The sequence below is a fragment of the Sus scrofa genome, chromosome 13 (assembly GCF_054392235.1).
Source record: "Sus scrofa isolate SSC_HxYL_T2T_F1_AM1 chromosome 13, Sscrofa_HxYL_maternal_Yorkshire_Landrace_v2.0, whole genome shotgun sequence".
In the NCBI taxonomy this organism is placed as follows: Eukaryota; Metazoa; Chordata; class Mammalia; order Artiodactyla; family Suidae; genus Sus; species Sus scrofa.
In genome coordinates, this window is record NC_139395.1 from 22,891,675 (window position 1) to 22,963,763 (window position 72,089).

The window sequence follows — 72,089 nt, forward strand, 5'->3', positions numbered from 1 at the left end:
TCCCAAGCTAGGGGTCTTAAGAGTTCCAGATGCTGGCCTGTGCCACAGCCACAGCCACAGGTATGTCAGATCTGAGCCATCTGCGACCTACACCACAGCTCAAGGCAACACCAGATCCTTAACTCACTGAGCAAGGCCAGGGATCAAACCTGTGTCCTCATGGATGCTAGTCAGATTCTTCTCCACTGAGCCACAATGGGAACTCCTGGTTACATAATCCTTGAAGGTTCTTCTGTTTTGCTGTTGTTGTTGTCCCTATAAGGGACAAGAATTTATCTCATACTGGTTATAAGAGGTGTCTCTGCAGAGGCAGTGCAAGCAGCGGGTGTGACCATGTGTCCACCCATTACCTCACACTAAATTCATTATCAGATTAAGGATTTTGCCTCCATAACCCAGGTAGACATTGCCAGTCCCCTGCCAGTATTCACTGTGATCCCTTTACCATTGGAGCATACAACAGCCCCAAGACTGCTTCCTCTTCCAAAAGCCAACACCAACATCTCTTCTTTGGCAGGCTGCCCTTGTGCTCCTGGAACTGCTTTGGCTCAAACTGGGAGAGCCAGGTGTTCCTTTATTTAACTCGGGCAGCCCCAAAAGATGACCAGTGGGTGCAGAAGTATAAATACGTCAGCTCCCTTGTTACTTAATTGGAACAATCTTAAAGGTCGACTTCCACCAATACCATCTCCAGAGGTCCTCTAGGCAGTTGAGGCAATGGCACCCTCTGCTCGCATTGCCTACCACCCTTCACATCCGGACCTTTGTTCCTAGTCCTTTGTTGGTTTTCCTTGATCACATTTACTAAGGAATCATTACAAAAATTGAACACTTCTTGGGAATTCAATGTAAGATATCATCTATTATTTCAATAGGATTCCACTGATCCTCTGTTAAGTTGAAAAAGAGGTGGACAGAGCATTGAGGCTAGGAAATAAAGGAGCAAAATTGTCAAGTAGAAAAAAAAAAAAAGCATAAGGAGTTACCATCATGGCTCAGCGGAAATGAATCTGACTCCGCATCCATGAGGACGTAGGTTTGATCCCTGGCCTCACTCAGTGGGTTAAGGATCTGGCTTTGCCGTGAGCTGTGGTGTAGCTTGCAAATGTGGCTCAGATCCATCGTCGCTGTGACTATAGCATAGACCAGCAGCTATAGCTCTGATTCAACATATGCCACAGGTGTGGCCCTGAAGAGACAAAAAGAAAAAAAAAGTAAATATATATAGTTATACCTACATCATAACTTCAGCCATGTGTCTGGCATATAAAATTGACCAACAGCAAATAGTCTAGAAACCTACTAAGAAGACTGTTGGTCACAAGCTTGACCTTCAAACCTGGGCTATTTGACATCTAAAACCACCCTTAGGGCTACAGAGGCCTCAAGAAAGGAGATCTCTGCCATGCTTATTTCATAGGTAGCCATCGATTAAAAAATACAAGAAAAACTCCCAAGGGGAAGAACCCCACATCATAGAAGAAAATGGTACCCAGAGTAACCAACAATTCCTTAATGTGCCAGGCAAGGGACTTAATCTATGGGCAGGAATGAGACTGTTCACAGTCCCTGCGTGTGTTCCCTATTCCAAACTTTATCCAAGGAAAAGTTTTTATGATAGATATTCTGTGCTCATTTTATTCTCCATCATTTTAACTTGGGCATAATAGGGATTAAGATTGAAGTATAATGCTTATATTTTGGATTTTAGGTTGCAGGGCAATGAAGGGACACACTCAGAAATGAAGGAGAGTACTTTATACAACCTGGAGCTGAAGGGACTATCTGGATGGGACTTGCCTCCTTTGTGGAGGAGTGATTGATTCTATTCCTAACGAAGCTGAAATATGTATAAGATGAACTGTGGAGGATGGTACTAGTTGTCCATCACAACTATTCTTCTAGTCTCCCATTCTCCTACCTTTAGTAACAGAACACCTTAACTTAAATGGGACATGGGGTTAGCATGGCCTTCCATCTAAAGACATTTCCCAACCCCCTTTGCAGATAGATGAGGCCATGTAAGTTCTAACTAAAGGTATATCAATGGAAAGAATGAGTTTGACCTTTAGTTTACACCCTCAGGGAAAATGGCTGTGTCTTCCTTTTCGAAGCTAGAATGTGCTAGTGATGGAAAAGCTGAATAGCATGACCATATGAGACCTGGACTGCTTATGATCAGGATGTTACAGGAGAGAGAAATGAACCTCGTCTTTTTAAACCACTTCTATCTGGGCCTTTGATTTGGCTACTTAGCTAGGACCCTAAGGAGCAAGAAGAACAGATTTGCATGTAGTCATGAGTTTGAGCTTGGAATAACATACCTGATTTACCTTCTTGTCCTTCACCAGGTGATTTTCTAGTTGTAAATGGACTTCTGGTTCTCTGGGCTTGATTTGCTTTCCTCTAGCCTCTTTGATCCTAGAAAGACAAAAAAAAAAGGCTTGAATCAATTACTTTTGGCTGCTGAACAGGCTACCAGGAATGGACTTCCCATTTATCATAATAAGTTACCATAATAAGTTTCATAATGATAGAATATTTAATTAATGTTTCAAAGCCATTTCTGTTTTCTTTTTCAGTCCTAATCCTAGAAGGTATCTGCTGTTATTATTCCTAGTTTACAGATGAGGAAACAAAAGCAGAAAGCCAAGTAACAGCTGGGATTAGAACCCAAGCAGCCTAACTCAATATTCTGAGTTTCTGGATTCTCTGGCCCTCTGTTACATCAAGTACAGTACAAGGACTTGCAGGGAAAGGCTTATTTTCAGGAAATGGAAAAATGGATGTGTCTGGATGAAATAACAGATCAAATCAGATGATTAGAGACATCTTAAAACCCATGTTTGAGGTCCAGGGATTTAACTATCTATATCTGTTTGGAAAACAACAGGTTTACAGGTGAATTAAAGGGGGAGTATACGGAAATTCATGAGTTTAGGGGTTTGTTTGTGTTAGGCTGACTTTAAGCATCCTTTTACCTGGAATATATTCCAAAGATTATCTCAATAAAAAAATAGTGTTGTTTCTTTCCGCCATTCCTCAGAAAGTAAATTATCCCTCTAATATGATTTTCTCTTAAAGTTTAGGTCTTCAATCTTCTCAAAGGGATGACTTCCACTCAGTGACACTGCTGACCATCCCCAGTGCAAAGTGCCAGCTTGACCTAGTCAGGGGAAAGTAAAAAGCTGTATTAAAATGAATGGGCCAGCAGGCCTTAACATGATAATCCGGTTTAGACTCAATGAGAGCACTGGGACAGGAGACAAAGAATCATGAAAGGAAGGTAGGCAAAGTACATGGAATTCAATTTAGCCTGGGAGAGGAAAGATCATTATTATTCCAAAAAGATTGTGAAGTGTAGGTGGAAAAAAATCCCAAGTGAAGTTGAAAATGGGAGTATATGTTAAAAGCCAATATCTTTCGATGCGTAAACTCACCGAAGTGTCAAATGTCTATTAATTATCTGGGAACCACTCTGATGATGTCCTATTGTTAATTCATTTGTCAGGCAGCAAAAGCTGGCAGCCCCAGAAGGAAGCCATCAAGTGTGTAACAGACAGGGAGATCTGGCAGGCAGGCAGGGAAACTTGGGCCAAACCAACACTAAAGCACTTAGAGAAATGTAAAACTTGAGACTGTCCAGAGCAAGTCCCGGAACTCAAAAGCTGGCAGATTAAGGTCTCAAGGATAAAGGCAGATTTTTCACTTATACATGCATGAATATGAATTTTTTGGAAACTGACCCAATTTAATGTAGGTTTATTCACCTGACAGTTTTCTCTTCTTCACATAAAACCTTTCATTTTATAATAGGAAATGCTCTCTCTGGTTCTGGCTTCTAATATACATCACAGAGAATTCTACAAAAATTTTTTTCCTTCTTCTTCAACATGTTATTTTAGCTACAAAGAGCCTGACCTAAACAAATGCACCAGTAGAAGATGATTGAATCTCCCAAGCTGCTTGAGAAAGTGGACAGAGACTTGCAGATTTCAGGGGGTTAAAACTTAGACAGTTCAGGCTCACGTTTGGTTATAGGACTCCAGGGATCTGGCTTGTTTCTGGCCCTTAGAGAAACCCAGTTATACCTGGCTCTAATGTTGACATGTAAATTGGCCAAGGAAGGTTGTGTTCAGGAAAGCTTTGATTGTACTATTTTTAGTCAAGACAATGCTCCAGAAATGATTCTAATGTAGACATCCTGAAGATACCTTATCCAACAGATAACAGCCGTTCAGATTGGGACTTAAGGACATGTGCGTTGTTTCTGCAGATCATGAGCTCTGTGACCCAGAAAGTGACACATGCATGCTGGAAAACCTTCTTAGCTCTCAAATGAGTGAGAATAATTTGAGAGTCATTAATGATACTTAGGAAATGAATACTTTATCATTTAGCAATACAATGTCCTAAAAAGAGGAGGAATTTGAAAAAGGATCTCCTAATCCCCAGAGGAAAAGTTGAGATATTGACTGTTAATCTCTACATGCACTCTTTCTCAAAGCTTGAAAACTATTCCTCTACATTTGCTTAACTTTGTTTTATTCCTGTGCAAGACACATTTAATCTCCATTTTTTCAAATGATTTTTTTCCCCCAGTGGAAACTTTATTTTGTTTTTACTCAATAGCCTTCATAGGAAATAGCTCAACCTGTAATGAATTCTTTGAACAGAATTCCTTAGTCTGGTGCTGCCCATAGAACTTTCTGAGATGATGGAAACTTTCTGTTTCTGTCTTGCCCAATACAGTACCAAGAGTCAGATGTAGCTATTAAACACTGTGCTTACAATATAAGATAGTGTGAGTATAAAGAAATGTTTTACAGTTAAACCTGACGCTGTGAAAAGTCAAGTGGCTGGGTCAAGCTGAGTCTTTGACTCATAGAAAGTCAACAGGAAGCAAGGAGAAACATCTGGAACAGACACAATGCATTCACCCACTTCCTTTATAAGAGGAAGAGTAACCTCACGGAAAAGGTTCTCAGGATGCATTGAGACATTTTTGTTAACTAAGAGACCTTACACAGCACAACACTTGAACCAAGTCAATGTGCAAGAGCAAGTGTGATGTTCCTTCTAGCAACTGACTAGCAAAAAAAATCTTTTTATTATAGCCATCAAAGCTGAGATTGACAACTTAAGATGCAAGAACAAACTGATTAATGGAACCAGTGCTTTGAGGAAGAGAGCATTTGCTTGCCACGGAGTAGATTTCACTGAACTAATAGAAGTATAACTGTATTATTAATTATATTCTGGTGCTGTGGCTCTTTGCATTATTTGCTCTGTTTGGATTTTCTAACATAGATCTTTTTTTTTTTTTTTTTCTTTTTCTTTTTAGGGAAGCACCTGCGGCATACAGAGGTTCCCAGACTAGGGGGCAAATCTGAGCAGCAGATGCCAGTCTACACCACAGCCTCAGCAATACGAGAACCAAAGCTGCGTCTGCGACCTACACCACAGCTCAGGGCAATGCTGGTTCCTTAACCCACTGAGCGAGGCCAGGGCTCAAACCTGCATCCTCATGGATACTAATCACATGTGTTTCTGCTGAGCCATGATGGAAACTCCAATATAGATCTTTTTCATGTTAAATTTTGCAAATTATTTTTATCATTAGAAATATGATCATTTATATTTAAAAGACTGGTCAGTAATTTCAATGTGTATAACTTTGTTTTCCTTTATTTGCTCTCTTTAAGCTGGCAAGGCAGAAACTCCTCTGTGTTATACCAATCACAAGCATCACCCAGTAGCTACCAATAATAAGGAATTTAAAAATTAGGAAGAGCTTCACAGTTTGCCCTAAAATGACAAGGATCATGATACCCTGAGAAAATCAGTTGGTCCTGGTCCCCACCTCTCACATGAAACTCTAAGCTGAGGGAGCCCTAGAACCAGAGAGAGAATGAGGGTGAAAAGGAAACTGAGATGAACTCTAAATTGTCAGAAACATATACCTCAGCCTGCCCTATCTCCTAGAACAAATGTCCACTCAAGACCATGAGTCAGTCAGAGGCAAAACCTATCACAAGAAGGGATGCTCAAATGGCATTTATTCACACGGGGCATTTTAAGGCTCTGGTTGCTCCTACAGGAAGCATAGACACCATTATGTGAGTAATTTAAAATGTTCCTGACAGAAAGCTCAGGGTAGGGTTCTATGGGGATCCATTCTCCATGCCTGAAGGGGAGGCAAGAGAATGTCAATAAATCATTTACCTTAATTCATGAGCATGACTCATTTGGCACCATCCCACTCGAGTCAATGGGCGGATATCAGCCTTCACTGCCAAGACTGCATCTTCATTTCATTACTTAAAATGTTCTCTCTCATTTTGCTTTTCTTCCATGACAATATTTGAGAACTTCTTTTCAGAGAACAGCCCCTGCAATCATTGAAGCCACTCTCTAACATAAAGTGTTGTCTTTCTATGTGTTGCTGCCCCTTAGAATCCATCAGGAAATTCAGGCAGGTCAAAACTCACAGTTCTTGATACATTATTTTTCTTCTTCCCTGTTTCACTGCCATCCTAATAGCAGTTGGATCACGCAGTTTTTGAATTGGGGTCTTAAAGGATTCATTTCTCCACAAAGTCAGGCCACTTATCTGTTCACTGGTGTCCATAAAAATCCTTGTTCAGATCTGTCCCTTTTAGCTCAATAAGAAGTCAATCTGTTCACTTCACATGAAAAGAGAGGAAATTCAAACATACGCTTTGATGCTCCACTTAACAGACCCTTGTTATATACTACCTTTGCCAAAACTTGTTCCAGATCAGATGTGACACAACCTAAGGAGAGTTTCCTTTCTCCTTTTTGTTTTTTTAACTGATATATAGTTGATTTACAATGTTATGTTAGTTTCAGGAATATAGCAAAATGATTTAGATAAACATATCTTTTTTAATATGCTTTTTCATTATAGGTTTTTACAAAATATTTAATATAGTTCCCTGTGCTATACAGTAGGACCTTGTTGTTTACCGCTTGCTATTTGCTACATAGTATTGTATATCTGCTAATCCCAAACCCCTAATTTATCCCTCCCCTGCCCTTTCCCCTTTGGTAACTGTTAAGTTTGTTTTCTATGTCTGTGAATCTGTTTCTGTTTTGTACATAAGTTTATGTGCACCTTTCTCATTCTTTTGTACTTCTTGTAGGACTGCAACTGAGCAGTTTAATTGGAGCCAAGAAGTACAGGAGGAAAGGCTTGAGACAGCCTGGGGGAAGTCTGAAATATATTTGCTCTCTAAAAATCTGAAATTGTCCAAACGAGAAGACAATTCGCCCTTCCTCATGTTCACAGACACCCTCCGTGTTTGAAGAATTAGAGGTAAAATAGGAATCAGATGTGGTAGGAAGGCTTATTAGTATATTTGGGGCCAATATACATTTTTTTTAATTTCATTGTTAATCTGCTTCTAAAATATAGAAGTATCGGTGATAGGTTAAAAAAATTAAGAGCAACAATGTTATCCTGATACAGATTTTAAAAATCTTCTCTCAACAGCCTGAATACCTCTTCTAGACTCTCAAACTGACATCAATTCTTCCTTCCAAACAGACTGCTGTACAGGTACTTTTCTCCAAGATCAGATACACCCAACTTGTAGGAAATTTGTCAAGCATTTGCCTTTGTGAGAAATTTAAGAATTTCAAAGACAAAAATACCATGTAGGCTGAAATCACTAATTCCATCATCATATGTCCCCCAGACATCTTGAGGATGTTGCAGTTTAATTCCTAAATCTACTCAGTTTTTGTTTTGTTTTGTTTTGTTTATTTTGGTGTTCTGTATTTTTTTGAGGTTATGCCACAGTTACACATCAATACATTTCCTAGTTTCCTTGTTCATGACCTTGAAACCAGATAATCCAAACCCCACTGAGCCTCAGCACTAACCTTCAGTCAGGTAGATAGATTTTTAAAATTTCAAGCTGCAGTTTCAACAGTGCATATCTCTTCATCAACATAAAACACTTCTCCCACCTTGCCTGTCTGATTAAATGTTTGGAATTTCTATCCTAAATACCTTGACTTTTCTAGGTGCCAGTCAGGCTCTTGACCAAGGGTAAAGAGCATTTCAATGGTCTAAGAATGTTCAGAGATGACATCATTTAGCTCGAAGGTGGGCTCAATAGGCCTGTGATGATAGATGCAATCTGGTTTCTGGTGTGTTCCTTCTAAATGTATCATTGTGTCTAATCAGAGCCCAGGTGAACCCTAAGGGATTCAGCTCACTCTGTTTCCTGGGAATAATGTATGGAGCCGTCGGTGTTGAGATTCAGAGGGAGATTATTGTCTGTGCACAAATAAGCAGGAGCCAGGAGTGCCACTCAATGCAGAAGATGCTTCTTATCGATCTATCTCAGAAAAAGAAAGCTTGTGTTCTTGGGTGTCAGAGGAGACGCTGGTTCCCTTTAATCATGGAAGAGGAATGTGCTCACACACCTAATCCTCAGAACAAATCCACTGCCTTGGAAAACCTAAACGTACCAAATCGATGCCCCATGACTACAGTGTTATTGGGAGGGTGGGGAGGTGAAGGGAGGAAGAGGGAAACCAACAACCAATTCTAAAAAGGCAGTAAACTCGAATACCCTGAGTTCCAGAATCCGTGTATGGAGAAAGAGCTTTTACATTTAGGATAAGAGATTTTATTTCTAGCTTTGTCTTTAATCTTCAGACTCAAGAGGAGGTAGCTGAAAAGAAGCAGAGCTATCGTTTTCCACTCTTATGAAGGAAGCTTGGAAAACGGGTTGTGAGTTCCCTGATGGTGTATTGGTTAAGGATTTGGTATTTTCACTGCTGTGGCTTGGGTTTGACCCCCGGTCCAGGGACTTCCATGCAAAAAAAAAAAAAAAAAGTCTTCAGTCTCCTCCAAATATCTTCAAGCCCTTTAGGAAATGTTATCCTCTTTTTCTCTAATTTCCAAATCCCTACTTTCTGGTAAGAAAGCAAAAGACATTCAGATGGAGAAACTGGCTCAAGTTAGAATAATACTTAAATTCATAACACCTCTCATCCAGGCTGCCCATGGGGCGATTGGTCATGGACTGCTGTGGACCTTTACGCAGTCTCCTGTTGATCTTTAAACTTTAAAATCCAGTTATTCTCTTTTTTTCTTTCTCACTTGTCTTTTATGCATGCACGAAAGTACTGAATATGCAGTCTTATTTTATTGTTATTTCTCTCCAATCCTTCTCCCCCAAAAAGTCTTTCCACACTGATTTATTTATTTTTAATGTTTTATTATGGTTGATTTTTTATTTTATTTTATTTTATGTTGTTTTATTTTATTTTATTTTTTGGCTGCACCCACAGCATGCAGAAGTCCCAAGGCCAGGGATTGAACCCATGCCACAACAATGACCCAAGCCACAGCAGTGACAAAGCCAGATCCTTAACACACTGAGCCACCAGGGAACTCCTTCACTGACTTTATTTATCTCTCCTTGACTCTACAGTCAGACTTTTTGAAATGGTAGTCACAGCATATTTGATGCCTACTGACTGTCTTCTAATCTTTGCTTTTCATCTCTCCTCAGCATCCAGAAAACTGAATTCAGCCTTTGCCACACTATTCAAACTGCTCCTTGTAAGGTTATTGCTGACCTCCTAACTCCTTAGCCCTCAGACTTCCCAGTGAGAGGGTGTATGTTATTTTAATGTTCACACCTTCTGGTACATTCTTCATCTTTTTGAATCCATGATAACACGTGCATCTGGTTTTCCTCTGGAATTTTTCTTCAAATTTTGTACATTTTAACCTCCACTGACTTCTGTTCCTTATCTAGAGTCTTCTCTTTGCTTTCAGATTTCCTCATATTTTTACACTCTGAGGAATCACATGCATGCCATTAGCCCCTCTCTCGAGTCCCAGACATACACTGGAAATTGCCTGAATGTTTCACACTTACTTCACACTTAACATCTCCAAATATTAAGTCTCCAGATTCTCTATAAATCTGCCACTGCTCATGCCTTTCCTTCCACAGTTAAAGGCAAAGCCCTTCTTCTGCCAGTTTTCTCAGATATAATTCCTAGAGTCTTGTATGAATCTTTTTCTTTCTTAATCTTTACACACAAAGCTTCACAGAGCATCTGTGTTTATAACATCTGTCACCTCAGCCTCCCTGTGCTTTCTCATCTCTTGCCTGGATCTGGATTATTTACAATGTTTCCTAACTTACCTCAGTGCTACTCTTCTCACAACTCTAAACTTTATACTGCTTCCAGAGATGTGGTTGCATATATATAATTAATACAAAAAGTGCCACTCCTCACAAGCACCATTTACACGGCAGACATCATTTTTTACATTTTACTATAATTGCCCACAAATGAGAAAGCCCTCTTTTGTTACAAAATTAGCATAATTGATAATGTTTCCAATGTCTAGAAGGAGAAGGATTTAAGAAAGGAATGTCTTTTACAGTTTGTACGCGGGCGCCTCATGAAATAGTTGGTACTGAATAAAGTTAACTTTCTAGAACATAGGGCGAATTGCGAATTTCTCTGGTTAGTCTTCAATTCCTGCCGCTTATAGAATAGAGTCTAAATATCTTAGCAAGTTGTACACAGCTCTGGACACTCCCCCCCAACTTTGCCCAAGTATATCTTTCCTAAGTAACTCTTTGCTTCAGCCTCACTGAGAAGGTTTGGTATTAGAACTCTGTCTCCTTGGATTCTCCCCCACCTCCTCCCCTCTCTTCTCTATCTGCTTATCAGAATGTAAATCAAAATTTATCTTTCTGATGTGATACCCCAAGGTAGGTAGCATTGATTAATTACTTCACCTATGCATTTATATTTAACATTATAACAAGTATACAATTATTCAAAATTTAATTATGTAGTAGGTTGGACATATAGATTGGATGAAACAAAATTGCCATCAAAAAATGGTCAATTATTAGCAATTTCTTACATTCCAAACTATTGTTATTTCCATGCGTGAAACCTTCTTTTGTATTATTTATTTATTTATTTTTGGCTATACCCATGGCAAGTGAACGTTCCCAGGGCAGGAACTTTCAAATCCAAGCCACAGCCGTGATCTACACCACAACTGCGGAAACACTACATCCTTAAGCTACTGCACAGGACCAGGGATTGAACCCACACTGCCACAGAGATAATATAAGATCATTCACCCCTGAGTTGCTGCAGAGACAATGCTAGATCCTTAACCTGCAGTACCACAGCAGGAACTCATGTATTATTTATTTATCCATTAAACCAACGATCTATTTTTCATGATCCATGATCCTTGAATGGATTTTACATTTAAATGTCCATAAAACAATAAAAAAGATGAATGCGTGACAGAGACTGTACCGCATACAAAGCCTAAAATATTGATGTTTTGACCACATATAGAAGCGTTTGCAGACTCTTGCATTGAACCACTACTTATTTGGGGTAGATCCTTTTGTGACCAAAATATAGCACAATGCTTGGGACTTTCTATGTACTCAATCATTGTTTTTCAAACTGAACTTAATGACTAATGAATTTCCTAAGAAAAAAACAGGATAAAAATGGTCATAATTTTCTTTTGCTATCTCAGTGACACCTGTTTGAAAATGAAGACACACAAATAGTGCTATTTTGAGGCGTTCCCATTGTGGTGCAGCAGAAATGAATCCAACTAGAAACCATGAGGTTGCAGGTTTGGTCCCTGGCTTTGCTCAGTGAGTTAAGGATCCACAGCTGCTGTGAGCTGTGGTGTAGGTCGCAGATTCAGCTCGGACCCTACGTGGCTGTGGCTCTGGAGTAGGCCCTCAGCTGTAGCTCCAATTTGACCCCTAGCCTGGGAACCCCAATAAGCCCTGGGTGCGGCCCTAAAAAGCAAAAAAAAAAAAAAAAAAAAAGCTATTTTGAGCACACTCTGCAGCTCACACAAACCCAAGAATCTATGACAAGAACACTGTAATCAAATGATCTAAAGCATGCATTTTCCTATGCTGCCAGCAGCAAGGCCACTGGGTCAGAGTTATCTGTCAGTAATCCAAATAAGTCATGGGAGGAACTAGGGGTGGTGGTGGAAAAGGGTGTGTGTGACATAGGACTGCCATTAGCTTTAAAATTTGTTGACATTGAAAGTCTTAAAAAAAAAAAAAAAACTCTCCCCAAACTATATCATTGCGAAGTGCTTAAGAACGTGGTCCAAGAGCCCACGCACTTCATCACTGGCCACATTCCCACAGAAGAAATGATCTAGAGAAGTTTGCTCCTAAATCAAAAAATGTGCAATTGTACTTGGAAACCACAATACAGAGAAGAAAATATCTGCTTGGAACAATGGCCTTTTCCCCTGTTTTGTACACTCACTTTTTTTTTTTTCTTCTTTTTCCTCCCTTTTTATTTTTCTGTTTGTTGTATCCTGAGAGCTTAGAGAAAAGGGATCTTTTACAGAACCTTTTGGAAAGTGGGGGTCTTCTGAAATAGTTGGATGAGTGAAATCCATCCCTTCACAGTTAATCTCAAAAGGCATTGTTGTTGGTATTTTCACCACAGCCTTTAAGAATTTCTTTGGAAATGTAGAATTATCGAAACACTCATTTCCTGTTTTAGTTCTGGGCCATATCACAGCTGTGCTCAATTAAGGCTTTTTGAAAAGCAGCAGACGAGAGAAAACAATGCCTTTTTCCCTCTCTATAATTCTTTAAAATAAATAAATAAACCCAACACTTTCCATTGGAACCCCTTCCCCAATGCTTTTATAATTATAGACATATTAAAATGCTGTTTCTGAGCAATAGAAAAAGAATTGCACATCTCCAACTAAACAGTGTAGTGTAGGGAAGCACTTTATTTCCAACGACGTCTCAGAAACTTGTTAGTTTCTTACTGACCCTCCCATCTGCCAAACTAAGTCCTTGAAAATTCACCTGAAAAGGTTTTTCGTGTGGCAAATGCCACAGTGTTTCAGGGACTAATTGTTTACAGTAGACTTCTGCCTCCAGAAAGTAAAAAGAGGGAGAAATTCAAAGAGTAGCTACAACTAAGTCCGGGTTTAGGAGTTTATCCAGAATACTAGACTGTTTAGACCTCTTAGCTGTTGTTTGGCTCTTTCCTCCCCCACACTGTTGTGCAGCCATCAAAGAAATCTTTCTAAAACATGGGTGTATCAACGTCACTGCCCCCATGGGACAAGTCAGTGGCTGCCCAGTGACTCAGAGTGCTGACTTATGAAATTTTGATGGGCATTAAAATCTCCAGCAGAACATTCAAAGTACGTGTATGCTCCTCTCAACCTCAAATGTTTCTAGACTTTTGGATCTGGGTTGGAGACACAGGCATCTGCATATCTGATGCACAAAACCCAGGCAGACATCCCAAGACCACAGAACAAGAGCCAAACCCTTCAGCAGGACATGTGAGATTTTTCTATTTGGGTTCGTGATGTTTCAAGCACAATGACCCCATTTTAGGGCTAATATTCACAGACTTCTGAGCAGAATTTAATTGCACTGGCTACTCCTTATGACTCAGAATATGCTTTTTCTTTGTGTTATGATTTTTTAAAAGGTTTATTATAGTTGATTTACAATATTCCACCAATTTCTGCTGAAATTGATCCCATTATACATATATATATACATTTTTTGCCTCATATTATCTTCCATCATGTTCCATCATAAGTGATTGGATATAGTTTCCTGTGCTATAAAGCAGGACTGCATTGCTTATCCACTCCAAATGCAATACTTTGCATCCACTAACCCCAAACTCCCAGTCCATCCCACTCCCCACTCCCCCACCCCCTCCTCTTGGCTAACCACAAGCCTATTCTCTACGTCCATGAGTTTATTTTATTTTACTTGTAGGGAATGTTTTTATTACATATACAATTTCATTTCTAGTTATTGCTCTGTTCACATTATCTACTTCTTCTTGATTCAGTTTTGGTGGGTTGTGTGTATCTAGAAAGTTGTCCATTTCTTCTACATTACAAATTCGTTGGCATATAATTATTCATAGTATTCTCTTTTATATTTCTGCAGAATCCATTGAGATTTCTCCTTTTTCATTTCTTATTTTCTTTATTTGGATTCTTTCTCTTTTCTTGGTGAGTCTGGCCAGATGTTTGTCAATTTTGTTTACCTTTTCAAAGAACCAGCTCTTAGTTTTACTGATTTTGTTTCTATTGTTTTTTGAATCTCTATTTTACTGATTTCCTCTCTGATTTTTATGATTTCCTTCCTTCTGCTGACTTTAGGTTTTACTTTTTCTTCTTTTTCTATTTCTTCTAGCTGGTAGGCTAATCTGTTGAATTGATATTTTTCTTCTTTTTTGAGGAAGGCTTGTATCTCTATGAACTTCCCTCTAAGAACTGCTTTTGCAGCATCCCATAGATTTTGTGTAGTTATATTTTCATTATCATTTGTCTTGAGGTATTTTATAATTTCCCTTTTGATTTCCTCATTGACCCACTGATTTTTTTTGTTGTTGTTGCATGGTTGTTCAGCCTCCAGGTAGTCAGTTTTTTTCTCATTTTTTTCCTGTGGTTGATTTCTAGCTTCATGCCATCATGGTCAAAGAAGATGCTTGAAATAATTTTTATAGTCTTAAATTTGCTGAAAGAATGTATATTCTGATTTTTTTGGGATGTAATGTCCTGAAAATATCAATTAAGTCTAAATTTCTATTGTGTAATTTATGATCTCTGTTCCTTTATTGATTTTCTGTCTAGAGGATCTGTCCATTGATGTGAGTGTGGTATTAAAATCCCCTACTATTATTGTATTCCAATCAATTACTCCTTTTATGTTTGTTAGTATTTGTTGTATGTATTTGGGTGCTTCTATATTAGGGGCAGATATATTGGCAAGTGTAACTCCTCCTTTCCTGTCTTTTTCATTGGCATGAAATATCTTTTTACATTCCCTCACTTTCAATTTATGTGTCCTTTGCCCTAAGGTTAATCTCTTTTAGGCAGCATATGGTAGACTCTTATTTTTTATCCAGTCTGCCATTCTCTTGGAGCATTTAGTCCATTAACATCTAAAATAATTATTGATAAATATATATTTACTGCCTTCTTATACCTTGTTTTCCAAATGATTTTATCTTTCTCTTTTGTTCCTTTCTTTTTGTTGTGTTGTTTTTGGATTATTTCATTTTATTTTTTGCTTGTATACACTTCTTTTCACTTTTTATGAATGTATTGTTTGTTTTTTATTTGTGATTTCCTTGTTTTCCAAGTATATTAACCCATTGCTTTATCTGCTTACTTTAGCTCAAACACATTCTTAAAAAAGTAAGAGTCTAGATTTTCTTACTTTCCTTCCACACATTTTATGATTTTTAATGACTTTTTTTACATCTTCATGTTTATCCTTTTGCTGTTCCTTATATTTATCATTGCTTTTACAAATAGTGGTTTTCTTTCTCTTTTAGATCTGTATATTGGCTTAAGTGATTACTTTCCAGGGGTGATTTCCTCCATCCTATTTCTTCTTACTTCTTTTTAATTTAGAGGAGGCTTTTCAGTATTTCTTTAAGAATGGGTTTAGTTTTGCTGTATTTTGGGGGTTTTTTTGGTTGGAGAGATTTTTTATATTAAAGATATTCTTGGTGAATAGAGTATTATAGGCTGCAACATTTTCCCTTTTAGAACTCTGAACATATCTTGCCATTCTCTTCTAGCCTGTGGTGTTTCTGTAGATAAATCAGCTTATAGCTTTATGTGTGGGGAGGGGCTTATAATTAACTCTTTGCTTCTCTCTTGCTGCCTTTAGAATCCTCTCTTTAACTTTTGCCATTTTTATTATAATATGTCTTGGTATGGGCCTGTTTATGTTCAACTTGTTTGGGGCCCTCTGTGCTTCCTGTATTTTGATATCTGTTTTCTTTAGATTTGGAAAGTTTTCAGCTATAATTTCTTCAAATATATTTTCAATCCCCCTTTTTGTTTTCTTCTCCTTCTGGAATCCCTAGTATGTATAGTTTGGCCTGCTTTATATTATCCCATAGATCTCTTATATTGCTTTCATGTTTTTTTGTTTGGTTTTCTATCTGCTGTCCTGATTGGGTGATTTCCATTATTCTATCTTCTGAGTCATTTATTCTTTTCTCTGTATTATTCATGCTTCTCTTCAGAGCTTTTAACTCAGCTTGCATTTCTGCAAATGAATTTTCTAATTTTTCTTGGCTCCTCCTTATATTTTCTAATTCCTTTCTAAAATAATCTGCATTACTACTTATATCTGCTCTTAATTCCTTCAGTATTTTCACTATCTCCTTTTTGAACTTGGTGTCTGTTAGACTGTAAAGGTCTATTTCATTGTTTGCTGCTTCAGGGAAATTTCCTGTTCTTTTAACTGGGAATGGTTCCTGAGCTTATTAATTTTGCTTGTATTTTTCTTATTCTGTGATTTTAGGAAAAACAGCTACTGTAGTCTTTGAGGGCTCTTTATGTGCAGAGTTCCCTGTTTATTTTGTGAGGGCTTCCTTTTTTTTTTTTTTTTATTTTTTATATATGAGGGCTGCTTTTGGTGTGGATGCTTTCCTCAGTGTGTACAGGTTGATATCCTCCTCATGCTGGTGTATGGCCTGTGTATGTTGCCAGGGAGATGAAAGCAAAGGTCAGGACTAGCAGCCAGTGTCTGGTTGCTGGGCCCTTGACAGTGACAAGGGTGGCACAGGCTGTTCCTGGTTGCAGGGCCCTGGGGAGAGGCAGTGACGCTCAGGAAGGTGTAGGCAGTGCCCAGAGTGTTTGACAATAGCAGCAGCAGGGCATGTGCATTCCCAGGGGAGTGAGAGCAACAAGGTTGGAGCTGGATTTCAGTGCCTTCCTCTGCACCAACCCCTGAGGTGACAGGCCACAGGTCAGGTGGTGTCTTTCAAGGACTCGTAGTGTTGGCCATCTCTAGAGTCTGAGATATCTGCAGAGTTTTGCTCCCACTGCCCATAGCCTGAGCAAGAGGCACCCCATCAACCATAGCCTATGGAAGAGGTACCCTGCTGCCCAAGAGCTTGTGTATGTGCAAAGATATTCCTATGGCAGTCCTACCCCCCTCCTCTCACCCTCCCCAACAATGGTGCCTTGGTTCTCCTGTGGGTCCAGCACCTCCCATACTCCTTTGGCTGTAGCGATCCACTCTCCAGCCCTTGGTGTATGGCTCCCCAGCCCCTGAGGCTCTCTCCACACAGCCAAACCTAGCCCTTTCCCCAGAAGTGACCACTATAGCCCAAGTATCAGAGCCCAAACCCCTGTCCAAGCATCTCAGGCTGTGGTCCTGGGGCAGTGACAGTTTGTACTACTCTCTTTCTGCTTTACCCTCCTCAGTCTAGATGCTGCGCTTTTCTCCAAGGCTTTGAGTTTCCCTCTGCATCTCCAGCTGATGTCCCTATTAGTTAGTTGGCTTCCTAGGGTGCAGATCCCATTCCTCTTTCACAGCTCCCTCTCAGGAGTGTTTGTCCCACCCTGATTACTTTTTTTCTCTTCTCCCTCTCTCTCTCTTTCTCCCCCTTTGTTCTATCCAGTTATATGGAGGGTTTTTTTTGTTTTTTTTTTTTTTTTTGCCCCTTTTGGTGTTTAAGTTCTTCTGCCAGCATTCAGTATATGTTCTGTGTGAATTATCCTACATGTAGATGGTTATTTTTTATGTATTTGTGGGAGAAGGTGAGCAGCACATTTTACTCCTCCACCATCTTGATCCCACTCCTGCATTATGATTAATGCAATTTGGTTCTCTCTCGTGACCTTCTTCTTTTGAAAACTCTTTTGCATTTTTTTCTTTTCTTCTACTCTCTGGTATATTGACAATATTGAAGATCCCTGAGTCCTCCATGAGGCAGCTTCTACTATCGCTCTGAATATTTTCCTTGAATCTTATATGGATTCTCCTGTGGCTTCAATTACATTGGCTCTCAAGGGTGTAGAGTTTCAGGCCAGGTTGTCTTGGATTCCATTCTGGATCTGTCACTCTCCATGCCTTTGCTATTTCATTTATGAAATGGGACTAATGATAAGTCTACATTAAAGAGTAATTTTGAAGAGTTCCCATCATGGCTCAGCAGAAACAAATCTGACTAGTATCCATGAGGATGCAGGTTTGATCCTTGGCCTTGCTCAGTGAATTAAGGATCTGGCATTGCCATGAGCTGTGGTGTAGGTCACAGAGGTGGCTCGGATCCTGTGTTGCTGTGGCTGTGGCAGAGGCTACAGCTCCAATTCAACCCCTAGCCTGGGACTCTCCATATGCCACAGGCGCAGCCCTAAAAAGACAAAAAAAAAAAAAAGTTATTTTGGGGATTTAAGGAATTAATATGAATAAAGTACTTTAAATAACTAAATAGTAACTAAAGTGATTAGAACATAGTAATTTCTAAATTAGCATGTATTGTCCTGTGATTATTGTGAATATGTTGGTGTCTTATGATTTTATTCCTTCAGCTGAAACCTCTCTCCTAAGTCTTAAAACTACCAGCTCTAGCTTCCTACTTGACATTTCCACTCAGAAGTCACATGAACTCCAGAGATGGTGCTTCTAAAACTGCTGCCTCTTCTCACCTCTCAGACCCAGTCTGCTCCTTTTCCTGGGATCCATCACTGTCCCAACTGCTGCCTGGGTACTTAAGATGGGAAATTGAGCATCAAGCCTGATAACATTTTATTTCTCTCCACATCAAATCCATCATCAAGTCCTATTGACTCTTATAACTCAAATTCTTTCACTTGTCTTGAATGTCCCTTGTCACAAGCCTGTGTTCAACAACCCCATCCTTTCTAAGTAGGTTGCCTTGACTCTTTCAGGTAATGTTCCATTTCCATTCTACACTCAATCAGCCATAGTAAATGTTCTAAATCATGTCAATGGCCATCTAAATATGTCCAATGGTTTTTCATTGCCTTTAAAATTAAATTAGGTATCCTTCTCATGGCTAACCATACCCTTCTGGGTCTCCCTTGCTGAAAGCTCAAGCCTAATTCTCCATCATTTTCCAAGATATATGCAGCTTACATTGAAATCTGTCCAGTTCTATCACATCATCTCCCTGGTCTTTGGACTTTTGTATGATTTCCCCTCTTCCTGGAACACTCTATTACTCACAATTTCCTTCAGCCAGGAAGTTCACTTAATGTATCATGTCCTAATAGGTGTTCTCTCTCTATGTGCCCTGTAATATCAATTATACTTATCACATTATTTTGTCATTACTATATTGTCTCTTAAAATTTTATTGCTGTGAAGGTGGAAAATTAATTATCTTTCTATTCATTGCAATTAGCATACTACCTGGCACATAGTAAGCATTAAAAAATTTTTTTGATGAAAAAAGGAATGTATATGTGAATACATAAATAAATCTCTTGTCATACACTTTGCATTTTAACCATGTCAAAACTTGGTTCTATCCATATTTACATTAAAATCTCTTGTTTTTCCTAAATTTATAAATATAAATAAGATAGATTTTAAACTTCTAAAGCAAGTAATATCTATAAAGTACCATAGATGATAAAATGCAGAATGTTACCATTCTTTAATACAATAGATTTATGATGGAAATTTTATTTGGGATAATAGCAGGAATTCCAAATCCTGTAAGTATTGGTCCCTTGGGTGTTCATCCAAAACCTGCCCTGATTGTGGGTAACCACAGCATCTTTAACATTCATCTAAGCTTCTTATGAGATTTCCAGTTCTTCCTAATTTCTGGTTTCTGGCTCAATTAGCCTATGAAATGTTCATTTTTTTTTATTTCTAATACCAACAGGACAAGTACCTTATTTTAGAAGAAAAGTGAATCAAAATACATGAAATGAACATATGGGAAAGATATTACCTAAGTTTCCAAGGAGTGTCAATGCTTATAAAAGATATAAGAGCTGTAAGAAATTTAAAACATCACCAAGTCCAATGCACTCATTCTGTGGATAAAGAGAGCTACTACTTAGCCAGAGAGGTTCAGCAACTGACCACAAATCACCAAGTTACTTGTAAGCAGAGCTGGGATTGAATTTGTTAAATCCTGAGCACCTTTGGCTCACTCCTATAACTTAAGAGAAATTTTACATAAAGCTTTAGAGGACTATAAATTTCTTTTCTCCTAGGCTAGTGATTGATGACTGAGGAATATTCACAGATAACACTAGCTGTGTAAGTGTTGAAGAAAATACCATTGTGATCATTCTTCATACCTCCTGTCTACCTTTAAAGAATTTCTCAGACTTGAGATCAATATGTACTCTCTTGGCTCAGGTGGAAGTGAGGAGGAGGATTAGTAAGACCATGAAGAGAAGCACAAATGTAAAGCAAAGAAGCAAACAAACTATAGAAAAAACCAACAATATTTTGGAGACATTTTAAGATCCCTTGCATAAAATGCATTGTTCAATTTTATCCAGCTCTCTTTGGAATCTTGATTTCTTCTTCTAAGGGATAGAAAAGTGAAGAGATTTGGTTAATGTGAATCTAAAGAAATATACTCCTATTATTGCTTTCCTCATCTTGTAAGATTGTCTGAGGATTATTGTTGTCATTCCAGACTTAGAATTTTCATGCAGATTCCTGCCTATGCCACTAGTCTTTCAACTGGTATCCCATTCTCAAGTCTCTCTCTGATCCAGTACATTCTCCATCCTGCCACCTGACTTTTTCCAAACCAGAGGACTGGTCATATGTAGATGTTTATGGTCCCAATGAGTCACATTTATGGTTGTTATTTAAAGCCAACAATGTTAATGCTGTTGTTATCTCTCAATAGATAGCTGAATCATTGGTTGTATCATTCCTCAGCGTAAGCTGCCTTGGCAAAGCTCCTTATCATCCATAGTTTTTTGTCTGAATGGCAAGTACATCTATTCTCTGACCCCAATCTATCTTCCCAGCCTCATTTTGTCTCAGCGTTCCACTCCTCAACTCTTCCTTCTCTACCCCACCTCAGTATATTAAACTCTCACACTCTTCCCCCACTCACACCAACACACCTGAGCAGGTCCCACACTTTCTAACTCCTTCCGTTGGAAAAACACTGCCTCTTGGTCCAGCTTTTCAAGAAAGTCAACCAAGAGACCTCAAATAATAGCTTCACATCAATGAATTTTGATTTTTTAAAAATTCCTAGACTTTGAGAGATTAAAATTCTCATTTCTTGACATTTCAAGACCATCCTTGTTTCTTGAGAATGGATTTATATAAGGCAGCGCATAATCCTAATTAACAAATGTTGAATACCAAAAGCTCTTTTTTTTTTCCTTTGAAGGAGATGTCTTTAACATTTTTTTTCATTTTTTAATGTTTTATTAACATACAGTTGATTTACAATATTGTGATAATTTCTGCTGTACAACAAAGTGATTCAGTTATACATATACACCCAGCCATTCTTTTTCAGATTTTTTTCCCAAATAGATTACCACAGAATATTTTCTTATTCAGTTCTATGATTCAGCACCTATTATGCAGGATACCTGGGGAGCTAGTTTACAATTAGAAGATGGTCTACACAGTGTGAGATTATAACCAGGTATTGGCACATCCATGAGTTTAATGTCAGCTCATGAATGTCACCATGTCAACTCAGCCAGATTCATCCTTCCCCACAAGAGAAAGTCACCAGAGAAATCCATGTTCTCATCCATACTCTTGTCTCTGAACTAATTACCCCATTGTAATATTTCTCGTCTCTCTCTACTTTTATGAAAGCAGCCACTCTTCAAGAGCTTAGCTCAAGCTCCTCTTTGAAGTACTTCCTTTGTTTTTTTCCACTCTTTTTTACTAGCCAAACTACCACAAAATTTTCTGTTGCATTTCATAATATTTACTTGGTACCTCTGATTTCTTGTTTCATTCACCTCTTTTACATATGTCTTTTCCATCCATGAGAAAGCTCCACTATACTCTTACTGAAGGATAGGACAGTTTTCCCTATCCCTGGTATATATGTATGAGCAAATAAACAGGAAAATCTATTAATGAAAACTTTGGCTATTTTTCAAGCTATAGATATTCTAAGGATTGAGCTATTCTCTGAATTTTTAAAAGTTTTAGCTTCAGGATTTTGTATCACCAAGATATTCAACCAATATTTTTATTTGCATAAAGAAATATAGGAGATGAATTGATCCTATTATAGACTGTCCCAGAACTATCAGTCTGCCCTGCAAATAGTGACAGCTGCATAAGAGTGTGTGTTTGTTCTTGATCGTGGTATTTTTTAAGACTGCAGTCTATATCCAATGTTTTCTCCTTATTCAAATAGTTGGGCATATTTTTAAAAATCCAGGTTCACATATTGTACAGTCCTAATGATACTTACAGTAAAATGGAAATGATAGTAAAACACATCACCAAAATATTATCCAAGAAGCATATGGAAATAGGTATTTTGAATTTTCCCTTTAAAAATACAGTTGTTATTACTCTTGACTATACTTGACAGAGATCCAGATAACTATTCAAACTTATACACAGAGACCAAAGGACAACTATATTCCTCAATTTCATGTTAAGTTTAAAAAATCAGTCTCTTTAATCAATATATTGTATCATAGTCCTTTATTCAAACATGATTTAATGATTCAAAGATTTCCCCCTATACACTTTGCCCAATTATCCCAGATAATATTTTATGATTTGGCAAAGAGCTAGGAGTCGGGTTAATAATTTAAAAGTCTCTGATAAGGCATTATGGTTTAGCCATCTCATTGCAACTCACATATTTTAGTAGTGATAATCCAAAGTTGAAGCCAAACACATAAATCATCGAAGGATCTTGTTTGCAGGATGACAGCTTGTTTTCCTTGGCTGCCTCTCACAACTCTCATCACTTCCAAATTTGCATTCACATGGCAAATTTCAGGAAAACTTCATGTTAATGTACAAAACTCAATATCTGGTAAGACATGGAATAGGATTCATGCATGAAATGTTTCCATAGTTTCCATCAGAGAACTATTTACTCTCAAATCAAACCTAGTTAGATTTCATATTTTGGGATGAAAATAGCTAGCATGACCCCTCTCTGGCTGTATAGTGATTTTTTTTTCTTTTTGACAGAATACTTCTGAATAGCTGTCAAAAAATCAGTCTGAAGGAACTGTGGACTGTCCTCTCACTCATGGAGTTGAGGGTGTATGGGTGAGGCAGCCACTATCAAGTGAGTTCAGGTAAGTATCTACTCTGGTAATACTCTGGTAATACTGGCATGCAAAGAAGAAAAAATCTTTCTTGGAAATATGGACAGAGGGGAGTTCCCATCGTGGCGCAGTGGTTAACGAACCCGACTAGAAACCATGAGGTTGCGGGTTCGATCCCTGCCCTTGCTCAGTGGGTTAACGATCCGGCGTTGCCATGAGCTGTGGTGTAGGTTGCAGACGTGGCTTGGATCCAGCGTTGCTGTGGCTCTGGCGTAGGCTGGTAGCTACAGCTCCGATTCGACCCCTAGCCTGGGAACCTCCATATGCCACAAGAGTGGCCCAAGAAAACGGCAAAAAGACAAAAAAAAAAAAAAAAAAAAAGAAATATGGACAGACGGAACTAGCCCCCAAACCTGTTGACAAATAATAATTGACTGAAATTTGTTTTTTCAAACATTTTACCAAGATCTACTGAACGTGTGTCCCCTGAGAATGCAGAAATGATTAAGACAAACCCCATGCCTAGAAGGTGTCTATGAACCCAGGCTGAGCTATTATTTGGGAGTAAACTTTTTTTAAAAATCTATTTCTTATGTAGGCAGAGAATAACTCCCTGGTGGTGGTTCCCATGCTTTATATTGAACAAAGAATTGGAATCAATTTTAGTAAAGAGAGGCAAATGTTGGAAAAATCATGACATAAACTGTATGTCCTCTCACTTCCTCGCTGGCATACTGGAATTACCTTGGCATTTTCTTTTTCTTTCTTTCTTTCTTTTTTTTTTTTTTTTTTTTTTTTTTTTGTCTTTTTAGGGCCGCACCCATAGCATATGGAGGTTCCCAGGTTAGGGATCAAATCAGAGTTACAGCTGCTGGCCTGTGCCACAGTCATTGCAAAGTGAGATCCAAGCTGCATCTGTGACCTACACCACAGCTCACCGCAGTGCCGGACCCTTAACCCACTGAGCAAGGCCAGGTATCATACCTGTGTCCTCATGAATGCTAGTCAGATTTGTTTCCACCAAGCCACAATGCAAACTCCAAACTTGGCATTTTCTACCTCTTTTTATCTTATACTATTTCCTTAATTCTTAACTCCCAAATATATTTATGTCTGTCAATATCTTCTCTATTCTATAAAAAAATCTCAAACACATTCACACTCAGTAATAAATTATTTAAATTCCTTAAACCATCATTTCCTTCCAAGAGGGTTCACATTTTAATCAGAAAAAGAAAAATGGAGTAATAGCAGTCTGCTTGAGAAATATCAGGAAGCAGGCTGCAGGCCAACCTGAAGGTGGTTGAGCACACTACTTACACCTAAATTCCTCTGTTGAAGAGGAAGACCTAACACGGAAAAAAGAGTGATGAGTTGAACTAAAAATCCAGGTCCATTGGAGAAGGAAATAATTCACTTCTGCTAGCTCTCATTAAGCACGCATTCCTCCTGCTCGAGTTTGTTGTCACTAAGTTAATGCATCATGGGACTGAACGTCACCTGGTATAGCTCTGAATCCTTGGCAGGATGAAAATAAGGCAAGTTTGGTGTTTCCTTTGGTAGTTCTGTGAAGGCCATCCTTGGAACTCTTATTCCCACATTAGCCATATGGAATTAATTGTTTGTTTGTTTGTTTTTTCATCACTGTTACTTTTGCCCTTGTAACACTAATGGCGGCCAAAAAAAAAAAAAAAAAAAAAAAAACATAATGGTCTTAGGCATTGCTGCTTTTTTTCATATTCATTAAGACAAGATCTAAAGGTGTTCAGGATTTCCCCCCCTCAGGTCAGAAAGATAAACCCATGTTTGAATTCAATGGGGCATGATAGTGTTATAATATTTATTGCAGCTTCTTAGACCCAAAATTTACAGAAAAAAATTATTGCAATAGAGTTATTACAGTTGTGTCTTCAATCTAATTCTATGATCATTTCTGAAAGTGGTTCCATTGCTAAAAATTCAACCTTAAAAAAAGACCAAATAGATATTAAGATTTTTATTTCCCTTCCATGTGATTTATATTTTTACTTGTATTATATGTTATCTTCTTAAATAACTTATGCCTAAAGTCAGGGACTTCTATAGAGTGTTGGATACTCTTATTCTTACTCTGTAAAAAGCCAAAAAAGTAATTTTACATTTTTGTTTTACCCTTTCTCTCCTTTTTTGTTTCATTTACTTTTACCCAACCTGGTAAGGTGATAACACTTTTTGGTAACATTTCTTTATGCACAGCGCTAAATTACACATGGTGATTATTTACTGTGGCAAGGTTTCAAAACATGAGAAAAGTTCTCCAAAATAGACTGAGGGAAAAGAAACTTTATATTTGAACATCCATGAGCACATTTTTCTTCATCAAAGAGAAAACGGGAGAAAATAAGCCTTAAAAGTTAGCCCGAAACAGATATTAATTTTAATTAAGGCTCAGAAGAAAATGACAAGTGTATCGATAAATGATTTTCTTTGCTTTGCTTTTGTTTTCATTTCTTTCACGGTCTGTGCTTGAGGTCAGTAGACCTTCCAGGTTCCTTAGATGCTCATTTTAGAGTAAAAACTCATGGCAGTTTCAGGTAGTCCAAGTAAAGGCCTGCTAGTGTTGGGAAAGGTAGAATGAGAAGATGCTTTGTCAGAATTCACAGTCCTTTTGGTCCAAAATAAATTATTGAGTTCTTGCTAACTAAAAGATACTGATCAATGCACCGTGAGGACTACAAAGATGGATAAACTTCAAAAACATTTCAATCTATTGTGCTATTGACTTATGTGTACTTGTTCCATATAAGGAAACAAGTGGAATCAGAGAACTAGGTTAGAAGTTCATGATGAGGAGTGAACCAGACTTTAAGGCAGTCAATGAACACTGAACAATGAGCACAGGGAAGGTGCTGTGTCCCCACAGACCTGGACCTGGACCTAAAATGTGAGGGGGAAAGAAATCTACTACTGCCTAAGCACCTACTATATGTTAGGTAGATCACTAGGTGCTTCATATGTGCTTTCTCAATTAAGTATCACAATAATCTGGTGAAGTAGACATCAACCTAGATAAGAAAATTAAGATCAAAATGAATATATAATGACCTCCAATGGCCAACATTACTTAAACCTGAATATTTTAACAAGTTAAATACTGTTAAAAACAAACATGGTTTCTGTGCAGTTACTGAGACCCAAATTGAAAACCTATGAAACTGTTGGTTGATTCTTGTATGTATTTATTATGTAGATGCCACTTCATTATAACATTTACCCTTAAACCAGCCGTCTCAACCTTTTACCTACCCATGCTAGGTAATGTCCAGAGTTGAGAACATTCTTCCAGAGATATAACCAGATCTACCCTCTACCCCCTTTAAAAAAGAAAAAACAAACAAAAAAAGTAAATTTTGAAAAGAATTTCAAACTTCAAGAAGTAGAAAGAATAATAATAAACAACTGTATACCATTCACAAGACTCGACGGTTGTCACAACTTTGACACATTTGCCTTATCACTTCGAGTTCCATCCTTCTCTCTGTCTCTCTGTTTCTCTTGCTCTGTCTTTCTCTCTCTTTTTTTCTAGATGAGGTTATTTACTTTTCATTGCATTCCCCTGGGGGCATAATATCTGTTTGCTTCATAATGGTGATCTTACATTATACATCTGATTTTAGATATCATACCTCTTCCGTACAAAAGAAACTTTTCCCTTTGACAAGCAATAAAAAGTCTATAAGTATACGGCACTCAAATACATACAAATATTCTGTCTTTCAAAAACCTTTCAGCAGAAGATCTTAGCATTTATAGGATACTCCTTGCCCAATAGAGTTGACCTTTGAACAACAGAAGAATTATGGGTACTGACCTACTGCATGGTTGAAAACCCACATGTAAATTTACAGTCTGACCTCCATATCTGCATCAGAGGATTCAACCAACTGCAGATTATGTAATACTGTGAAAGAGGTCTGCATATATGTGGACTCATGCAGTTTACAGCAGGCTGTTCAAGGATCAACAGTATTACATTACAGTAATCTAATGATGCTTCTGAAATTCTACAATTTCTGCCATGTATGTTAGTTCACAGGTAACAATCTACTTTGGCGTGGATAATCTACGTAAACTAAAATTTTATGACAGCCATAGCACATAGGTCAAGAAGAAAAAATGAACTATATCAGTGTAAGCTGGCTTTACTAAATGTGCAGTAATATATTACGTCTTGAAAGTAGTCTGCAATAAAAATGCACACTATGACTCCTAAAGTGACCATTCAAACAATATAAAGAATTCATTTTTTAAATATTTTTTTCCTCTTTTTATGCTGCACCTGTGGCATGGCATATGGAATTTCCAGGGCTAGGAGTTGAATCAGAGCTGCAGCTGCAGACTTACTCCACAGCCACAGCAACACTGGATCTGAGCCATATTTGTGACTTATGCCACAGCTTGCGGCAATGCTGGCTCCTTAACCCACTGAGCGAGGCCAGGAATCAAGCCCACAACCTCACAGAGACACCATCCGTTCCACAAGGGGAAATACCTATAAAGAATTCTTTAAAAAAAAATGAAAATGAATTCTAACTAAAAGGCCAAAAAAGGGGATTAATTAAAGTCCTTTTTGAAAAATTAGTTAATCCAAAAGAAGATAGAAAAAGAAGAATAAAACAAAGCCGTAAAAGCATCCAAGGTGGCAATTTAGGAAGATCCTGAGTTCACCTCCTCAGAGGACACACTGAATCTATAGCTACATAAATTATTAATCCCTTCTGAAAATGTCCTGAAAACTAGCTGAGCATCCTGTTTACATAAGCAAAGGAGAAAAGGCCAGTAAAGAAAAGTTGAGACCCGGTCTTGCCAAAACCTCACCCCTGGCATAGCAACCTACAATCAGGGAACTCACAAACCTGGAGTTCCTGCCTGAGGAATGAAAGGTTTGTACCCCACACCAGGCATCCTGACTTTTAACACCTGCACCAGAGAGACAAGTCCCCCAAATACCTATCTTGAAACAAATGGGGCTTGCTTCCACAGACCTGGGGTCTGTAGCAGACTGAGAAACTGCTCTCAAAGGGCTCACATGCAGACTCACGTGCCTCAAGGCCCAGCCCAGAAGCAGGAGTTTTAAAAGCACCCAGGTTATATGTGAAGGAGATTCATTTGTTAACCCCAAATCATCTGCCGGAGAGGCAGGGGTCAGTTGGGAAACTCTCCAGTGACAGAGGCACTGCCGTGTGCATTTCCACACTCTACTACTCTACAAAGCCCATGGAAACCATTTTTTTCTCAGTAGGTGCCATCTTTACCCACAGCCAGCAGATGCCATCTTTGTCCCTCTCTCTGCCACACTCCGCAGGGCCAGTATCTCCTGGAGAGGAGTGTTGACATTCACCTGTTGCCTCAGTTTTTGTGGCTGCAGCCCAAGGGACACCCATTGATTGCCTGGCTCTGGAAGCCATATAATTGTCAAACCACCCTCAAATCATAGGCGATAATACATTACTATCATTTTATAAATAAGTCTCTGAACTTCAAAGAATGTTAAGAATTGACCACAGGACCCCAGTAAATAATGCTGGAGATATGATGTAACCCCAGGTCTGTCTGATTTCAAGGTTCATCAGACGGTCCAAAGATGGTTGTTCCAAATATAGTTCTGTGCTTCATACTGCGCTTGAGGATGAGAATGCTTGCTGAATGTTTGCTGAATGAATTGAATAAAGAGTAGTATTGGGCAAAAAATGTAAGGTTCCAAGTTCTCCAGGAAGTAGTTAAAAGTGAGCAAATGATACACACTGATTTGTTTGCTCTAAATACACACACACACACACACACAAAGAGTAAAACATATGCTTAGATTAGTAAAAGCTTTTATACTCATGATTATGCATAAAAAAACTCCTTTAGAATTCATAATGCTATGAACGCCCTTTATCAGTCCTGCAGACAATGGAATCAATCAAGAATTCATTGTTCTCCCCAACAGATGCAAGTTCTCCCAAAGTGGTCCCCAGGATTCCTGCCGCCTCTTAGTCACGATCCTTCCAATAAACAGCTTACCCGTTTAAGAAATTCTCAATTTTTATGTTTCAATGGTTCCTTATTACTACAATAAACAGCTTGCCTTCTCAAGGCCTGCTGGATCAAAAGCTGCTTCTCAGATACAACTCATTTCTGTGCAGGAGAAGGAAAAATATTCTTGAATTCTGATGAAGAGCCTACCTTTGGCTTATCTGAGTACTTCTAAATACAGCAGAAAGAACCATCCCTTTAAAAAAATTAAAAAAACAAAAAAGTTCCATGGTAAACAGCCAGAGGCACAGTGGTAAAAATAAGACCTGCTTTTACACTTCTGGGACACTGAATAAAGAGCATTAAAAGGATCAAAACCAGCTTCAAAGAGGTGCGGCTGCTGTTGGGTTCCCAGCTGTCCTGAGCCCCTCATGGCCTTTGCCTGTTAGAGGCGGCTGGGATGTGTCCACACGCCCATTTTTGTCTCTCTGCCATTGCTGATTGCTAATTTCCTGAGTATTAATTACAAAGTTCAATCCTTCCCCTATTGAGTCTGAAATAGAGAATGAGGGCTAACTTTAGAAACAAGGCTGTCAAATTCCCCCATCCGCTCAGTACGTTTAAGGCCAAGGACATGCACAGCAAAGAGACATATTCCTCCCCTTTCAGGAAAATTTCTCTGAAATTAGAATGACTCAAACACTCCTTGTAGGTCCTTAAAATAAAAGGTGACTGTTCAAGGCATTCCATTTTTGAATGGCCTTAAAAAATCTTTTTTTTTATTTTCTGGGATCTAGAAAGAGGGGTAAAATTATCTCAGCTCATTGAACACAAATAAATGTCCTGGCCATCCTTCCCTGCATGATTAAACCATTGTCTTAGCCATCTTCTGGCCTCTAGTTCCCAAATGTGTGCATTGCTTTAGTGTTGTTTTTCCAAAGGAGAGAAGAAGAACCAGAATTCTTTATATCATTAACTTTTTCACTTTTAATCTCAAGGACAAATTGTACACTCTGAGGTTTCCAGCTCCTTTCACCCACAAGGTGCAACTGATGGTCCAGCCTCACACTTACTCCTTATCAAGAATTTGTTTTGTGGGAAGTTCCCATCATGGCTCAGCAGTTACAACCCCAACTAGTATCCATGAGGACTCTGGCTCAGTCCCCAGCCTCGCTCAGTGGGTTAAGGATCCAGCATTGCTGTGCGCTGTGGTGTAGGTTGCAGACATGGCTCAGATTTGGCATTGCTGTGGCTATGGCGTAGGCTGGCAGCTACAGTTCTGATTAGACCCCTAACCTGGGAAACTCCATATGCCATAAGTGTGGCCCTAAAAATACAAAAAAAAAAAAAGAATTTATTTTGTGGTTTAGTGATTTCCATGTGGACCAGAAAATTGAGTCAGAGAAAGACAGCCAAGCTACCACCCTAATTGGTGTGGAGTTTAGCCACAAACATTATTTGACTCAAGTTCTGTAGGGGGCTTACTTAAAAACAAAATACATTTTCCATTTTAAATATTTCCCAGGCAATTATGAGGCAAATGAGGAAGCTGGGAGCAAGTCATATCTGGAACTTCTGTATCTGTATCCATTTCTCAGGAACTGAAACTTCCCTTAGGAAAAAATATTAAAACTCTCTAACTTTAAAAAAAATATATATATCCTAAAACTTGAAAAACAGACTAAAACCTGGCAATCAATCTCAACATGGTCCAGTGACTCTGGGACTCAGTCTAGTTAAAGACATTAACCATTTCTAGGGTCTCTGTTTCCTCATTGGTAAGACTAGAGACACAGGACCAGACAAAGGGTTCCCAGTCTTTACTCTTTAAATGTCTAGGGTTATGCCATGTTTCAAAAATCTGATGGAAATCATCTTTACATCTGAAATAAAAACACCCATCCAGCTAATCATCTTTTCTTTAGTTGAATTTAAATCTGTTCTGAAGGGTAAGGGTGATAATTCTATGACGGTCAGAAGGCAAAGATCAACTTGAATCACTCTGACTTACAGACAACTGCAAGAGATAATCTCCAGCTCCCCATGTTCCCCCCTTTCCCAGGGGCAAGCCCATCCTTCCATCACCTTCCCACCATGTGAACATGATTCGACACTCAGTCTATTAACTCCATACCAAAGAGTTTATGAATGATGATAACATGTTGGATAACTTTCTGCCATCTCCTGATTTTTTGTCTTCCCTTCTCTCCCTTTCTCTGATTTTCCTCGGACCAAAATATGTGTTCTTTAAAGCCACTTAGCTTTGACTTTGTGAAACTTCATTATATCCTGCAGTTCTCATTTTCTACTCTACCCTTATTAATGTTTTTCCTTTTCAAACGACTATAAAAGTTATTGAAACACATTCTCTCCACCTCCTAACGTGTATATTTCATGAACAATCATTCTTAATATTATTTTACAAACAAAAATAATTAAGTGAATGTATTGGTTAGGGTTCTACAGACAACTGTTTGACCAAGTATTTAGTTACCATAGCCTAGTCAAGTTGGCACATAAAATTACCCTTCACAACGAATTATTACTCGTTGTTCAGTGTAATTTGATCAATCATTTTTTTCAAAACTATGAGTTCCAAACAATGAAAAGTTTGAAGAGATTGTGAATGAAGTTTTCTCAAGTCTTGCCCAAATCCAGGAAAGTGGGAAATCTTGACTCAGCTGACTCTGTGGTTTGACAGTATAAAGGTTTTCTCCTAAGCTTTTAAGTATCTTTTGAAAAGACTATTTCAAGGTCCTCTACGTCTATCCCCTGGATTTACAGTGATAACCATCTGTTTTTATCTGATACTAAGAGCCACTTTTCCAGTGCTTCACTCACCTATTTATTTATTTATTTTTGTTTTCTATTGGTTTATTTTTGCTGATATTCTTAGAACCAGAAGAAAGGGAGAGAAATGCTGACTACACCAAAGCTTGTCTCTTAGAATAGTTTAAGGATGCAAAGATATGAGAAAAAAAATGTTTCAGCATTGACAAATTAGAATAAATCAAAATAGAAATATTATATAGTAAATGTTTATAGGTTTTCACTGAATGGATGTAAGCAAGTTTTTAAATCACTTTGAAATAAGTTTTGGGTCAATTAGCACTTCCCCCTCTTTCTCCTATAAAAGTTTATATTCCAACTCTGACCAATCAGAAACAGCTGGGAGTGACACTTCCTCATCCATCCTGGATCAGGGTTCTCTGCCATCTCTCATAATGTCTTCATCTCTGAAAAGCTGGCCACCCAGAAGAATTTTTTTCTCTAAATGGATAAATGACCCTAAGCATTTTATCTTGTCACATTATATTTTGCTATTAAACATAGATAGATTTAGATCTAGATCTAGATTTAAATTAGATAAATTCATGAACTTCTGTCTTGCTGTAATACGATGCCCCACTTAAAGATATGCTCCTGAGAAAAGAAAAAGCCCATGCATATTCCACATGTCAAAGTGAAAACCAGTGTTCATATTTGAAAATAATTTTTAAAATTAATGTGCTTTAATGCAGATAAAAATGGAAAAATAATTAGACATTAGCCTCCTTATTTGCATTCTTCAGACCCATTCCTGATTAAATCAAACTAGTAAGGTGTTTTCTTTTTTTTTCTTTCCATTGATGGCATTTTTTTGGAAGTGACAATTAAGTCTCAGCCATGATGAGTGACCCACCAGCACCATAGGAAAGCCATTTCCCGAGAAACAGCTCTCATCCAGCCTGTCTAATATGTAGTTGTTTAGGAAATGCAGATTTTTCTGCAAAGGCACAAAAATTGTGTAGTATCAGATCTAACAATCATAAGCTCTGAAAGGTAGAGTTGAACTTGAATTTTCCTCTAGAAACTATTGAAACCCAGCCCTTATTTCCCTGGTGTGTGTTTGGGGTTGGGGGACTGAAAGGGGACGCATTCAAAAACTCTGCAAACTTGCAAATACAGAATGGGCAAATCACTGAACTCAGTTGCAATGTCTGTTGGATGGAACTGGCGAGAAGCTGCAGCTGAAAGTAATGGTGTGGACAGCTTCACCCCATTACTTTCAAAGCAATTGATTCTGATGTAGCCATTATATCACCCTCGATTTAAAAAGAAAAAATAAATGGTGGTGGTTTATCATCTCTCTCTTCTAATGGATGGGAACATACATTTGCTCTCATTGTGGCACAAATGAACTAAATATAAGGTGTTTGGCTTGTCAGTTTCTGCATCTGACCCAGTGATGAGATGACATATGATGAGCTAAATTGTCTGCATTCACATGGGTTTCCCGTATGGGGGAATTCCTGGTGTGTGCCTGTCTGGATGGCTTTTGAGAGTTAGACCAACTGGAAGGAAGAAGAGCTACTTCTCAAAGTCTGTCATTTCTCAATGCTTAAATATAATGTATCATGTGATGCTCAGATAAGAGGACATTTTAAGGTCTGGTATCACTAATACTGTCCGTCTTAAGGTATACGATTTTTGTTGTTTATTGTACTGTTAGCTAGAAAGAGATATTATTGTCTAACAGTGCTTACATTGTCCTATAGAACAGATGTTTTAAAAAAAAAAAAGGCTGAAGAAAGTTATATAAAATTCTGTACTCAATACCAAACATAGTTACTCCAACATCACAAGATAAGCTTTTTGTTCAAGTAGTTCTGCCAACACTGGTTTAAAAATAAATTCAGAATTCCCATCATGACTCAGTGGAAATGAATCTGACTAGCATCCATGACGATGCAGGTTTGATCCCTGGCATTACTCAGTGGGTTAAGGATCCAGCATTGCCGTGAGCTGTGGTGTAGCTCACAAACACGGCTCAGATCCAGCATTGCTGTGGCTGTGGCATAGGCCAGCAGCTGTATCTCCCATTAGACCCCTAGCCTGGGAATCTCCATATGCCACGGGTGCGGCCCCCGAAAGACAAAAAAAAAAAAAAAAAATTCACCCCAGAAAAAAATATAATATCAGAAGAGAAAGTTAAAAGGATAAATTAAGAACAAGGAGAGTCAGATATATTTTATAAGATTGTCATTCCTTGGGTACTTATTTAAGCTAATGAGTTGGTTGTTGGGTATGAGAGGAGAAAGCTGGACCTGGTTGGAAAGGACCTTGCAGCAATATTTCCAGTTGTCAGGGCAATGACCAGTTTATGCCTCTGGTTTAGCAGGATGGTTCTCAAAATTCCCTGCACATTGGAACCATTTTGGAGTGATAAAACATCCAGATGTCTGTGTCCCACTGCCAGAGATTTGGATTTAAATTTTCTGGGCTTTGACCTGGTTATAAGACATTTTAAAATCTCCCAAATGATTCCAATAGGCAACCAGAATTCCAAACCCTACTTCTCAGAAAGGAGGTTTCCTATCATGCCCACCTATCTCATAAATGCAGGCATTTGCGCTCAAATTGGTCTAGGTTTTAGAAAACCACTGTTACCGTTAAAAGGCACAGTTTGTCTTTCTATGCCAAGGTGTTAATTTCTTCAAACACCATTGAATTTACATTTTTATTTTTGAAAACCAAAGCTCAACTGGGAATTATTAGAAATAGTTAATGGCTGATTCCATTGCTAAGATTAAATAAGTTCTGAATATCATAACAAGATTTCCTTTAGCTTGCAATCTACCTCTGAATGAAACTTGATTGAGATGAGAAAATTCAAACCATTAAGGTTAAAGGGTACAAAATTCCAGGTAAGAGGAATAAGTTCTAGGCATCTAACACATCATGGTGACTACAGTTAACAATATTTCTATTCTATATTTGAAAATTGCTAAGAACATATATCTTCAATGTTCTCTACATCACAACAATAAAAATTATAATTACAAGAAGGATGTGTTAAATTTTTATTGTGGTAAATGTTTCACAAAATAAAGAAGTATCAAATCATCACATTGTACACGTTAAACTTACACAATATCACATATCAATTACATCTCTCTCAATAAACCTGGGGAAAAAATGAAGAAACTTTGATAAAGCTCAAGTGTTGAGCTTTACTTTTTTTTAAAAAAAGGATTTATTTATGTAAGCAGTTACCTAAGTGAATAGATGTGAGTTTGCTAATATGACTCTAGCACTTTTTATTCAGAATATAACATACATACATATATATTATACATAAATATATATTCTACATGTACTTAGGTATATATGTACTTTCTTTATATTCACAATTACTCGGCAAAATGTAGCAGAAAAATACATCCATTTTATGAATGAAGAAAATAAGTTTTTATGATGAATTGACATTCTCAAGGCTACTTGTCTACAAAACACTTGCCCCCTCATTCTAAGTTACTACAACATTTCTCTGGGAGAGTGTTATACCATGAAGTCCTTCAGAGCCTTAATTTTTCTGTGGAAAAGCTAATTGACGTTTGAAAATGGACTTTTACTTAAAATCAGAAGGAGTATCAAAGTGATAAGAGGAAACATATCTAAATATAAACTAAGTTTGAGGAAATGAGAACACCTATTGCTGAATATCATTGTTAAGTAATGAATTTTGAAATATGATATTTGGTAGCTTCCTTGTATAGGAATTCATTTTTCTTAATCCATTCATCTGTCATTGGATATTTAGGTTGTTTCCTAAACAATGTCTTGGCTATTGTGAACTGTGAAGCAATGAATATAGGGGTACATGTATCTCTTTCAATGAATGCCTTGTCTGAATATATGCCCAGGAGTGGGATTGCTGGATCATATGGTAAATCTATATTTAGTTTTCTATGGAATGTCCATACTTTTTTCCACAGTGGTTGTACCAATTTACATTCCCACCAACAGTGTAGGAGGGTTCCCTTTTCTCCACACCTTCTCCAGCATTTGTTATTTGTGGACTTATTAATGATGGCTATTCTGACTGGTGTGTTGTGGTACCTCAATGAAGTTTTGATTTGCATTTTTCTAATAATCAGTGATGTTGAGCATTTTTTCATGTGCCTGTTGGCCATCCATATGTCTTCTTTGGAGAAATGTCTATTTAGGTCTTCTGCCCACTTTTCAATTGGGTTTGGTTTTTTTTTTTTTTTTTTTTGCTATTGAGTTGTATGAGATATTTGTATGTTTTGGAAATTAAGCCCTTTTTGGTTGCACTTATTTTCTCCCATTCTATAGGTGTTTGTTTTTTATGGTTTCCTTTGCTGTGTAAAATCTTTAAGTTTTATTAGGTTCCATTGGGTTTATTTTTGTTTTCCACAATGGAATACTACTCAGCCATAAAAAAGAACAAGATAATGACATTTACAGCATCATGGATGGAACTAGAGACTCTCATACTAAGTGAAGTCAGAGGAAGAAATACAAATACCATATGATATCACTTATATCTGGACTCTAATATAAGGCACAAATGAACCTATCTCCAGAAAATAAACAAACTAATGGACATGGAAAACAAATTTGTGTTGGTCAAGAGGGAGGGAGAAGAAGTGTGAAGGTCTTGCAGTTTGGGGTTAGTAGATGCAACTATTTCATTTGGAATGGATAAGCAATAAGATTCTGCTGTATAGCTCAAGAAACTATATCTGATCATTTGTGATGGAACATGATGGAGGACAATGTGGAAAAAAATGTATATATATGTATAACTGGGTCACTTTGCTGTATAGCAGAAATTGACAGAACATTGTAAATCAACTATAATAATTTTTTTAAAAAAAGAAAGGCAAATTCAAAAAAGAATTAATTTTTAATTAATTAGAGATATTATATCAAAAGAGAAATAGAACAATAAATTATCTCACTTTTGCTGGAGAGATGTTTAATTGCAAAGATACCTTTGTAAATAATTCAATGATTTTTGATGGTTATGTTTAAAACCCACCTCTGAGAACAGGAAAATATTTTGATAAATGGTTTTGTCAGAATGTTAGCATTCTGAGAGATATACTTTATCATTGATGTTACTTCTAATATTATAATTCAGAAATTAATATCACAGAATTAAGGACTTAACCCTATACAATGATTCTTAAATAATATTACCTCATAGACATCTATGAGAAACTAATAAAAAAATATAGATGTTCTCTCTAGAAAAATTGCACATCATTACAACATTTTGAACAGAATTTTGAGAAGCCTATAAACCCTCTGACTCCAGATGAAGAGCTGGGCTCAGGTAAATGGGTATAAGAATTCAACTAATGAAAAGTAATCCATTTAAATATAGAGCCATTTCAGGCCAGGAGACTTTAAGTGAAATCTTTGTTTAATGCAGAACTTTCTTATTTAGATAGTAACAGTGCCTGCTATGTGTTTATCAGTCAGCATATCTAGGATTATAATCTAAGTTTTAGGATACTGCTTATTTCCTCTTTAGGCATTTTTCCCATTGTTTTTTAATACAGAACTAGAAACAGTGGGCCACTGATGTCTAGTAATAAGGTGAACTAACAGCTAGGTTTAGTGGAACTACTAACAAAGAAATTCTTCAGCATATTTTACTCAATTATCCTAAAAAACAGCAAATCAAAGACTTTTCTCATATAAACTAAAGTTAAATGAGTTATTAAAAGAATTCTCTGCATCAGTTTCAATAGACATTTTAGTTTAATTTGATTTCTTTCTATTGATTTTTAACTAATAACACTCACTTAAATATACATTGTTATTAAACCCATTTCAAGATATATTTCCCATGGTGAGTTCCCAAGGTGTTTCCCATCATGGCCCAGCAGGTTGTGAACCCAATTAGTATCCATGAGGATGCAGGTTTGATCCCTGGCCTTGCTCAGTGTGTTAAGGATCCAGCATTGCTGTGAGCTGTGGTGTAGGTCACAGACACAGCTTTGGTTCCTGTGTTGCTATGCCTGTGATGTAGCCTGCATCTGCTGCTCAGATTTGCCCCCTAGGCTGGGAACTTCCATATGCTGCAAGTGCGACCCTAAAAAGCAAAAGCAGTTAAGTATTTATGTAAATACTTTCCAATCCCCATACATTGTCACAATTCTCAGTGTTTGATCTTTCCCAGAATTCATTTGGGAAGGTTTAAAATTTCAGAACTCAATATCAGAAACTAGCACATATGTAACTTTCAGTTTTAGCTCTGATCTTCAAAGAGATTGGAAGTTTGTCACTTTAATCCTTACCACAAGAAAAAGTTGGTCAAGTTGAAAGTCAGTGACTGCTTTTGGACTGACCAAAGAATTCAAGTTGCAGGGCAAACCATCACCCCAAAATATAGAATACAGGCACATCAGAGAGATAGAGTACCTGAGATCTATTATCTGAAACAGAAGCTCCTGGAAATACAAAGTGGTAAGAATGCTTAAATGGTAATTTTGATGACTTTCTGGAGATGGAGATTTGAATAGCATGAGAGTGACCCGAGAGATTTCTGGGACCTCAATCTTAGGGGATCCACACTTTTTTGGGTCAATAAACTCCACTAGATTCTTACAGTAAAAAATCAAAGAATGATTTTTTTATAGTTCTGTCAAGGGAGGACATAGTGAAATAACTGTGACACATGCCTGGAGCCTTTTCTACCATAAGGTTTTGGTCTGCAGGTGTAGAATTTGCCAGAGCTTTAAACTATCTTGAGGAATGGAATCTCTCCCATTGCCACCCTTCTGACCCTTCTGTCTCACCAAAGGAGGAAAAACATAGTTGTCAAGGGTCAGACTTCAAGAAAATAGATTAAGGAATACTATACCAGAGAGGGGTTCAGTGGAATGAAGGAGAAAGAGCTCTACCTGCAGACAAACATTTATGAAGCTCACAGTCCCAAATCACAAATCCACTAAAATACCGGAAATTTAATTAGACAGTTATAGAAGTCTTATTTTTCCAACACCTTACCACCACACCCTAGAGCCTCAGTATAAAACAGTGGAGTACAGCTTAAAAGAGCTGCAAGACGTGATTCTCCATGAGGAGGAATACTTAAGGAAGCCTGGAGTGATGAGAAGAGACAAAAAAAAAAAAAAAAAAAAAAAAAAGGATGCTAGAGGAAGTTGAATCTTCAGCACATAAAGCTGCACAAATATTAAACCCAGCCCCATTCTAGTTAGGTCAATTTAAATCCTCACCTGAAAGGCCTATTCACATCATGATACCAGTTCCTATTACCCCAAACAACATGTCTTGCTTTCAATGAGAAAATTAATAGTCATGACAAAAGGGAAGAATGGGAAACAAACCACACTCTGAAGAGGCAAAGCAATGGTCAGAACCAGCTCATGTTACAGATGTTAGAATTATTAGACAGGATTCAAAGTAAGTACGATTGATATGCTAAGGGCTCTAATTTAAAAAGTAGACAGATAGGTAAGAATATGTGGGCAACACAGACAGAGATATGGAAAGCCCAAGAAAGAATACAAGATAAATTCAAAAAAACAAAGGGACTGAATAGAAATGAAAAATGCCCTTGATGAGTTTATCATTAGACTGGACACAACTAAGTAAAGAATCTGTGAACTTGAAGATATGTCAATGGAAACTAATTTCAATATTTGATGAGAATATGAAGAAACAGGATTCAACATTCATTGTTGGTGGGCAGTTTGGCAGCTTCTTACGAAGATTATCATAACAATCATCCTTATATGTATTTACTCAATTGATTTGAAAATTTATGTCTACAATACTTGGATGCAAATATTTACAACAGCTTTCTTCATAATTGTCAAAAACTGTAAGCAATCATCAGTAGATGATTGGATAAACAAACTGTAATACAACCATATAACAGAATACTCTTCAGCAATAAAAAGAAATGAGCTATCTAGTGATATAAAGATATGGGTGTAATATTAAAAATATTTCTAAATGAAAGAAGTCAGTTTGAAAAAGCAACATATTTATGATTCCAACTGTATAGCACTCTGCAAAGAGCAAAATTATAGAGCTAGGGAATAGATTAGCAACTCCAGATTGGGGAGGGGGAATGAATAGGTTAAGCACAAGGATTTTTTGAGGTGAGTGAAATTATTCTATATGGTGTTGTGATAGTGGCCCATACCACTGAATTTGTCAAATTCAAAGAATATTAAAGAATGATGCTTAATGTATACACATTTCTTAAAAACAAGTTAGAACACAAGATATCCATTATAGAATGCAGAATATGTCAAAGTGCTACAACTGTATAACAAATACATGAAATAATCTCACCCCTTTCAGGGGTGGAGGACAAGGTGTTGACCTAAGTTACTTTGGAAATGGAGTCTTACAACCAAAAGTAAAAGGTACATAGTCACTGTACTTTAGTTTATAAAGTTGTTTCCTTTGGAGATACAGGTAAAAAATTCCAAAATCACTTCATATGTACACCAGATCTAAGAAATTAAGTAAATGGATGGTGGATGGTGGGAGGTAGGTTTCCCACTAAGTGTGAGATTATAGAAAAACAAAGGGATCATGTGGTAATGGAATTGAGTTGAAGCCACCAGTACGAATTCCTATTTAGCTTAATATAGATAAACTGGTTAGAGATAAAAATATACATAGATACTGGTATATACATGGGCTAGTATGTACAAACGTATGTTTACTTCTCTGTTAGCTGAGAGGCTCTAGAAGCAATGACACCTCAGTAGAAATGTGCACATCTAGTTCCTAGGTCTTGGTTTCTAATATTCTAAAATAAAAGGAACCAAGGATTCTTACAGTAGTGGCTGAATCTAGAACTGAGCAGGAAATATTGAAGAAAAGCCTAGAGAATTTGGTAGTGAAGAAAAGTAAAAAAGAGCCAAATAAAACAAAAAACCATAACGATGAGTTCTGTCAAAGAGACATAAGAGTCAACTGAGGAGTTCCCATCGTGGCGCAGTGGTTAACGAATCCGACTAGGAACCATGAGGTTGCAGGTTCGATCCCTGCCCTTGCTCAGTGGGTTAACGATCCGGCGTTGCCGTGAGCTGTGGTGTAGGTTGCAGACGCGGCTCGGATCCCGCGTTGCTGTGGCTCTGGCGTAGGCCGGTGGCTACAGCTCCGATTCAACCCCTAGCCTGGGAACCTCCATATGCCGTGGGAGCGGCCCAAGAAATAGCAACAACAACAATAACAAAAGACAAAAAGACAAAAAAAAAAAAAAAAAAAAAGAGTCAACTGAGAGAGTTCCCAATGGCCAAAGCTTGGGCAAATTGAGCAAAAATAAATAAACAATAACATAATATTGTATTATATAACACAAAGTATAAAATAAACATCTAAGTGTCCAGCATTAATATACCTAAGTGATTGAGTCAATGATGAATAATGCACTAATCTCCTTCACAAAAGAATCCCAAGAAATTTATGTAGATACTCCACCCAAATGGCATTGGTGTATAACTCCTCACCCTTTGTGTGAGCTGCACATAGTGACTTCCAGAAAGTACAGTTTCAAAACAGAAGAGTAACTTACAGTGGAGAAACCAAGTGGGCACTACCTCAGTCAGATGGTCAAGGTTAAGATCAGCAGTGACAAGTCATGTAAATTGCATGTTCCCTTGACATGATGTGATTAGAATAGACAACCTCTGTGGTCTTCCCTCCCCAAACCCATCAATGCACACTAAACATGAGACAAATCCTAACCGAGGAATATTCTACAAAATATCTGACAAATACTTCTCAAAACTTTCAAAGCTATCAAAAACAACGTACGTCTGAGAAGCTGTCATAGCTAAGACGAGCCTAAGGGGCCATACAAATAAACATAATGTGGTGTGTTGGATGAGAACCTGGAACAGAAAAATGACATTATGCAAAAACTAAGAAAATCTGAATAAAGTATGTGCTTTAATTAATGAGTATATCAACATAAGTTCATTCATTGTGACAAATAGACCATACTGTTATAAGATGTTAATAATAGGAGACACTGGGTGTAAGGTGTATGAGAATTCTATATTTTCTTTGTAAGTCTGCTATAAATATGAAGCCATTCTAAAATAAAAAGTTGATTTTAAAAACTTGCATAGAATGTTTATCATTTATCAAAATCTTAGGTTTCAAAGGCTATCAATCATCCATGCCTTGCTAGGATATTATATCTACAAAAGTCTTACTTTCCACTTATTCCTCTATACCTTATTTTTCTCTTTATTAGTCTCTGTATATATGTGTGTATCATATATTCTTTACAACAAAATACATCTTATAGAGCTGTCTATTATCATGTAAAATAGTTCTTTCCCAGTTTACTTTACTCTCTGACATGTCTTTAGATAGATGAACACGATTTTAATTCTCAGTTTTTTTGAAAAAACTGTATTTTTGTGTCAACAAGTAGACTCAAACTGCTTTCTCTTAAAGAGAACTTGTTTAAATCTGCCAGATTAACTTTTAATAACACATTGAAAGGTAAGTTACTAAAGGTGAGCTATAAAGAATTTTAATATACAGGTACATCATATTTGATCTGTGCATAATCAACAGAGGTAAATTTGATAATAGCAATTCGGCAGCCTTGCTGGTTTCCCATATTCCCTGACGTGGAGTCGGCAGCCTGGTGGATTGTGAAGACAGGGTGAGACTCAGAGTTCCTCTCTCTGGTAGCACATTTACCACTGCACCTGAACACAAACACAAGCAGAATTATAAAATGGCAAATTGCATGTTCAGATGCCAAACTGCAAGTTCAGATTGGTATTTACACCTCCAATTACAAGCCAAAGCGCAGGGTACAGTGTATGCTCCAAAGAGACAGGAGATCACATTTTGCAGGTACAGCCTCACTGCTAGAAATCATGACCTTCATTGACACAATGAGTTTTCTTGCCTATAATAACGACTGCAATGATGTGATCATCTTAGAGTTACAATTTGGAGAAAAGTCTTCCTGTACATGTTTTAGCTTCAAGGCTGCTTCTGCAAAAGACATGGATTAATCATTGTAACTAAAATAACTACAAGGATAATTTGTATTCTTTGGTGATAGAAATTTTGTCATTTTAGATCCCTGAAAGTCTCAGAGTAATATTTTTCCAAGTTTATTTCAATGTAGACAAGAGGAGAAAAAATGAAAAAAGATAGAAGTAAGTAAAACATTTATTGGGTGAATTTCTATCTAATGATGGAAATTATATATAAACTTAAATCACACAGACTTTTTGGCTTCAGAAATATGGCAGAAAAAATGAGGGAAAGTGGGGAAGGAATACATAAAAGATGTAAATAAGAACTGCACGCTTCAAGAAGATTTAGCCAGGGAAGTGAGAAGACATTCAACTAAATATTTCTTCATTTATCAAAAAAATTCTGAAAATATAATATTTCTAAGACAAATGGCTTGAGAAAAAGATGGAAATATTCAAAGAAGATATTTCAGAACCACAGTACAAAAAAATCATGAAAAAATCTGAACATGACAGATCTGCAAGTTACCATATGGAATATGACCTCAAAAAATACAAATTAAAATATAATCAGTCATGTGTTGGACAGATCAGGGGGAAAAAATACAAAACAAAATAGTAAAGATCTAAAATGTAGAAGTTATTGTAATTAAAAGGATAGGTATAGAAGACGATGGAGGGCTAAATTCCTGAAGATCAGAACTCAATAAAATAGAAACACTAGAAATACGGTAAAAGAAAACTATTAAATCTGTAAATCAAAAGAACTCAGTATATCCCATAGTTTACTAATAGAGAACAAAATTATAACCAAGTGATGAAAACACTGTGGTCAGTTTTAAAGAGCACCAGTATTGAAGAGGATACTTTGATGTTGAAATACACTGAGTTTGTGGTTCCTGAAAATATCCCAATGAAATATTGAATAAACACTTACATATGCAGACTTTGACCACAAAAGAAGTATGTATTATATATTATTTGGAATAGTATATATTTCTTGTGTGCAACCTTTCTGGAATTTAGCAAACAGAGTATACATTTATAATAATATAATATATAATAGCATTCAAAAAGCAATTTCAGAATCCATAGACTATTAAGAAAAAGTCAAATTGAATGAAAAGAAATTAATAAAAGAGGCAATTCCTCTGCTGGTCTCTTCATGTTGTCAGTTCCCCTTGCTGGATTGTGATGGGGAAAAAGCATGAGGCAGATACAACATGAGGTTTTTTTTTGCCATGTTCTAATAGTTTATGCTTCAGTTTCTGCCTGATTCTCAAAATATATTGAAAATGGGGGGTACCTCAGGTACCTCGCCTGAGTAAAAGCAATGAATCTGCCATAATAGAGTTTCCCTTTTAAGCTCATGTTAAGATAAGAACAACATCTATGAGAGAAAAACCTGAAAGATACAGGTTTATGATAGTTAATTTTATCTGTCTGCTTGACCCACACAAGGTGTCCAGACATTTTGTCAAACATTATTTTAAGTATGTCTATGAGGGTGTAAGATTGACATTTGAATCACTAGACTAAGTAAAGTAGTTACTGAAAGCAATTTTTTGAAAATAGAATTCATTTCTTACTTATTCAGGAATTTGTCTTCTTCGAGCGTGGGAGCCAATCAAAATGCATAGACATTTCAACTAGAAGCAGGTAGGACCCCATTTGGAACTTGATAATTCAAACACTCCATTGAAGAAAAGAGTCTAAATGTAAGAATGTCTTTTGCATGCAATAGTTCATTTATAAAGGGGTAATAGAGGTTTTCTTCTCATCAAAACTAGAAAACCAGCAAGGAAAAACCATATAAATGTCATGACACTAGGTTATGTATTTATGAGTGTTTATCAAACGTAGACATGGCTTACTTACATGTTCTGGACACTATGTTGTACCACCCAGATGATCCATGTAGTACAGAAGGACCTATTCTACCAGTTTCTTAGAGGTCTGCCAGATGTCAGCCTTCAGTGGTCAGTTCTGTCCAAGAATTGCCCTCATCTGAAGACACTCCTTGTTCAAGACCTTCTCTGAGGCAGCCTACATCGCCTGACTGGGTGATGTGAGAGTATAAGGGCCCAACATTTTGGCTCTGATTTGAATCAATGCTCAAAGTCTACTTCAGTTTTAGCGCTTCCCTATGGCATCCATGACTGTCCTTGCTAAGACTTTGTTGTGATGATACTGAAGCTAATAATCTTCTCCTGTGCAGTCTTAACATCTTTTTTTTTTTAATTACATGGGAGTATACTTGACTTACAATGTCGTGTTCATTTCAGGTATACAGCAAACTGAATCAGTTATCTATATACATATATCATTCTTTTTTTCCAAGGCAGGTTATTATAGAATATTGAGTAGATTTCCCTGTGCTATACAGTAGGTTCTTGCCAATTAATTATTCTATACATAGTGGTGCATATATGCCAACCACACCCCCCAATTTACCCCTCTCCCTCACGGTTTCCCCTTTGGTAACCATACATTTGCTTCTTTACTCCTCCCCACAGATGCCTCCTTCTGTAACCCCATGCTGAAGGCATGATTGAAGCAACAGCTTAAAGGCAATACCCAGGCAAGATGCTATTTTATTTAGAAAAAAACTCTAAATTAATGTGTATTATATCATGCTTTGCTCCCAAAAGTAAAATGCAGGGGGCATAAACCAAAGGATGAAATTAGGGGCAGCTTCACTAACCATCACTTTGAGTAACCCACCTTAGAAATTTTTTTCTCCCATTCCCACAAATCCAGGATCTAGAAGTTTAAAGATCTTAGTTCCCAAATGGTTATTCTTACACCAGGAGATACAGAAATAGTCCCATGGGATGTTAAAGTATGGCCACCACCACGTACTTCAGACTCCTTAAGGTGCTAACAGACCCGTGGGAAGTATTGGGAGTAACTGACAAGAGGAAATAGAGCTGCATTTCTTCAATGAGTGGGGCTGAATGTGTCCAGCAACCCGGCTATCCATTTAGGCAATTTGTGGCACTCCTTTGCCCAATTTTGATAGTAAATGAACAAATGCAACCACGTAGAAGTGAGATAGGCACAATGACAAGAGACCTAGATACTTTCAGGAGGAGGATCTGAGTCAAACCGGTGGAGAGTGTAACTAAGGGTGGAGGAGATTGGAATGGTTAGGAGAGAAAGGAAAAGATGACCATGAGTTCAGTGTGACCAGCTTCAGGGGCAGACACTATCATTTATCCCACTATTCTTTCTCTTATAAATTCACTCCATGAAGGTGAGACCACCATCATCCTGAAAGAGTGGCTTCCAGAATTTGAACAAAGTGTATTTGAGCAAAGCAAGAGATGAAATTAGAAGTTGTGATGTGTCACTGGAATACCCCTTACCACCACCCCAGCTGCTGGGAGTACTGCTGGCTGACTGGGCTTGATCTATGACAAAACATCTCATCGAGTCAATACACTAACTCTCTGGACACTATGACATAAGATTTCTCAAGTTGGCTATAACAGATGCTATCTAATTGCCCTTAACAGAAGAGAGTTGTTTCACTCAAGATCTTACCAACTTTTTGGGAAGACTGCATCTGATGAAATAGGGGTATAAAGGTTTGACCCCTTTGGCTAATTTTGGAATAACAATAACACTATTGTAACTTCGTAGTACTCTGTGGGGTCATCTGGGACCCTTGCTATATAATTGCATCACAGACCAACTTCTTGTTCTGCCCAATCTGGCTTCATGTCTTTCCCGCAGTAGCAGAGACCCAGAGAACATTCACTAAATAAATTCCTGAATGCTAATCTCTGCCTCAAGTTTGGTTTCCTAGAGAATTTTACCTTCAGTACTTTCCAAAGATGAGAGATAATGAGTTGAGTGGTTTCCATCCTTCAAGATAGAATGACTCCTTTACAACCACCTACTTTCATGATTTTAGAAGAATGTGTGGTAATGTACATAAAAGTTCATAATGTAATGTTTAGTGAAAAAGAAGCAAGGTATAGAATTTGATTATGAAGACATTTGAGGAAGGCAAAGAGAGAGAGAACTGAAAGAAAGAGAACATACTAATGACCAGTAGGCACATGAAAAAAAGCTCAGCATCACTAATTATTAGAAAATTTCAAATCAAAACTACTATAAGGTACCTCCTCACTCTGGTCAGAATAGCCATTATTAACAAGTCTACAAATAACAAATGCTGGAGAGAGTGTGGAGAAAAAAGTAACCTCCTTCACTGCTGGTGGGAATGTGAATCGATACAACCAATATGGAAAACAATATGGAGGTACCCCAGAAATACAGAACTACCATATGATCTAGCAATCCCGTTTCTGGGCATATATCTGTAAAAAAAAAAAAAAATTTCAAACTGATGAATGCACACCTGTGTTCATTGAAGACTATTCACAATAGCCAAGATATGGAAGTAAATGTCCATTGACAGATAAATAGACTAAGAAGATGTGGCACATATATGCAATGGAATACTACTCAGCCATAAAAAGAACAAAATAATGTCATTTGTAGCAACATGGAAGCAACCAGAGATTATCATAAAAAGTGAAGTAATTCAGACAGAGAAAGACAAATACTATGTGATATTGCATATATGGAATCTAAAATATGGTGCAAATGAACCTATCTACAAAACAGAGACAGACTCACAGACATAGAGAACAAACTCATTGCCAAGCGGGGGGGTGGGGGTGGGGTGGGATGGATGGGGAGTTTGGGGTTGGTAGGTGCAGACTATTACATTTAGAATGGATAAGCAATGAAGTCCTGCTATACAGCACAGGAAACTACATCCAATCTCTTAGGATAGAACATGATGGAAGATAACATGAGAAAAAGAATATATATATATATTTATATATATATGACTGGGCCACTATGCTGTATGGGAGAATTGACACAACTCTGTAAATCAACTATACTCTAATACAAATAAAATTAAATTAAAAAAGAAAGCACCCCAAGATATTTAAATGGGTCTTTCAGACTTAAGAAAAAAATGATATTTTTTTCCCTTGTGCTTTTCTATGTTTCCAAACACTTCACAATTAATAAGTATTGATTTTTAACTGGAAAATAATACAATTGCCTGTCAGTATCCACAGGGGCATTTATTTCAGGTCCAGCTCCAGATACCAAAACTCGTAGGTGCACGTGTCTAGTAGGGGGTCATCTGTTCCCGCAGATTCTGCATGATGGGATTCACCAACTGCCAATCCTTTAAAGCAGAACCCACAGAAAGGGGGGATGAATGTACCTTATTGAAAAAAATCCTCCTCCTATAAGTGGACCCACATAGTTCAGACTCCTATTTTTCAAGGGTCAACTGTATTTCAATTGGCATCACAAAACTTGTTCTGATAGCGTGGTACATTTTAGGAAATTCTGGTGTCAATTGTGATTTTTCACCCATAGCAAGGATGAGCTTTTCCAATTGATCATTTTAAAGAAGTTATAGGCTTCCTCAATTGTCTCCAATACATTAATCTTTGACAGTTAAACTACATTTTCTGTCCTCTCATGAGATGAAATATTGAATAATTTTATTCTCAAACATGCACTCCCCAAGAAGCCCCTCCAAGCCTTGTTTCTGACTTGTCTGCCTTCCTAGGTGTGCACTTTGCACTTTTCACAGTGCTCTAATGCTGAGGCTGGGAGTTTGTGCAGGCTGCTGTTCTTGGACTGGGAAAAAGCATCTAATCCACAGGCATCAATGCTCTAGTTAGTAGGACCCAAGGTTTCTAAAGATGCTCACCAGGTTACCAATTTCAAACTACACCCCTTCATCCTACGAGATGCCTCCTCATGAATCATTTTCCCATATGATGAATTTATTATCTTCTCTCGCTCCTCCAACACTGCTATTTAACCTTGGGGCCAAGAGCAATAGAGGCTGTTGAAAAGGAGGTGTGTGTGTGCCTGTGTATAAAAGGGTTAAGTGCTGTCTTTTTTAACAACTGATTTCCTCAAGAGTAGATTTCTTCTAAATTGGAAAGATCCTTTATTTGAATGACTGGCTGATGTGATGTCTGGTTAAGTGATTGCCTTCTGCGTGCTGGCACCAGTGACTGATACAGGTTGGCAGGCCCAGGTACTGAAATAGGCATCTACTGCCAGCTGTGGTTAAATGAAGCAAGGAAAGAAGAGGATTAAAATATCCCACAATGGTGGTCCCAAGAATAAGGATGTAGCAACACAGCCATAACAGGAGCAGTGAGATAGAGGTATTAACCAGCTTTCTATTCTTGTTACCATTTTAAGATGAGATGGCTCTACAGTTCGGAGGCAAATCTCTCTTCTATTGTATATTTCCTAAAACTCATATGATTTCTGCCAGTGTCATGCTACTCAGAAGCATCTACATGCATTCTATTCCTTTGGTTCATTTCCCCTTTTTATATTCTCTTCCAGCAAAATCCAATTTTTTTTTTTTTTTTTTTAGCAAACAGAAAATGAAGCATATGGCATTTGTTTTCAGAAATGAAAATAACACTTGCCCTGCTTTTGGTAATTTATTTCTACCTTTGTTTTATCACATTTAATTTTAGTATTGTTTTAAAACCACCTGAACCTTTAAAATTGGCCTAATAACTTACATGACATATATAGCTAATAAAGAAATGTGAATCTTTGTACAAAGCTTACCAACAAATTAAGGAGATGGATAATTGCCCAACAAATGTCACTATAACTGAAGGTTCCACATTATAAAATTCTTTCTAAGGTCTAATCAGCAGCTCACCTATTTTAAGCAATATTTGACACTGGCATAATATTACTGCATCAAAGCCATGTGGGCTGTCTTATGGCATTCCTAACTTTGATGGATTTAACTAAGCAAAGAAAGGTTGGGTCTATTCTAAAATCTTTGTTTCAAGTGCAAGCAATTTAGAGCTGAGTATGCTTCAAATAGTCTATTGCTTTCTCCCCTATGTGCCAAATTTAGGTGTAACGTCATGCATAAGCAATTTGCCCCAAATAAGAAGTAGCAGATTCACTACATGTCTAATTATTACTTGCCAAAGAAGCCAAATTTGGCATCTTCATTAAGCGTAATTGAACACACCAGACAACGAAAAGTTCATAAAATAATCAGACTAGGTTAACTACGTGGCAGTGTGTGTGTGTCGGGGGGGATTACCTTAGAATACAAAATAATCAAGAACTAAATGGTTGGTTTAATTTCATTGACAAGCACAATGTTTGAAATGAAAATCAAGGGAACTATCTTGATAATTGCTTTCACAGCAATTAAGACAAAAATGTTTTTGAAATATTCAGATAATTGTTTTACTTACCCAATCTCATTTTATATTTCAAAATAGGGATTTTGAGAACTTGACTATCATAAACTTATCCAATGCATAGTCATTAAAAAGAAAAATAGATTCCTGCATGTAAGTGAGATAAATTTTTTTAAAATGAGTATGAAAGGATGAAGCTGATAGCTGTTCAGCGCCTTCCAGGTTTCAAAAACTTTTTACATAGGTGCTTTAACTGCTAATTGTTAACAATAAGACTTACACAAAATTTGTATTTGAAAATTCAGTTTGTTTCTTTATTCCTCACCAACTCCATCCTAAGCTCTACCTCAATTATTTATAAAATAAAAACAGTAGTATATAGGAATGCACACCACCTGACTTACTGGTAGATGTAACTCCACTCACCCATCCATCCCTCTTTACTTTGATTCATGCATTCATTTAACAAACTTGTATCACTCCGTATATCATGCAGAAATTGTGACATATACAAAACAAAGTAGATATAAAGTTTGATTTCTTAACTCTGAGTGCTTATACCATGGATGATAGGCTACGTGATGGAGGAAATCAGTGAGATCTGGGTCAAGATCCTGACTTTCTAGCTGGGCTCAGTAGAGAGAATTAGTTGTCTGCCCCAAATCCATCCTTGACTTTGCTTCAGAACAGAAAAATTTCCTTACTCCTCACTCCCCCACCAGCAGCATTGTACTCATTCCTATGATGCTATGATTGACCCAAGAGAGTTGTCTGTGTGGAGAGCTTCCAACAAAGTCTTTAAGAAGGGGACACACAGCTGCAAGGGACCTATTCTATCTCCCCCATAGTTTCTTCTGCTTCCTCAGTGAAATACAGATGTGATTTCCATAATGCCAGCAGCCATTCTGGGGAATGAGGAAGACCTGAGGATGAATGTCAAGTACATAGTTTGGCAGAGCAGGAAGAGAAAGAGCACAAGACCAGCCATACAAGTCATGGACTGTCTGCTTCTGAAGATTTTAATCTGTGGATGAAATTAGTTTCTAATATGTTCAAGTTAAGATTTCAGTTCACTAACAAAAATTAATAATTGATAAAATGTGTCATCTTGGTGAGCCCCCCATTCTCTCTGAGCCTCCTTCTTTTCAGCTTTAAAATAATTCCAGCTTTATTGTGCCAACTAAAAATTGTCACTCACCATCTGGTTCTACTAGAACGAAGTCACTAGCCGCTGCAGCTGCTGACCTTCAAAACCCTCTGAAAGGAGCTCAAGGTGGAGATGAGGAGTGAGGCACTCTGGGAAAACTGGCAGAACAGGCCTTTAGAGAGTTAGATATTTTCTGGAGAAGATTTTATGAGCCTAACTTCTCTCATCTTCTCATATCTATAAAAGCACTAAAATCATGAGTGGAGACATCTGCTCCTTGCAACTAGCAGCAACCTTCTTGGGATGAGCAGCAACTATCTGCTAAAATGTGTGCTTGACTGCACACATCTTTCTTCACTGAAATCACATGTGCAGGACCTCCCCCTTGCCTCTTCAGAGAGCTCCTCAGAGCTATTTGAGAGGCTGTCTTCCAGGCTATAGTCCTCATTTGGCCCCAAATAAAACTTAATTCACAGCTCTCACATTGTACTTTTTTTTTTCCTGTCAACTGTAGAATTTTCAACTAAAAGGCTTAATGTCTATAAAACAGCCAGCACATAATCAGGGATACAGGGCAGATATTCCCTGAAGCTGGGACACTCTGACACAGTCTGAACGCTTGATTACAGTGAGCTCTGTTCTGATTGGTCAGAATCCATGTCTGTCAGGGTCTGATCCGGTTTTGAATGCCATGCCAGAATATGTTATACTCCTAATCTAAAGAAAATATTTACCTTTTTTTTTTTTTTCTTTTTAGGGCTGCACCCATGGCATATGGAAGTTACCAGGCTAGGGACTGAATCGGAGCTACAGCTACAGGCCTACACCACAGCCACAGCAACACAGGCTCTGAGCCATGTTTTCAGCCCACACCACAGTTCACTGGAACACCAGATCCTTAACCCACTGAATGAGGCCAGGGATTTAACCCACATTCTCATAGATACTAGTCGGGTTCATTACCACTGAGACACAATGGGAACTCTGAATGTTTATCTTTATAAAAACTGAAATCACACTAGGATTTAACTAGGAGAGAAATTCAACAGAAATATCATAAAGTAGTATCAGTGAGGGGTCAACTCTTTGGTGCCAAATGTAAGGGTTTTTGCTTTTTGAGCTTTATGACTTGATAGAGTTGCTGGAAGAGGAAAATACCAATGAGGAAGATTTAACTCATATCCACAGCATGTGGCATTCACAGATGAGGCCGTTTAAAAAATCAACAAAATATAAGATGTACAGCCTGCCACCATGAGAACTGAAAAGTAGAAAAACTCCATATTAAAAAAGTCAAAGCTTGGAGTTTCTTTTGTGACATAATGAGATGGGTGGCATCTCCACAGCACCAGGACACAGGTTTGATCCCCAGCCTGACACAGTGGGTTAAAGGATCTTGTGTTGCTTCAGCTTGGATCTGATCCTGGCCCAGGAACTCTATATGGCTCACAGCAGACATAAAAGAAAAATAAATAAAATAAAAAGTCAAAGTTTTGTAAACAATTAAATATTATCCATATGGCTTTGGCCAAATCAAATGCATGTTCTGTAAAGGTTTTTAAAATTTAATTTCACTTTATCATTTCAAGCACTCCTCAAGTACATGTATCTCTTTTACATTGCACCAAACATTTTTTGGAGATAAGTGGATATATACTACATAGTATTTATTGAATAAATGAATTGACAAATATCTGTAGACAAATGGAGTGGAAAGAGATAAGAATTAGCTTTGTCTTTCACTTTAGGTGTAAAGGATTTATTATTTCCCCCTGGTCATGAAATACAGCACAGTTCCAAACTAATGTTTGTGTTTGTTTTAAGCCCTGGTGTTTAATCTAATTAACACAAATAAAGGAAATGATAATTAATACGCACCAGCCCCTACATGACGTTTATGGCCCTCAGTGTGATGAATGATGGGAAATGTCTGGCTTTTTGAAAGATGTGATAATTAAACAGGGATAGGAGAGGAATTCTCTGTCATCATCATAATGAAAGATGAAGATTTCGAAGTACAGACTGCCTCCGGACTTGCCCAAACTCCGCTCTAGACCAGAGAAGAAATGGCTGGATAATACCTGTATGCCTTTGTGGTCTGTCTTTACTGGAAAGCTGAGAATTACTTGTGACCCTGCCTTAAATAGTTTACCATAGAATAAACACAACTTTAAAAGAGTGCAGGTTTTTCACTCCATAATCAAGAGGTAGGAGAAAATAGCAGCACAGCATCACAGAAAGAAGTGGAAGAAGCTTGGAGGTCCAGAGGGTTTTTGTTTTTGTCTTTTTTCTTTTTTACGTCTGCACCTGCAGCATATGGAAGTTCCCAGGGTAGGGGTCAAATCAGAGCTGCTGCTGAAGTCTACACCACAGTCACAGCAACACTGGATCTGAGCCACATCTGCAACCTACTCTACACCTGTGACCAATGCTGGATCCTTAACCTGCTGATCTAGGCCAAGGATCAAATTGCATCCTCACAGAGACACAATGTCAGGTTCTTAACCCACTAGCCACAATGGGAACTCCCCAAAATTTCATTTGTAGATGAGGAAACCAGGGCCAAGAAGAGAAAATTAATTTTTTAGGAATTTTTCAGAAATAAGAAAATATGGCATGGCACTTATAGGGTGAAATATGATTGGCTCTAAAAAGAAAAATATCAGTTAAGTTTCCATTATGTTTAAAGTAGTCTGAGTAGAGTTTCTGTCATTTGCAAGTGAAAGAACATTGTCTAGTTCAATTTTCAAAACTTCTCCATTTTTAAATCATGAGCAGTAATAATAATCATAAAATAAAAAATGATGTTTAGACCAAAATTGATTTCTGCCTAGATAATGGCTTGGTTGCCTAATATATTTCAATGATGAAATAAAACGAACTGCTCTCATGCCCTTTTTTTTATGAGTGGTAATACTATGTGGGGGGGTGCAGAGGGTGAAAAGATTCAGAGTTAATAACTGCATCTGTATAAACAAGTTCAGATTTTAGAGGTAAATTCTAGAGTGAACTGAACAATTTTGTATATTAAAATAAGAATCTGTCTTTGTCTCCCTTGACTTCTGAAAAGGAGAGTCAATGATATATGAGCGAGTTTTAAAACATTTAAAACATGTTTTAAATACTTAGTTTTATATTACTTATATTTCTCCAATACAAGTCTGTTCTTCTCCCAACACTTTCAATAAAATCTGTTATGTGCAGAATAACCTAGTGTGAATAGTGAGTGTGTGTGTGTGTGTGTCTAAATAAAAAAGAGATAGAGAGAGAATTCCCTGGTGGCCCAGCAGATTAAGGATCCAGTATTATCACTGCTGTGATGTGGGTTTGATCCTTGGCCCAGGAACTTCCACATGCCATGCGTGCTTGCAAAAAAAAAAAAAAAAAAAAAACACAGAATCCCTTTGGACCAATGTCATGTCATGTTGATGATAAAGAAGTAACAGTATATTTGAAATATAGGAAAACAAATATTTATTGGACACAGGACATCAGAGACAGAAATTGTCCTGAAATGCGATAGGAAAATAAGGTTGGTATTAGACTTTCCACAAGAACTGACAAGGTGATTTAAGCCTTTTTATCAATCACTGTTCAACAAAGCAATTATTGACAAGCTTGATATTCTGTAATAAAGAGTACATGATATTAGTGTAAAATATGGATTCATGTTGAATATTTCAGTGAAGAAAGGTATATAACAGAAACATTTTTATTAACATACAGGCCTTCAGAGTTCTCACAAAAATTTCCATCAATGTTACACCAACATCTCAATCCTTGCACAGCCAACTAAATAAACAGGGTGATCTTGGGATTTTACAAACATGAAAATAACATATCGGTCTCCATAACTGACTCCAGCCATGTTGTTTTGTACTTCCATTTCCTGATTCTAGATCTTTCCAGTCTCCCTAGGTGAGACTTTTCTACCTTCCTTCCACCAAGCCTGCACCCCCTCCTGCCGCTGGTGGTACACGGTAAAACTCCTCAACGCTGGATTGCTCTGCTTCGTCACAGCAAGACAGGACTACATTCCAAGGTATGCACTGAACCAATAAAAGCACCCATGGACTTTTGACATACCCAGAAGTAAAATTTGACTCCTGTTTCTTGTTTCTAGCTAAGTATTTTTTCCATTTAAAAATTTGCATTGATTCTCACATTGACATTATTTACCAATATGGTTGCCTTCCACTGACTTTTGTAACCAAAGTCGGAAAGTATTCCAAAAATATTTTGCCTGAAAACCAACTCCAGAAAAAATTTGAGTGAGAAGTTTGTAAAAATGATTAGGAGTATATATCCTTGCTACAATAGAGATTGTTAGTTTTCCCATAAAACATGTCCTTGCTTGTCTCTATAGTAACAGTATCCCCAGTTTTAAGCAGGGACATGATCATTCATGATGAGTGCATTTCTCAGCCTCCCTTGGAGCCAGTTACAGATACTCCTAAATTCTGACCAATGGGATGAGAGTAGGAGTGATGTGCTTGCCCTTCCCTGCCCCTAGTACACTTCTCATTCTCTAGACTATGGACTTTACACAGTACTGATTTATAGCAACACCCTGCAGATGGATAAACAGGAGCCAGATCTGGGTCTCAACACTTTGAAAGATCTAATCTAGCTCTGGACCATTCATGCACATCATGCCTTCAGCCCAAGTTTGTTGAGAATACTGAAATGAGAGCCAAATGTTTCACTCTGTAAGCTTGAAGAGCTTCTTCACAGAGAGTTATCAATCAGATGTTATCTCAGTAAGGAAAAAGTGTAACAGCTCCTAATTTTCATCTCCAAACCCAAGCATACTGACACCATGCAATTGGTATACATATGTTTGTCTCTCTGGGGCCTATACTCTGTATTTTGATTTTATGCTAGGGCTGAATGCTTCCTTTTAAATTGCAACTTTGTAAATGGACATTTAGTTTCATGCTAGAGAGAAGAATCACAAGGATAATAAGATACAGTGTGTGAGATAGAAAATATTTCTGTCATACATATATACATATGCGTATGTATTTCAAGTATTGTCTTTAAGTCTGGAATGTAATTCATGGGGAGAATTCCTGTCATCAGGTTTTTTGTTGAGGTTATAATGAAGAGTAGTCATTTGTATCTTATGGCACCTACTCAACTCAGTAATTGACCAACTTTTAAAACTGGATTGAGGTCAGGCTGTGCCTGGACAACTCTTGTCAGTCATACAGAATCAGAAATCAGGGTAGCAAGTACTTTGTTAAGAGCTTTACCTATGTTATCTCACTTAATCTTCACAAAATCTTCAGTGGAGCTGACATGACTGCCATTTCATATTTAAGTGCTTTGTAAGCATTATTACATTGAATCCTTACAACAAACCGCATGGATGTTGTATCCCCTCTTTTAGAAATGAGAAAACTACACTGAGAGAGGTCAAAGCAACTGAGCAAGATTCATTACATAATAAGTGTTGAAGATCATATTCAAACTCAGATCTGTCTGACTTATCCATACCAAATCACAAGGTTTGGGCAGAAATAGGTATGCAGACATTTTAAATTCGATGGTACAAACGGAAGTGCCAGCATTTGGTAAATTTAAAGGAAAAAAATCACCTAACAGCATCTCAATAAAACTAATTTACACTTCTAGAGGAACCACTTTTCATCCTTTGCCTTATGAAATTTCATACTCTGAAAGCATCATCACAATATTACACAGTGAGAAAAAAGAAATGAATTTGTGGAATTAATGAAGGAAAAAGAATGTGAAGTAAGAGGAGGAACATGGTAGCAAGAGGAGAAAAAGGAGAAAAGAAATAAATGATAGAATCATTTTCTGAGTAACATTTATGGCAGGAATGCAGAATGATTACTGTGGCATAGGAAACCCATGTCAGAATAACTATAGCATAGTCTTGCTGCAGAAGGTAAAAAGAATACATATCATTAAAGTTCCTAAAAGAATCAAAACAGTGGGTCAAAATTAATATTTAAGTATTAAAAATTCAAATTCAAATACTAAATTCTGCCCACAAAATTATTAGTAATTTTAAAAAAAGCAGACCACGTCTACACAAAATAACTTTAAGAATTAAACATTTTAGGAGTTCCCATTATAGCTCCATGGTTAATGAACCCGACTAGCACCCAGGAGGACACAGGTTAAATCCCCGGCCTCCCTCAGTGGATTAAGGATCCAGCATTGCCGTGAGCTGTGGTGTAGATTGCAGACATGGCTTGAATTATTCATTGCTGTGGCTCTGGCATAGGCCAGTGGCTACTGCTCCAATTCGACCCCTAGCCTGGGAACCTCCATATGCCTTGGATATGGCCTTAAGAAACAAAAAGACAAAAAAAGAAACATTTTAGTAAATGAAAACAAACCATTTGAGATATTGAAAATTTTTCCCCTCAAAATCAACCAAGAGATTTAAAAAACTAATACTGTAATAAATTACTACAAACTTAGTGACTTAAAACAGCACATTTTGATTTTATTATAGTTTTGCAGGCCAGAAATCCCAAATCCTTCCACTGAATTAACGTTAAGACTTTGGTAAGTTTGGTTCCTCCTGGAGGCTCCAGCAAAGAATCCATTTCCTTCCCTTTTCTAAGAGCTTCTAGAAATGGCCTCCATACCTTGGTTTATGACCCCCTCCACTTATGATTCCAATCTCCTGCTTCCATCATCACATCTCTTACCTCCTCTTCTGTAGTCAAGACTTCCTCTGCTTTCATTTCACGAGCATCTACAATTACAATAGAGTCGATCCATATAATCCAGGAGAATCTCCCCATCTCAAAATCCCTAATGTAATCACATCTGCAAGATTCCTTTTGCAATGTAAAGTAACATTATCAAATTCTAGGACTAAGGACATATATATCCTATTTATAATATCCTATTCATCTTTCCTCAGTCCCTCTTTGAACCACATTAAATATCCTAATGCATGATTGTGGGATATGTAAAACCAAAACCATATGAATCTGTTATTTGAAACAAATACAGAAGCCTACAAAAGTAGGAAGCAATAAAATATGTTGACTAGGTTTGAAAAGACAAAGAACAAGAATCAAATCTGAAAAGCAGGTAAAAGTGTAAGGTACCCAAGAATGAATAAATGCAAAAGAACATTAAATGAGAATTTATAATCAGACAAGAGAATGAAAATGAGATGAAATGTTTAAAAAAGAGCCAGAGAGAAAATAGTTGAAACAGGAAAAAAAGGAAGAGGCACTATGATACCTGCTTAAAAAAAAAAAAAAGAAGGTGAAAACATTGGAACAGAACAGATGTGTAAAACTATGGCCCAAGCGAAAGGTGTAGATGTAATAGGAAACCTGAAAACTTCCACTGACTTACTGTAAATATGGATGGGCAAGAATCAATTTTGAGGTATAAGCTAGTAGAATGATTGGAATTCATAGGTAAGGAAGATATGCTCAGTGTTTGCAGTTAACACAATGAAATAACTTAGAAAAACAAGATAATTACATGAGCAGCAGAGTCTTCAAAACAATGTACAAATCAAGGCACAACAAAACAGCATTTTCTAAAGATAAAGAAAAGGTGAATGCAAGATTTCTCTATTAAGTACCAAGGCTTTTGGAAAACAATTTTAAACATGGAGGCACTCAGAGAATGCTGGACACATGGGTTCTCCCTGTGGAGTTTGCTAGAGATGAACTTGAACCAACCAAGAAATGGCTAGGAAAACTTTGGCAAACTAATAGAGATTGTTTCATATATTTAATTATATATAACTGAGTCTAAAGCAAAAAGTGAAACATAATATATACACATTATATGCTCTGGTTTTAAAAAAAAAAAAAGGAGAGAGAATTCTGGAGTTCTCTAATGGCTAAACAAGTTAATAATCTGGTGTTGACAGCTGCTATTCTTTGGGTCACTGCTGTAGCATAGGTTCAGTCCCTGGCCAGGGAGTCTCCTCACGCCTTGGGCATGGCCAAAAAAAGAGAGAGAGAGAGAGATAGTGCAACTGAAAAAATGAGAGGATATGAGAAAAAGAAAAAAAGTAGAATAATCATAAAGCATTGTGTGGGAATATCAATTAAGACTGGCCAGATGGTAATAGGTGAGTAACAGGTATGAGATAGGGGAATTAAGGGCATGCTAAATGATAAAAAAAAAAAAAAATTATCTCTAGAACAAACAACAACAAAAACCAAAACCCAAATCTTCATGAAAACCAAAAGAATTTTTTTAAAGCCAAGAAGACACATCAAATGCAGAAACACAGTAAATATAACACAATACACACCATAATCATGAAATAATAATACACAGTTGAGACCAAACATATCAGTCACAACAAAAGTCTACAGGCCTAACTCATTTTTTAAAGGAAAGACATTTCCAAATTGGCTCATAAAGCAAAATCTACCTTGATGTGTATACAAGAGAATATCTAAAATGCAGTGATTCAAAAAGGCTAAAAATAAAGGGAAAGACAAATGCAAAGGGAGAAATATATGAAAGTGGTGGCTATAATCCTGATAATCAGCTAAAGTCAAATTCAGACCACCTCCCAAAAAACAAACCCCCAAAAAACCCCAACAAAACATTAAATGAGACCAAAAATGCTATTTAATACTAAGAGTGCATTCTTGCAAGGAAAGAGCCTTGAGTTCTGGTTTTTTCCATAATGTTGAGATCTTATGCACGCTTACTCCCCTGAGCCCCAATTTTCTTAGATATAAAATCATCATAATAATTTTATCACACAGACAGTACCTTCTTTTTGTAAGAAATACAATCCACCTTCAAGTAACAGGGAAGCAATTCCTGGGCCAAACAAATATTTGAATGCTGAGTGGGATATACATGCTCTACTGGCTCCAGATTCCAGAATATTCTTAAGTGCGCCTCTGGATGATTTTTTTAAGCATATGAATTAAAACTAAGAACTTCCTGGCCCTTTTGGATTTCCAAGATGACTGAACTATATACTGGCTGTGGGTCTCCAAAGCAAGTATTCTAGAGTCTCCAGCAGTAACAGGCAGAGAAATAATTGGTGAAAACCCATCCAGCTTTTAACACATGGCTTTTTTTCCTCCTTTGGAGTCAAGCTGTGTTTATTGAATCCTACTATGTATCTTGTATACATGGTCTTTTTTCTTGCATTGTGATTTATTTTGATTCCACGAATTTTTGAATTTTTGTTGGGGGACTGTTGTGCCACACACTAAGTGAGGCCAGGGTTGAGGCTACAAACAATGGAGACAAAGTGTTCTCAATGACCTCACAAGGTGGCCTGAGTTTCCCATTTCTCTACTCTAAGGAACTCTCATACCCTGTCTTACAGATTCTGAAAATCACTACATGTCTGCAACCCAATTGGTAGGACTTGTAAGCACTGATGTGTGAAGATGGTTGAAGCATGCACAAGACAACCTATAGGACTGTCCAATGTGGATCAATAAAGGAACCCCCAACTTGACTTTCACAGATTGGCCTGGGTTTCCAAAGTTGTTGAGTGTAAAAAAAATCAGAGTTTTTCCCCACCACCATATAAACAGAAAATTTTCACATGAGGACTGAAATAAGGAAGGATGAAGCAGTGTGAGCAATAAAAGAAAGAGAGAAGGACAGAGGAGTCGTCTTGTATATATTTATAGATTTTCAAACACCAAATAATTGGGCCTTTAAATATCACTAGGATGTACCTGCCTTTGACTTCAGCTTTTGCATTATGTATTTATGTAAAATACAGGTAACCAGGAAGAGCCTTTGAAATGCTTATTACTATTCCATGGAGGAAACTTATAAATTTGTTCCTGCTCATACAAACTCAGAGTTGTCTGAGTGCTCTGCAATTTAATTATTTAATCTGTACCTAACCATAACGTCTCTTTTCTTTCCTTCCACCTGATTGACATGACATTATCCTCTGGTTATTATATTTCACTCATACATTTGGGTCCTATATTCCCATTTTGATATGCCATTATTTAACTATAAATGCATGAGGTATGGAGTTCCTGTCATGGCTCAGCGGTAGCAGACTCAACTAGTATCCATCAGGACATGGGTTCAATCCCTGGACTCGCTCAGTGGATTAAGGATCCAGTATTATGGTGAGCTGTGGTGTAGGTCCCAGATGCAGCTTAGATCCTGTGTTGCTGTGGCTGTGGTGTAGACCAGTAGCTGCAGATCCAATTCAACCCCTAGATTGGGAACTCCCATATGCCCTAAAAAAGGAGCAGCCCTAAAAAAAACCTAAAATAAGGGGTTCCCATTCTGGCTCAGCAGAAATGAATCTGACTGGGAACCATGAGGTTGCAGGGTCGATCCCTGGCCTCGCTCAGTGGGTTAAGGATCTGGCTATGCCGTGAGCTGTGGTGTAGGTCACAGATGTGACTCAGATCGGACTTTGCTGTGGCTGCAGCTCCAACTGGACCCCTAGCCTGGGAACTCCATTTGCCATGAGAGTGGCCCTAAAAAGCAAAAATAAAATAAAATAAATAAAATAAAAGCAGGAAGTAGGACCCGCCGTTTAATCCCACCTATACCCTATCTAATAGTTCACCACCTACAGAATTTCCAGTTGTATTTTCAGTTTGTAGAGTAAATGGAGAATTTAGGAACCTGAGTCTTGACTGAAAATTGGAGCACTTCATTGGAAGACTTAGAAACTGAAAAGCTCTCAAAGATGTGCACTTTTCATTTTGCTGGAGTTGAAGATTTGAGGACAACTTTGGGCATATAGTTTATCAGATACTGCAAAACAACCTGAGTGAACAATTTATTAATGCAAACATACAGCATAATAGAAATGCAAATATTAGGGTATTTATACATGTAAAGCCTAAACAATATGACAATATAAAAATACAGCTTAAATGGATTGTAACCATGAGTTTTAACAGTCATCTTTGATTTTGTGTGTGGTTAACTGCTGTGCTTTTTTATCAAGGAAAGGCAAATTTAATTTTTATTTATTTATAAATAAATTTAATTTTTATTTATTTATTTATTTGTGCTTTTTAGGGCAGCACCCTCGGCATATGGAGGCTCCCAGATCCAATCAGAGCTATGGCTGCCCGCCTACACCACAGCCACAGCAACACAGGATCCGAGCCGCATCTGCGACCTACACCACAGATCATGGCAATGCTGGATCCTTAACCCATTGAGCGAGGCTAGGGATTGAACCCACAGCCTCATGGTTCCTAGTCAGATTCAAGTTTTCTCTGTGCCGCAACAGGAACTCCCCCAAATTTAATTTTTAGCATTGTAAGTATTGTGGTCCTGTTTTCTAAGACCTTAGATAATGAAAATGAGGACAATTCTAATTCTAATGCTAGCATGACCCAGAACACACCAGCAAAGAAGGCTAACTATCTGTGTTAATAACAGGTGGAAATACAACTGGACCAGGAAGGTAAATAATCAAAACAGAGCATATTAAATAACATGCTGCCAAGAATTTGGAAATGATTAGGGTGGAGAAGGCTGAATCTAACAAGTTTGGGATGAAATATACAAGTACTTTTAAATGAAATATGCAAGTACTTTAAAAGTTTTTTTCATTTCCCAAAAAGATGCCTATGCTCAATAAAAAGTAGCCAATGAATCAGCTTGGCATTCCTCTCAAATGAACACACACATACCTGCCATGACTTTGTCAAATTAACGTCTGGTGACTAGAGCCCCAGTTCTACTCTCAGATGGTAAGCCTCAGTTCAACAAAAGACCATAAGGGAAGGTGAAACAGAGAAGCTTAAGTCTCACAGGCCCTGGAAGAAATTCATTACACGCCTTGAGGCCCACATGGGAAGGTGAAGGTAGGGTACATGCAGAGAGAGCTACAAAAACTGGTGCACCTGATTTTATTAGGGTTAGTGGATGGGATGTTTTGGGGTACCGAGGATAGGGCTGGATGGGTCAATTAAAACTAAAAAGAGTGGGGTATTAGCAAGTTCCATTGGAGGGTCTTATCTAAGGAACACACAAGGGAGGCCCTGGAGAAGGGGGAGATTTTATCACAAGGGCCATTGGGCAGGTCCTATCAGAAACACATTTGCTTGTGATTCTGTGGGCTATTATCTAGAATGCAAAAGGATTTCAATCTAAAGTGGAACCAGAGGATTTGAAATGGAGACTCTCATATATATATACCCAGAGGAAAAGACAAAAACAAACTGAAGATAAGGGAGACTTCTTTCCCCTAAATGCCCAATTTACAGAAAACTGTAATTTATCTCCTGGCCAATGAAAATCTGCCAAGAATCTCTCCCCATCCTCAAGTCAATGTACTTACTACAGGGACTCTGTCTGGACTTATCCCTCTGACCTCTGCATTCCTTGTCCATAAGTGCACCTGCCCAAATCCTCACTTGACAGGTCTGTATCTTGCTGCAATTTGTATTTCCCAAATTATAATTCCCCTGCTATTCCCAAATAAACTCAATTTCTGGTCATTCAAGTTTGCCTTAGTTTAGCTCTTAAGTTGACAAGGGTATGACAAGAGGGGCTCATGTCAGTTTAAGGGCCCCATTTGGCCAAACATCGTGGATGCTAAAACAAAATTCCGTTCAGGAATGAGACTGAGCAGAGCCCTGTGGGATCCTAGAAACAAAAGCCTTTCTCTGTCCACCATTTCTTGCTTTTAGAAAATAGGCCTCATTCAGCCTCCGTCACCTTCCTTGAGTTCCAAAGGGCAGGTTCAACAGTTGCTAATCAGAGAAAGGAGGGGATGCAGAGACAGGGAGACAATAGTGCAGCCCTGGAGCAGGGTCCTGGTTTCTCCTCAAGGAATATACATAATAATATCTTTGAGTTCTTCCACAGAACTTAAACCCCCAGCAAATAGAAGATGTTACTATTTGAAATATTCTTTATTCCAGAAAGAAGGATGACCGTTAGAACCAGTCCCAGCGCCACTAAACACCAACTTTGAATTAGAGTATAGGCTTGCGTCTACCCTGATCCTTATTTGTGGCCCTATTTTCCACACCCAAACGATAAAACCACTTCCTATTCTCTCTCAAAGGAGGTCACAGTCTTTGGAGCATTATCCTGCTGTGGCCTCCTTTGCTTGGGAAAGCAATAAACCTTTTTTTTTTTTTTTTTCCCTTCTTTGTCCCAAACTCTGTCTCTGTGTTTCTACTTGTCACCAGTGGACAGAGGCCAAGTTTTGACAACTGTAACTCAGCTAAACTCTGGCCAATATCATATAACTCCCTTTATTATTCTATGAAAATGAGTTAAGTTATATTTCCTCATTCAGAGACTGAAACTCAAATGTCTAGTGGGTAAACAAAAAAGAAATTCTGAAAATATCTTGGCTTTTTACAGCACATAGCTTTTTCTGTCAGATCTTTATCAGTAATCATACTTTCTAGTCTCTCAAGTGATAAACTGAATCATAATAAAAACAAACAAACAAAACTCTTATCCCTAGCTATTAGGTTCTTTGTCTTGGAAAAAATAGTTTGAAATTATTTTCTAAATTCCTGTCGGAGTTTCCATTGTGGCTCAGCGGTTAGCGGATCCAACTAGCATCCATGAGGATGCAGGTTTGATTCCTGGCCTCCCTCAGTGGATTAAGGATCCAGCGTTGACATGAGCTGTGGTGTAGGTTGCATACACAGCTCAGATCTGACGTTGCTATGGCTGTAATGTAGGAGGGCAGCTACAGCTCCGATTGGACCCCTATCCTTGGAACCTCCATATGCCGAGGGTGCAGCCCTAAAAAGACAAAAATAAATAAATAAATAAAAATAAAAAATACAAAGAAATTCCTTTGAAGATTTTAATGACACATGAGTACATGTAAAATAAAGATTGTTGATATCCTGTCCAAACACCCTCTAAACTCTACTCATCAATCTGCAGATTTGGCCTATACAGCAAATGTAAATTTTGGAAAATTCCATACAGTTTGTAAACTTCTTATAAAAGAAAGTGAAAAGATTTTACCTTGTTAAGTGTCCTGAAAACCTTTGCACAACAGTGCTAAAAGAGAATGTGATTTGCTTATCTGCCATACTACAATTTTGTAATAAAAATTTTTTAATCACTTTTCAGTTTCCTCAAAATGTGCAGAAGTACTGAATGGTGTTTTTGACTTTATTAAAGTAAAAGGCCTTTCATGTATCTACAGGATGGCTCTCACTGATGTCAGCCATAGGAAAGATATTAAAATGTTGGCCTATTTTAAAATCATATTTTCAAAGTTTGAGACAAAAAGAATGTTCTCCAATTTAGAAACATATGAAGATTAAAAATGGGAAAGGGATGGCAGTGAAAGAAAAATTTATATGCTATTTCCCTAAAACTGTTTGATGATCTTTGAACGGCCATTATGAGTCAAGGAAAGTATGAACTGATTGCACCTGGATTATTTGATGCTATGTGTAGGTTGCAACAAAAAAACATACAATAAAAAAACATGACTCATCCTTAGGAAATAAGTTTCAGAGTACAAAAGTTTGTCTACAGAAAAGGGTAGCCAAATTTAACAGGACTTTCTCAATATCTTCACTAAAGTTGTAATTTATTTGGAATCCAGTTTTGATTTCACAAATTTGAATTATCTCTGTATTGAAGCCACTTTCCTGAAGAGATCTGAATTATGATGAAATCTAATAAGCGTCTGAATGCTTAAAAATGCTGGATATTTTAGATATGGATAGTCTACGTGATGATTTTATAGATGCAAAAGACCTGATTGACAAGCAGCTCATATACCAAAACAAGCATATCAATACCGTGCAGATGACATTATTGTCAGTCTTTTTTTTATAATCTTAGCAAATATAATAAACATGTAGTTTCATCACTTTGTTTTAATTTGCAGTTCCTTAATGAAATATGATGTTAGCACCATCTCATATGCTTATTTGCCATCTGTACATCTTCTTTTTTGAGGTTCAGATATTTTGTATATTTTATAGATGGGTTGTTTTTTTCTTTTTTTACTGAAGTATAATTGACTTAATATTATATTAGTTTCAGGGGTGCCACATAGTGATTTGATATTTTTGTACATTAGGAAATGATCACCAGGATAAGTCTAGTTACCATCTGTTATCATACAAAGTTGTATCACAGTATTACTGACTGTATTCCCTATGCTGTGCATTATATCCCCATGACTTATTCTGTAATTGGAAGTTTGCACCTCCTAACCCCCTTTACCTATTCACTCATCCGCTGAACCCCAACTGCTTTGGCCACTACTAGTTTGCTCTCTGCATTCTATCTCTTCTATTCTATTGTTATGTTTATTCATATGCTTTGTTTTTTAGATTCCACACATAAGTGAAATCACGAAGTATTTGACTTTCTCAGACTTATTTCAATTAACACAAAACCCTCTAGCTCCATCCATGTTGCTACAAATGGCAAGATTTCATTTTTTATTAGAACTAAGTAATATTCCATGGTGTGTGTGTGTGTGTGTGTGTGTGTGTGTGTGTGTGTACATTTTCTTTATCCACTCATTTATCAATAAGCACTGAGTTTGCTTCCAAACCTTGGTTATGGCAAATAATACTGCAATAAATATTGGGTACATATATCTTTTTGAACTAGTATTGTTATTTTCTCTGAATACATACCCAGAGGTGGGTAATTAAATTTTAAATTTTTTGAGGAATTTCTATACTGTTTTTCATAGTTGTTGTACCAAATTAAATTCCCACATTTGTTATTTATTTGTGTGTGTGTGTGTGTGTGTGGCATTTGGAAGTTCCTAGGCTAAGGGGTCAAATCAGAGCTGCACCTGAGGCCTACACCACAGCCACAGCGACACTGGATCCAAGCCACATCGACACTGGATCCAAGCCACATCTGCAACTATGCCCTTATGATGCAGCTTGCAGTAATGCTGGATCCTGGGCCCACTGACGGAGGCTAGGGATTGAACCTACATCCTCAGGGAGACAACACTGGATATCCCATCATGGCTTTGATTTGCATTTCCCTGATGATTAGTGGTTTTAAGCATCTTTTCATGTGCCTGTTGGCCATTTGTATGTCTTCTTCGTAAAAATGTCTATTCAGGTTCTCTGCCCATTTCTAAATTGGGTTGCTTGGTTTTTGATTTTTTTGGGTTTTTTTTTGTTTGTTTGTTTTTGGTTTTGGTTTTGGGGGGTTTTTTTTGTCTTTTGAGGGCCGCACCAGTGGCACATGGAGGTTCTCGAGCTAGGGGTCTAATCAGAGCTGTAGCTGCTGCACCACAGTGGGAACTCCTGGGTTTTTTTTCAATTTTTATTTTTTTGAGTTGTTTGAGCTCTTACACACTTTGGATATTAACCCCTTGTCAGGTATACCAATTACAAAGCCTTCTCTTTTTCAGTAGATTGGCTTTTCATTTTTTTGATGGTTTTCTTTGTTGGAAAAAGCTGTTTAGTTTAATGCAGTCCCATTTGTGTATTTTTGCTTCTGTTGCCTTTGCCTGAGGAGGCCTATCCAAAAATATAAGGCTAAGATCTTCGTCAAAGAGCTTGCTGCCTAAGTTTGTTTCTGGGAGTTTTATGCTTTCAGATCTTACATTTAAGTCTTTAATCCTTTCTGAGTTTATTTTTGTATATGATGTAAGAAAGTGGTCTAGTTTCATCCTTTTGCATGTGAATGACCAGTTTTCCAAGCACAATTTATTGAAGAAGCGTATCATCTTTGTTCTATGTTCATGTCTCCTTTGTTGTAGGTTAATTGACAATGTAAGTTTGAGTTTATTTCTGGCCTCTGTTCTTTTCTATTGATGTTTGTGTCTGTTTTTGTGCCAGTATTATACCATGTTAATTATTTCCAGATTTTTTTTCCCCTCAAGATTGCTTTTGATATTCATGGTCTTTTATGACTTTATACAAATTTTAGGATTATTTGTTCTTTTTCTGTGAAAAATGTCATAGGGGTTGCATTGAATCTCTAGACTGCTTTAGGTAGCATGAATAATTTAACAATATTAATTCTTCCAATCCATGATCATGATATACCTTTACATTTATTTGGGTTGCCTTGAATTTCTTTCATTAATGTCTTTTAGTTTTCAAAGTACAGGTCTTTTACTTCCTTGGTTAAATTTATTCCTGGGGTTTTTATTCTTTTTGATGCAATGATAAATGGGATTGTTTTCTTAATTTTTCTCTCTCATAGTTTATTATTAGTGTATAGAAATGCAACAGATTTCTGTACATTGATTTTGTATTCTGCAACTATACTGAATTCATTTACTAGTTCTAATAGTTTTTTGGAAAACCTTTAGGGTTTTCTGTATATAATACCATGTCATCTACAAATAGCGACAGTTTTACTCCTTTCTTTCTAATTTTGATTCCTTTTATTTCTTTTCCTTGTATTATTTTTGTGACTAGGGCTTCCAAAACTATGTTGAATAAAAGTGGCAAGAGTGGGCACCCTCATCTTTTTCCTGACCTTAGAGGAAAAGTTTTAAACCTTTCACCATTAAGTATGATGTTAGTTGTAGGTTCAACATATATGGTCATTTTTATGTTGAGATATAATCACTTTGCTGAGTTTCTTTCTTTCTTGTTGAATTTTGAGTTCTTCAGATATTTTGGATGCAAGTGCTTTTTCCGATATGTTTGTAGCAAATATCTTCTCTTCAGTAGTAACTTATCTTCCCTTTCTCGTAAGAGTGTCTCCACAAAATTTTTAATTTCAAAGAAGCTCCACTTATCAATTTTTTCTTCAATGCTTATGCTTTTGATGTCATATCTGAAAACTCATTACCTAACCCAAGATCACCTAAATTTTCTCCTATGTTCTCTTCTGGAAATGTTATAACTTTTCATATCGTAATTAGATATATGATGCATTTTGAGTTAATTTCTGTGACAGGCATAAGGTCTGTGTCTAGATTTTTTTTTTTTTTTTTTTTTTTTTTGCACATGAATGTTTGATTGTTACGGCATTGTTTCTTGAAAAGACTGTCCATTCTCCATGCTTCTTTGCTAAATATTAGTTGACTATATTTTTGTGGATCCATTTCTGGGTTCTCCTGTCTGTTCAAATTGATCTATTTTTCTATTCTTTCACCAATATCACTCTATAAAGATTACTGTAATTTTGTAATAAGTGAACTCCAGTAGTGTCATTTCTCTAATTTTTTTCTTTTTCAATATTGTGTTAGCTATTCTAAGTCATTTGCCTTTTCATATTTTTCTAATAAGTTTGCTGATATTCACAAAATAACTTTCTGGGATTTGGACTACGATTGTGTTGAATCTATAGACCAAGTGGAAGGAACAGACATCTTGATAATATTGAGTCTTTAAGAGTTCTCGTTGTGGCTCAGTGGGTTAAAAACCTAACTAGTATCCATAAGGGTGCATGTAGAATCCCTGGCCTCACTCAGTGGGTTAAGGGCATGGTGTTGCCACAAGCTGTGGTGTAGGTCGCAGATGTGGCTCAGCTCCTGCATTGCTGTAGCTATGGTGTAGGCCAGCAACTGAAGCTCAGATTCTCCCCTGAGTCTAGGAACTTCCATATGCCACAGGTGTGGCTCTAAAAAGAAAAATAATGATAATAATAATAATAATAATAATAATAATAATATTGAGTCTTCCTACCCATCAACATGGATTTTTGTAGTTTTCATAAAATAACTCTTTATTTGGTTAGAATCATATCTAAATATTTAATTTTGGGAATGTTAGTATAAGTGGTTTTGTGTTTTTTACTTCAATTTCCAATTTTTCATTGCTCATATATGTGAAACAGTTGGCTTTGTATTTAAACTGGTATCCTGCAACCTTGTTATAAACACTTAACCCAGGAGTTTTTGAGTATTTGGGATATTATACATAGATAATCATGATATTTGTGAACAGAGACAATTTTATTTCTTCTTCCCAGTCTGTATAACTTTTATTTCTTTTTCTTGTCTTATTGCATTAGTTAGAACTTTCTGTACAATGTTGAATATTTGTGATGAGATGAAACATCCTTGCTTCATTTCTGATTTTAGGGAAAATACATCTAGTTTCTCACAATTAATAATGATGTTAGTTATAGGTTATTCCTTACTGTTTTCTCTAGCTGCGAGTTTCAGAGGCTGAAATTTCCTCTAGAGTTCCTTTTTGGTCTCCATAGCTATCTTTGGATTGTCCTAAAGACACCTTAAATAAGGCCTGAGATTTGTAATTCTTTCAGCTATAATCTTTTGTCATTATACAAAAACCCACATAGATACATGGTGGTAAGTTGTGGAAGGAGGGGAAGCATTCTATATTCTTATGGTTATGTCTCAGTCTTTTTATGAGCCTGTGACCCTGGGTTGTGACCTTCCCAATTGCTTCTCTGTCTTTATTTTTGCCCTATTATTTGAGGCAGTAAGGGCGGAGTTGGGTAGTTTACTTTCCTTCACAAAAGTCTGGGGGCCCCCTGAGGCCCCTGGAGCTTTTGACTCTTAAGCTCATCAATGCTGCACCTTCAGCAATTCATCGTACTGCTTCAGGTAAGCTGTGAATTCCTTTATTCAAACATCTCTTCAATTTTGGGGTAGGGTCTTGATCTATAACCTCAATTTTTTGATGGATTGGGGAATAGTGTGGTGATTTTTACTTTGTTTTGACTTTTTCTTATTTTAAGAATGGGAATTGCAGCTTTCAACCTCTTCACATGTCAGACCAGAAAACAGAAGTCTCTAGAGGACATTATTGGAAAACTGAAAATTAATCCCTGCAAATTGAAAAAGGCTGCTGTTGCTGGTAAGTAAAATCCTAAGTACTCTGTGCCCTCATTCTTTTGTTGAAAGGCTGTTTAGTTTGATGTTATCATATTGGACTGGCACCAAGAATCAATGTAGTGTAGCTTTGATAAGAGCAAAATGCAAGTCAAAGTGAATTTTCCTTTAACTTGATTCAATTTTGCCACTACATAAAAGAATAAAAGGATATCCTAAAGGCAAAAAGAAGTTCAGAGAAGTATTAAAAAAAAAAAAAAGAAAGAAAGAAAAGAAAAAGAAAGCGTAAAAGCATCCCATTCTATCATAAAACAGAAAAAAAACAAGTTTTGGTTATTTTTAAATTAAATGTATGTAGTATTGCTTTAATTAGTTCTACTATATTTATGTTCTCCTTTTTAAAGTTCTTGAACTTATTTATCTTTAGAATATACAATAATGCAGCTTGCAAAACGTAAATATCCTATAAAGAACTTTAAAAGTTAAAGTGCTATATCAAAGGACAGAAAGGAACATAAAATTATTGTTAAATTTTCACACACACTGTTTACTTAGTTATAGTGTTTATTACTGTTAATTGCCACTGTTAATATTCCTATTTTTGTTGTGCTTAAATAATAGGATGTATGTAACAGGAACTTAGATAACAAAGAGGAATTCATAATTTCAAACACCTGTTTTTCATATTTGTATGTTAGAGTAATAACTTGTATATTTAATATATGGACAATTATTTAAGATGATTTATATTGTAATATTTTTGCCTGATAGGGCTGTCTTGGGCTGGCTCTCTCAAATTTTTTCATCCTATTTAACCTTCACTCTAAGAAGTACAGACTTTCTTAAGGCAACTTGGGAACACAAAGCAACAGCCGAGGAGCTCATCAAGGTAGCACCTGTAATCGACCCCATGATTAAATGCCAGGAGCCTATCCAAGCCCATGAAGTATATAAGTCAAAGAAAACAAAACACTAATTTGAAATTATATATGCACTTCTGTGTTCATTACATCATTATTTACAACAGCCAAGATATGGCAACAACGTGAAGTGAGGATATTGGATTCAAAAATACTTTTGTGATTTATCCGCATTAGTTTTGGTAAGGATACATGCTTATTTCTTCCTATGA